This window comes from Lissotriton helveticus, chromosome 11, assembly GCF_964261635.1.
Source record: "Lissotriton helveticus chromosome 11, aLisHel1.1, whole genome shotgun sequence".
NCBI classification, from domain to species: domain Eukaryota; kingdom Metazoa; phylum Chordata; class Amphibia; order Caudata; family Salamandridae; genus Lissotriton; species Lissotriton helveticus.
This window is the reverse complement of record NC_136072.1, coordinates 738005387-738077475: the sequence shown is the minus strand read 5'-3', so window position 1 is coordinate 738077475 and position 72089 is coordinate 738005387.

Sequence of the window (72089 nt, the reverse complement as noted above, 5' to 3'; positions counted from 1 at the left end):
ATTTACAAAGTGGCATTAAGCCACTTTTTGTGGCTTAACATAGCTTTGTACATGTGGTGCAGGTATCTGCGTGAAAGGGTCATGCAATGGGATGTGGTGTGGGCATTCCACTGCAGCACCCAATGCTTTTTTACACTGCCCCAGCTTTACAAGGAGGTGTAAATCTGAGGCAGTGCCAAAAACTAACGCCATGCAAGAGCAGGCGTTGGAATGGCTAAACGGGAAGAAATGCTTTTATTTCTCCTCGTTTTTACTTTTTCTATGTGTGCTGCATTCTGCAGCACAAAGAGAAAGATCAAAATGCCATGCAGGACACCTTCCTACACATAAACAATCATTAAATAATGATGATTTGCTACTTCAGCAGCACACACAGAAATAACTAATAGCCGTAATGGATTGTTTATGTTCAGGAAGGGACACCTTCCTTCACATAAACAATCATTCCCTCCAACGCAGGCACCCTTGCAGCATGTTGCAAGGACACCTGTGTTGGTGCTATGCAGCTAATTTTAGCACCAGTGCTAGGGAAAACACAGGAGTGCTCTGTTTTGTTCTACAGATGGCACATCCCTGCACTTTGGAAATGTTGGAGTACTGCGCTGGCAAATTTGGTGCAGCTCTGCACTCTGACATTTTGCTGTAAATATGCCCCTGTGTGTGGAGAAAAGTTGGTGATTCTGTATGCCAGGTGGGGCTGCCGTAAAGATGGCCGCTGTGTTGATTGGCTCATGGCCCTTGTGCAGAGTAAGGACGATGACTTGGTATACCGGGGGACAACTGGGAAATGTCATGGAGCATGGTCTGGTCGACCCCATGTGGGCCCAAGCACAAACTGTGGACCAGCACCAGAGACATGACAACATCCCCCCACCTGTGGGGAGGATCCCAGGACACCTATCAGCATCTGATGAGCACTGAGTAACCCCCAGCTACTGTCCACGCTGGCTGCATGTGAGGAACTTAAGGAACCTAACCATTGCCCCTCCAGGGCTGTGTGTTTAGAACTCATCAGAGATAGCTGCTGCAGCTTCAGTGCCTGTGAAGGGGTGCACTCAGTGACTCAGATCGTGCAGGCCGTGTTGGTGCTTGTAACAATGATTTACAGGCCAGGCGGCTCTGAGGGGATCATGCCTGCCATATAGCTCTATAGAGCATGAACACTCTTGACTTGAATAACAATCTGAGTGGGACTCCTGAGACTCAGACTACTAGTGGGGGTTAATCTGAAAATAGCCTATAATGAATGAGGAATAACCACTACAGCTAGCTAGAGGGGGGAGGGACATAGGAACCCACCTGTTAAAACACTAGAGCCCCGACCTCACGGACTATGTGTATTGTTTGTGAATGCCAAATGTTACTTTGTGTTCATATATTAATACTCCTTTTTTCATAAAAGCAAAGTTCTTGACTGGACAATCATTTGCTGCTGCTGCTGAATGTATTTAGAGTAGTGAGCCTGTGTTCACTTCACCCCCTCTCTGTCTACCTCACACCAGGAATCCTTGGACTGTTCGACCCACACTACTCAAGAACTTAAGGGGTAGTTAGCCCAGTTGGTCAGGACCCATGCTAACAAGCCCGGGACATCAGACGTAAAAGGACTCAATCCAAGGTTGGGCCCAGCAGATCCTGCTTTACCTGTAGGCCCCTGAACACATTCTTACACCAATATAAATTCATAGCTAATAAGCCTGTCAGCAATTGCTGGAAATGTGCTCAGAATGATGGCACAATAAGGTGTTGAGACGCTATTTTTGTTGCAGCGCCTCGTTGCCGACGTGGCATGAAAATAATGGCTGGACCAAAAGATTACAGGGTTCAGGATTATAATTAGAATTTGCTTCAAAGTGTACCCATGTCCTGTTCAGGGGACAAATTATCACCATCCAAGCAGATGCAAAGACATGCAATTTTGTACCCTCGTTGCAATTTCACAGCTACAAATGTGGATTCGTTTTGTGACACTTTCTGTGCCGCTGTAGTCTTGAAGTTATCAGGGCGTGGATAATCATTTTGTTAAACCTTCCAGAATGCTGAGAAGCTATTTGAGGTTTTATCAGAGTCTGCTGCAGGAAGCGCCAGGTGCCATCTGCCTCCTCAAAGGCCTTAACTTCACAGAAAATTGCTTTTCTGTTTGGAAATTGCTGATGTTGGTCTTTTGTTTGAAGGTTTATAAACATACAACTAGAAATTAGAGTTCTCCTTTCATCCACGGAACAGTTGTAAGATTAGTTGTTGACACTAACAGATTTGTAATGCTTCTAAGGTGCAGTCTTGCCTGTGTGCCATGAATTTCTAATTTGAAAGGGGGAAACAGAAGGCCTGATGTAGGTCCGACGTATTCCATGTGCTTTATAATCAATGGCACTTGTAGTATGTCACATCCGCTACATTTGTGACAGTGTAACAACTTTAAATTAGGGCCAAAGTAGTACATCCACTGATGTGAATTAGTTCTTCAAATACGAATGTGTAAGATGAGCTGGTTACATGATAATTTGGGACCTAGAAATGTCCGTATGTCTGTGGTTAAAGACGCAGGTTTTATGGATATGTGGCTCTTAGCTGTTGGTCATATTCTCCTGAGATTACAGTGGAGTTCCAGAGGGTCATTCATTTTATTTGATAATCAGGCATCCTAATAGATGGGCATCTGATGGAGGAAGATAAATTAGATAATTAATCATGTGCTGTCCTTAGTTGAGCTTCATAAAGATAGACATTTTCCTGTGTCGGGTTTGTGGCTGGGACCAGCACCATCACCTTACCTCTTTTCGTCATTGGAAGGCATGGGCATATTACAAACCCCTATTGCCACAGCAATGCCACTTTTAATGATGTTCCTGTGGTGATAGGAGCTTTGCCTTATTTACAAGGCAGCGTTAAGCCACGTTATAACGCTGCCTTGTTAATAAGGTCCCCTTTCACGATGTACTTAGCGTGAAAGGGGAGGGCAATTGGTGTTGCGGTGGGTGTTCCACCCCACCACCCATTGATTTTGATGCTGCCCTCTATTTACAAGGGCAGCGTAAATAGGAGGAAGCCCCAAAATTAAGACCAGGAGAAACCTGGTCTTAAACAGGCGAAACCAAGGAGAAATGCTTTATTTCGCCTTGTTTTTGCTGTTTCCATGTGTCCTGTGTTGTGTGGGACACATGGAAATAGCAAATGGACATTGACTGTTTATGTGCAGGAAGGTGATCCTTCCTGCACATAAACAATCTTTTTAAAAAAATACATTTTGTAACTTCTATGTGTGCTACATTAAGCACCACACAAGGAAGTGACACAACCTAATTTAAAGATTGTTTATGTTCAGGAAGGGATACCTTCCTGCACATAAACAATCTTCCCCTCAATTCAGAAACCCTTGCACTATGGTGCAAGGGTGCCTGCGTTGGCGCTAGGATGCTAAATTTAGCGCCAGCGCAGGAGGAAATGCAGGGCTGCACCATATTTTTGTAAATATGTTGCAGCCCTGCGTTTCAGAAGTGGCGGAGCGTGGCATTAAGCCAAGGAGGCTAACGCCACGCTCCACCACTTCTTTGTAAATATCCCCCCCCCCCCCCCGCAGTGTGAGGTCCAAAGCATTGGCTCAAAGAGGTGACAAATTCCTCTAGGGAATAACCTTGCTGAAGAGCTCTGAGATGCGTGAAGTGCCCTGTAACAGTTGTTGGTGACAATTTTGATACATTGTACGTCCATTTGTCTGGTTCTGTAGGCCTCATTATTTGTACAATAGCTCTCACACTTGCATGAGTGTGAATGTGACACACTTTCACATAATGTTCTACATGTGTCTAATTATAGTCCCCAGTGTTTGTACAATAGCTCTCACACTTGCATGAGTGTGAATGTGACACACTTTCACATAATGTTCTACATGTGTCTAATTATAGTCCCCAGTGTTTGTACAATAGCTCCCACACTAGCTTTCGTTTGAATATGACACACTTTCATATACTGTTCTCCATTTGCATAATTATGTAGGCCTCAGTGTTTGTACAATAGCTCCCACATATTTTGCATATGATACACTTTCATATATTGTTTCATGTTGGCCCAGTTATGTAGACCTCAGTGTTTGTGCAGTATTCCCACACTTGCTTGATTGTAAATACGGCACTGTCTAGTTATGTAGACGTGTTTGTACAAATAGTTCCCACACCTGCATGAGTGTGTACAATGACTCACTTTCATTGCACACCGCAGTAGAAAGTGCCTGACTTTATCGTCCTTTTAATCATCACTTCAATGGTTTAAACAAATTTAGACAAAGACTAGAAGCCAAAATCCTATGCTTTGTCAGACAACTCTGTAAGGATATGCACGTCACATTTGTCGTCTTGGCACTACGAATGGACCACACCATCACATACTTTGTCTAGGTTCCTGCACCACAGGCTTTAATCCTTGAGCCACTCGTTCTGTTTGCTCTTAAGAGAACAAAAACAGGACTAATGAAGGCAGGCTGCGGCAAAAACAAAATCCACTTCATTGGGAGCTCAAAATGTGTGATTGGTAGTCACAGTAGTGCATGTACTCGATAGAAAACCGCATACAATATCAGGGGGCGACATTGATAAGCGTCTGGTTTACACCTAAAATGGACCTACCCGGGCGAGAATCAAAATCTCACGAAAGCCACATTGCATGAAGGGGCACATCAATTCTCCTGCTGCAGGTAGACCCTCGTGCCAGCTTGACAAACCCGCCTGTCTCGCGCATTCATTATTTTCCGCCTTGAATGAAAACCGCGCATATAGTGACGAGGCCTAGACAGGCTCGCTCGCCTTGATTAATTACGAGATGGCCTTTGATGTAATTCAACTTCAACTCGTTCTGGAAAAGATGTAGGGAAGAGAGAGCTTTGACTGCATTAATCAAGTAAATGCACTCGTCCCAAACGTGTGACGTGACTGGTCGCAGCAGGTAGAAAGATATTGCGGAACGGGTAATTTTTAATGGGACCAGAACGAAGGGGAGGTAGGGTGGAGGCAGGCGCACAATGGCCAGATGATGGATGAGACGATATTAAATGGTATCATGTACTGTATGTTTTCACTGTATCTATGCATTGATTTAAATTGGCTGAGCGTGGATTTTTCTGAAGGGTAATTCATAAATTATAGTGTGCAACAATATACTTCAACATTCAAAAAGGAGCTGGAATCATTTCTATGGAAATGTGGCTTGTCAGTCCTCCCCATGCAGATATATGGCATAGAAACAGCTCTCTGAAACTGTAACCAATTAATTTTCCACTTGCCAGGGGGTAAGCAAAAGTAGTTTGTAGACAGTGGCAAAATGGCGGAAAGCTCCTGCAATATGTAGTGAGGGAAAGTAAGAGGCTGGCATCCCCGCTATGCCGAATTCTCAGACTGGGCTGGGGGAGGAGTAGGGGGTGCGGGGTGAATAGGGATTGTTGCTCTGCGCCAACGTGGCTTCAGGAGGGACACCAATATGCATCTGTCTGGATAAGTTCCTCGAGAGTACCTATATACCTATACGCTTTGAAACGTCCCAGATCCGTGCAAGCCTCTTGTCATAAATTACAAGCTTGCAGAAGTTAAGACATTGTAGTAAGGGGAGTCCTTCCATATTTTCTAAAAGTACAGAAGCAATTCCTGTTTTTATGCGTCTTGTGTAATTATATTTGGGTTTTAATGAGAGTCTCATTGAAGTACTTCCATTACATATGTGCATTGAAGAATTCTATATATTGACAAGGGGTGTAATTCGCACTGATACATGCTGCACACCAGTTTGTAGTAGAATGAGACCTATAATGCACACTTTGGGCATAATAACAAAAGTGTAAGTGGCAAGGTTTTGATACATCTCAAACTTGCCATTGTAACTACTTTAACTATTGTCTGAATATTTGTGAAAAGCCAAAATATTAAGGGGCAGATTTATGAAGGCCTTGCGCCGCCGGTGCGTCACTTTTTCCCATGTTAAAAGTGATGCACCGGCGGCGCAAGGCCTTCATAAATCTGCCCCCAAGGGCCTTAATACGATGTCCGGTGGACTTGCATGCGCCTGACACATCGATGATACAGGTCTAACGACCTCCGGTCGGCGGTCCTGACCGCTGAATTATGATGCGACTGCATATGGTGCAGTCAAAAGCTCCCTTTTCTGTATGGGAGCTTGTGCTGTGGTCGGAAAGTAGCTGCAGTACAAGCTCTCATACAGAATAGGGTGTTTGTGTGCATCCCTGCACCACGTGTCAGGCACTGCAAAGTGCCTGCCACACGGTGCAGGGATCAAACAGGATGCCGCAGGAATAAGGGACCATGCTATGGGCTCCCAAACTCACTTTCCAATGGGCTTTCCATGTCGAAAAGCCCGGCATGGAAAGCCTGTCGCAAACCGAGCATTGTAATCTGGACGGCGTAAAATACTGTTCATAGAGATTACGTGCTGGTTCAGACTGGCAGATGGGCTCCTTGAGCCTGTCAGAAGCCAGCCAGAATGTCCGGCCAGTTTCAAAACCAACAGCCTCCCTTGTAATGAGGTCGTCAGTTTTGAAACTGAAAAGAGGCTCAGAAAGCCTCCAAACTGCGTTCCTCATCGTAATTGGCCCCTAAATGACATCTTGCTAAATTCATGAGATTAACAAAAACATTTATGAATGGTGACGGATTCAAGGATCAACCATAAATTTAGCCTTGTGCGACCTCTAGCCTTTCCACGTCCTTACGTACACTTATGTCATTACTAATCACAAATGGGTAGTTTCTAAAAAACAATGGACCAAGACCCATATTTACTTAAGACTTGCGTTGTCCCTTCATCATGCACATCGACGCAAGGCAATGCAAATTTTTAAGGGATGTTTTACACAGTGCAAGGGTAGTATTGCACCACCTTGTATGACTTTGCAAAGAAATGTAATACAACGAAGCAGCTTGTGCTGCGTTCACTACATATCAGAGGGTTAGACATCCCATGGGTGGAACCTGGTGCATTTCTCTGCACCCGCCTATGGAATATAATGCAATCACAGTTTTACTACAACAGTAAACCTGGGATTGTGCTGAAATGTTGCATTTCCAGAGGATGGCATAATGGCTAGAAATATATTTTAAAATATTTGTATTTCTCCTCTTTTCTTCTTGATTTTATTGTTGTATTTCTCATTATTACTTCCTCATTCTATGCATGATACATTCCATATCATGCATAGAAACAGAAAATTGCCTCTTAGGATTATCTTTGTACTAAAAGGTACCCCTTCTGGCCCATCAACAATCCTGTGTGTAACGTAGGCACCCCAGGCACCCCTGTACCATGGTGCAAGGGTTCCTGATTTTGCAATAGGCATCCCACAATGCACCAGCACAAGTAGGTATCCAAAGTGCCTCAAATCTTAATAGATATGACACATTTCTGGTTTCTAAATTTCATGCAAAACAGCACAGCATGTTCCCTTCCTGTGTTGTGGGAAACTGAAGTAAATCTGGCCCCACATTTACAATGAAATAATGCAACGCAGCGCAGTGGGTAAAGTTGCTGTGCTTCATTGCGTTGATGAGTAAAAGAAGACAATGCCATATCTTCTTAGATGTGGTACTGTACTACTATCTCTGTGCTATCGCATTTATGGCTAACATGAGCCAATGCAGACACCCATGCGCCATTGTGCAAAGGTGTCTACATTGTGGTCAGCATAGCTGCTGTACAGGGAGGGGTGCCTTCCTGTACAAAAATCATGCATTAAGGTGTCTTCTCTTCCTAGGTGTGATGTATAATGCAGCACATATTGAAAGAGGAAAAGCAAGGAGCAATGAAAATATGTTTCCTTGTTATGCCTGCATCAGGGAGTCACATGATTTTGTCTTAAATTCCTCTCTATAATTCTCTGTAGTCAGGGATTTGTATCAAAACACATGGGTGGTAGCATTGGAAAACACATGTACTACCAATGGAACATCCTCTTGATGCAAAGTAATGCACCTCTCAATTTTAAATCCTCCCAGAAGATTTTGGACCTAATTTGGATGTTGGTTGCCTCCAACTGACATCCATGCAGTTTCGAAACCGAACGACTTTGAGTTGGTGGTCCAAAACCACAATTACGAAGCGACGGCACATGGTGCAGGTGCAGACACCCATTTCGCTATGGGAGCTTGTGCGTCGGACTGAAACAAGCTCTCATAGAGAAATGGGAGTCACTGTGAATCCCAGGACCTTGTGACAGGCACCTCACAGATTGACCGGCTGGCTTAAAATCCAACTGCTGTCATTGTAATACGGCGATCAGATTTGAAACCTGGGATGCCGTTCAGAAAGCCTCCGACTTGTGACAGCCAATTGTTGACAACGCCGGATTTTGAGCCCAATTGGATTCCTTGCTGCTTGCCTGCCCACTCCTCGCGGCCCCCGCTTCGCGGGTGCCGCTCGAGGTAATTACTTTCCTGACTCTCTGATTTCGGAGAGGAGCCGTCGAGGGACGCCTGTAACATCTCGGGACTGCGAGGACCAGCGGGCGCTGCATTGAGAGATTCGCCGCAGCTGGTCCTCTTCCCGCCCCCTCCCGCCTGGAGCATAAGAACAGAGGGCAGGCTCTGCTTTGTGTTGCTGACAACGCCGGATTTTGAGCCCAATTGGATTCCTTGCTGCTTGACTACCCACTCCTTGCGGCCCCCGCTTCGCGGGTGCCGCTCGAGGTAATTACCTTCCTGACTTTCTGATTTTGGAGAGGAGCCGTCGAGGGACGCCTGTAACATCTCGGGACTGCGAGGACCAGCGGGCGCTGCGTTGAGAGATTCGCCGCAGCTGGTCCGCTTCCCGCCCCCTCCCGCCTGGAGCATAAGAACAGAGGGCAGGCTCTGCTTTGTGTTGCTGACAATGGCGGATTTTGAGCCCAATTGGATTCCTTGCTGCTTGCCTACCCACTCCTCGCGGCCCCCGCTTCGCGGGCGCCGCTCGAGGTAATTACCTTCCTGACTCTCTGATTTCGGAGAGGAGCCGTCGAGGGATGCCTGTAACATCTCGGGACTGCGAGGACCAGCGGGCGCTGCGTTGAGAGATTCGCCGCAGCTGGTCCTCTTCCCGCCCCCTCCTGTTATTTAAAGACAGCCCTAGATGCGCCAGCGGGACCCGCGTGGGGCAAAGCGCGGAGCGAAGACCGGGCAAAGGGCGGGCCCTCTGAGGCCCTCAGAGGCCTGCAAAGACTGGACTAGGCCCCTGATGCGGGACCTGGGACTCTTGCCAGCTAGGTACTTACATTGACACTATTTGTAATATTCACTTAGGACCAAAGCGCGGATTCTGACTGTTGTAGTCGTGTTGTTTTGGTTAGTTTTTAAGTTTATTATTTATTTTTAACTTTTTGTAATTGCATTTCAGAATCTTTTTCATTTTAAGCTTGTAAAATGAATAAGGAAAAATTAGATAAAGGGCCTATGGATAACTTTTTAATCCAAAAAATTACCCAGATTAATTCTAATAGACGTGCCTCTCTTGGACAGGGGAACTTTTTAGTGACGCAGGAGGAGGTTCTCTTAATAGATATATCCTCGCCCAAAAAACCCTCTATTCCCTGTGGTAAGGTGGTTACTGCGACCGCACAGGTCCATGTTATAAAACCTTCTGATTATCCCGATATCGGCGAAAAACAAAATCATACTCCACCTGTAAGAATATTTAAAAAGGCAAAAACACGAAAGAGAAGGGGGAAGCAGATGCATAAAGTACAAGTACAAGTACCTAGAAAAAGCTCACAAGCGGTTAACATGACAAGTAAAAGTACTTGTGTGGGCAATATAGGGTCAGCCCCATTGGGATTGCATGAAAATAGCAGTATGGAAGAAATCAGGTCTCCCAACTTAGGAAAAAGGGAGGATAAAATTGGTGTATCCGATTATTCCATAACTGAGCTCTCCATATTAACAACCCCGGTTAGTATGAAACCTCACCACATGAGTCCATGTAGTACTTTTGATGATGAAGGGCTCTCTGACTCCCCAAGATTTTCACCCGCTCCATCTACTAACTTAACCCAGATGTCACCATTGAAAATTACTACTAATAATACTAAAAAAAGAGGGGGTTGTTCTATGCCTACTAGGGAAGCTAAAGTACAGAAGAGGAGTTCGACCCCAGTTGTGACTGATGTGGCGACCTTACCATCCCTCCCAATTTTGCCCCAATTGATAACAGATTTCTGTCCCCCTGGTGAGACTGCTTTATTTGTGAAATTAGAAAGTCTGTTAAAAAGTTTAATCCAGCCATTGTTGGAAGGAATGATTTTGAGTAATATCAGATTTGACCAGCTAGACGAAAAAGTAGGGAGAAATATGCAATTACTAACTGATCTGATACAGGGGGTAAATGAAATGAAATCTAGTGGTTTACCTGTGCCAATGGATACTGCTCCTAAATTAGCAAAACCTTGCCCAGTTCCCCCTATAAAACCTACTCGCGATGGGATAAAATTGGCTGGCCCTATATGCAAAAGTGTTCACCTGTAACCTTGTTAAAAAAGAAGCCTGAAATTAAACCTGTGAGTAGAGTAGGCGGCCAAGGTGAAGGTGAGGGAAAACTGTCGATAGAAGAAAGGCCACAGATACTTCAATCTAAGGCCACCATGGAGAATGGTACCGCCAATCTACATAATAGAAAACGGCACCAAAGGAGAACTGTTGATCTACCACCTGAAGCTGCCCCCTATACTATAGTCATGGCAGGCGTCCCCGAGTTACCTGTGGATGCTAGGGAAGATCACCATGCATTAAGAAATAAAGTAACACATTGGCTGTATAATAATAGACCTTTGCCAGCACATATTAATGGAGAAATCCTGACAGTGAGGCGATCTGTTTGGGTGGGCTCCAGGCCCAAAGATAAGAAAGGGGATGTTATTATTGTAAATTTTAAGGATCATAGAGCAGTTCACCATATAGGAGATTGGTATGAGTCAAAAGGCAGTGACTCTATCTCTACTCACTACCTTAGTTATTTCTATCCATATTGTCCAGGACAAAATCTTGGAGATAGGGATAGAGTAAGACAACCTGTAGATTGGTTTCCATCAAACCAACGTGGATATGGTTCATACGCAATATCCCAACCGGGGACACAGTTTGGTATTGCTCAGAGGCAATTTTTCCCAATTAGGTCTGGTTTGGATTATAGGAATAACAACCTTTTTAGAGAGAATAGAGATTTTTTGTCCCCAGCCTATAATCTTCCAACCTACAACATATTCGATGTATTTTCGGGCCTTGATTATGTCGATTGACATGAAAAGGTTCCCGATCGGACAAACATTCGAAGTCTGGAAGAGGCTGTCGTACCTAAAAGTAACCCTATAATGCCCTCTTTAGGGGAGGGATGTTTTACAACCTTTTTCTCAGAACCAACCAATAACATAAATTCTGGTGCTAGTGAGGAGCCCCCCTCTAGTACTGTCATAGCCCGGAAGGTGGAGATCGGGGATAACAATGGAAAAGTAAGTCCCCGTGGTAAGGAGATAGCTTGTGATATCTCCAAGGTGGAAGAGGTAGGAAGAAATAAAAAACGGAATTCTTGTACATTCCTATTTTGGAATGTAGCAGGTTTAAAAAATAAAATAGACAATCCATCATTGGAGTTTATCTTAGATGAGCGGGATGTTGTGGTCCTCCAAGAAACGTGGACCACAGAACCCGTTCATTTAAGTGGGTACAGAACTTTCTTTACTTCAGCTGAGGGCAGATCATATGGCCGTGCGAAGGGAGATTTAATAACATTCCTCTCGAATAAGCTTAAATATGAGAAAGTAACTTTTAAACCTAATTCAAACTATTATCAACTTATAACCATATGTACAAAGGGACTTACTGTAATCTTGATTAATTTTTACAATAATATCCCGAAAGTTGAAATACCGAATACCTTAGGAACACTCAGGGAAAACATACAACATGAAACAGAAAAATCAAACAAGGAAATAGTAATTTTTTGGGGGGGAGATTTTAATTGTCCACTCTGCACAAGAGGAAAAAAGGGGATTTGTGGACTAATGTTAGAACAAGATACACATCTAACACATTTTGAACATTCCTTGATTGGGGATCTACTTAATGAACTAGTATTTATGTTTGATTTGGGTTTTGTGAATGAAATAGCTCAGAACCCTACTTCCTTTCTACCGACATTTGTTGGCAGAGGAGCCATGTCCACTATTGATTTTATTCTTGGTTCAAATAGTTATGGTAATAGAATCAATAGTTTAATGATTTTAGAGTTGCCCCTCAGTGATCATCTGCCCTTATCATTAGAGGTCGAGAACCTTTTTTATGATCAATCCGAACATATTCTCACCCCAGACATTGTCCCTGATTTGATTCTGGGGAGGCAAAATGGGTATACTCTAAAATGGGGCAAGGTTATGCCAGAAAAGTTTCTGGCAAAATTGTTAAATACTTGTTCAGATAGGTTTTCTATTTGCCTAGGGGGGTCAGCCTGCTCCACTCAGATGTTAGAGCATTTTGATAAAATAGCCCTTGAAATTAAGAAAAGTTTGTGGGTGGAGCTAAGAAATAAGACTAGGCGTACTAAAAGCTGGTTTGATACCGCTTGTACCAGGGCACTAAGTGATTTGAAATATACCATCCATAGATCACCCCGGGATCACTTGGTAATAAGAGGGTTAAGGAACTCTTATAATAAGGCCCTGAAAAATAGGAAAAATGTTATAAAAAAGGAGGCCCTTGAAGAACTATGCGAGGCTGCACAGTCTAAAGATACATCCGCTTTTTGGAGGGCAGTTAACGCCCCTTTCCTCTTTGATAGTCATAAGGCTCGTATTGCGACGGCGATTACCGAAGAGGAATGGGTGGAACACTTCTCAACTTTATATAGCTCGCAGGATGCACCATGTTCGACTAAAGTTTTTAAACCTGTGAATAGTGCAATGGGTGAGGAAAAGTTGGTGATATCCCTGGAGGAAGTCTTAATTGGACTAAAAGCAACTAAGGGTGGAAAGGCTGCTGGCCCAGATGGGATCCCTGCAGATTTATACATAGCAAACATGGAGATTTGGGGCCCCATGTTGGTACAGCTTTTTAATGCCGCATTAGCCAATGGATTGCATTCATCCTGGTTTACTTCAATTATTGTGCCGATTTACAAGAAGGGCGAAAGACAAAATTGTGCATGTTATAGGCCGATTTCCCTTCTTGACTCATCTGTAAAAATTCTCGGGAGAATAATTTTGGTAAGACTTCAGAACTGGGCCGAGGAAAATGAAATCTTGAGTGACCTACAGTACGGCTTCCAGAAAGGTTTGGGAACAGTGGAACAATGCCTAAATTTAATGATTATCCAACAAAAATATACTAGGGTTAAAGGGGAACGGTTATATTTTACGTTTGTTGATTTGTCTTCGGCATTTGATTGAGTATCGCATACTAAATTGTGGGATATTTTGAAAGGGCTAGGCGTCGACTATGCAATAATTTGCTTCTTGAGAGATTTATACTCAGGTGCGACTGCATCAGTCCGTTATGGCCGTGGGGGAGAATGTACTAGAAGATTTGGAGTGGGTCGCGGTGTACGCCAGGGCTGCGTTCTGGCCCCGTTCCTATTTCTTCTTTATATTAATGAACTTGAACATCGTCTCCTGCAAGAGTGCAGGGACATGCCTAGAGTGGGGAAGAGGTCGATCCCTGCGCTCATGTATGCGGACGATGCCGTTCTAATGGCTCGAACCCCCCTGGCCTTACAGAAACTGCTAGTATCCTTTGAAAAATTCATGTTGAGTTTAGACTTAAAAATTAACTGTGGTAAAACATACTCCATGAATTGCGGCACAAAATTTGGTAAAAAGTCGAAAACTATGTTTTTAAATAACGTTCCCCTGGAAAACATTTAGCTTTTTCCCTATTTGGGTATTCTGTTCCATTAACGGGGGGGATGGTTAAGTGCCATGAAGGCCAGAACTCTTTTGTTCCAAAAAACCATAATGGCAGTCAGGACTTTTACGAAAAAGCTGGGGAAAAAACCAATAAAAGAAATCTTGACCATATACAATGCCACATGTACATCCGTAGCCCTTTATGGTGCGGGACTTTGGGGTTTTTCTAATATTGACCCCCTACAAATTGTTGAAAACAAATTTATACGGGATGTTTTATCTGTACCGCAGAGTGTATCAACGTACATTTGCCATGTGGAGCTGGGTCAACCGTATTTATCAGATTTAATTAGAATTCAGCCCATTCTCTTGTGGCACAGGGTATGGACTACTAATGAATGTGTAGTTAACCGGGCTGTGATACAGGATATTTTGAACATGGAAAATATGGCCAATGTCGAATGGTTGTCATATATTAAGCAATTTCTGTTTGATATTGGACACTGCGAATATTATGAGGATCCACCTTCTATGGGAACAATATCCAGAAGTTCCTTGAAAAAACTGATTCTGGAATACCTCAAGGATAAAAGAAAAAGAGCAGAAGCCAGTAAAAAGACAGTGGCCTGGCATAACCTGATATTGACTGGAGTAAAAATACAGCCCTATTTGACCCTGTTGATGTCAAATCAAGATCGTTTTCTTTTAACCCGCTTTAGATTGAATCTCGTTTTTAGACTTCTGTCCTTCCCAAAGATGAATTTATGGTCGCAGACTTTACCAACCTGTCCCTGTGATGATTCCTCGCCTCAATCCGACATTCACATTTTATTCTTTTGTAAATTTTATAGCATTCCTCGCAGAACATTTTTAATCCCCTTTCTCAAAGACATGAATTTAAAAAGATGTCGTTTAGCTTTCCTAGAATGTCAGAGAATGGATACTGTTTTTACCGTTGTGGTTCTTTTAAACTATTTTAAACATGTTTTGAAACTAAGGAAAACTATTAGTGTAAATGAAATATAATGAGTATGTGTACTTTTTAGCTTCTTTATGTAGTATGTAGTTCATGTTGTTACTTTTATGGTTAATGATTTTAGCCGAATAAAGTACTTTCTGATTCTGATTCTGACAGCCAAATTAGGTTGGGTTTGCGTTAAAAAATAACACTAAGGGGCGAGCATGTGGCGTTCCAGTCAGAGCTGCTGACTGTGGTATCGGGGAACCAGGTTTGGGTTTCAGCACTGGCTCAACATCCTATGATCCTGGCAAATCGCTTCTACCCTTGCCCAAATAGCAATCTGTACTGTCTACAAACAATGTGTATCTAATGCATCCTTGTAGCTTTGGCCACACAGCTCTAAACTATCAACCAAATGTAAACACAACATCTCTGTGAATTTTGTACCTCAGGAAATAAGATAACTGACATTAGTCACAAAGATACATGACAATTATGGACAGGATCCACTTGCGGGTGTGGAGGATGAAGATTCAAAGGATAGTGCAGCCGGACTAACGGATGTATCAATACAGTGCAAGGAATGGCTCTAGCACCAAGCATACCCATTAAAGCAACATTAGCAAATGACTCTACCTCCCTAGCTGACACACGTGTCACTGTAATGACAAATAATCACATGTCTTGCTTCACTAACTCTGTGCATGATTCATCCATCAACACTGCACTGAACTAACAATGCTACAGTCCTATAAGCAAAAACAATGACACATAGGTCACCCATGGGACAACTGGCAAGGCATCAGCAATCAACAACGTATATGTAGGACTATAGACATGGCAATGCAATGGCAAGAGAGTGTTAAAGTAACATGAACAACAACAGTGTGCCATGTCAATGAAGGTGGAGAATTGGCTACTTCCTCATCAAATAACACTTACTCTGTATTGACACCCCCAAGAGAGAGGACGGACATACAGATGAGTGAAGTGCAACAGAAAAAACAGTAAGTACAGCCAAAACATGCAAGTAACATACAACCAATTACATTAGGAATGGACATTTTATTGGATTCGGCAGACCTGAAAAAACATGGTAGCACCATGAAGTTGCAACACCTCTCTCTGGATGGGCACTACAAGTTTACTAGTGCCAATTGCATGATGTGTGTATTTTCAGGATTAATGACAACTACACCTAACAAAATAGCCACACATCTGCAGGCACAGTTGAACACAGATACAAACATGCCTCTAAAAAGAAATGTCAATGTCACATATTGTTGCATCTCTCAAGGAATGTACAAAATACTCTTGAAAACACATTGTTGTGCTACATGGCGATGCACCATGTATGGCATGTGTTGCAGTCCAGAGTGGCCAACCAGACACTCTATTCCAGTCAGATATATGCTAGACAGAAATCTCTGTCCGGATAGTGAAGAACCGGGTTTTCTTAGAACCCAGCGGTGCCAGAGACACACCCTAAGTCTTCGGGTTTCTCCTGTCTTAGACTACAGAGACACGGAATACTTCTGGTTGGCGTCAGAGATCAATTTATTAGCTGCAGCTAGTAACAGTAAACCAAGCAATACAACACGGTGTACGACTCAGGAAACTGCTCAACTTTAGTAGAGCAAGACATCACCTTATATGCAACTTTCGATCACTTACAAATGCACACCCACTGCGGCTAATTCTGACGAATCAAATACATTTTACATACATTATTACATTCCACAAAGCTCACTTTACATTGTACCAACCCACTAGTTAATTATTAGACCTGTCCCAAATTCGATTACCACTAGCCGGACAAACCCATAATTGAAAGCACTACCCATGTAATGAAAAGTCATAAAGGAAAAGAGCAATTCAGATGTTGTGTAGGATAAGATATGTACAAGAAACTAAGAGTTAACGATATCCCCAACATTGATTGGGAATTCAGACAACAATCAGCTAGAGAAAACTGGCTTCGAAAAGGGTCAGTTTCAGGTGACGGGGTCAGCATCTTTGCAGTTCACTCGCAAATCAAAAAGTGCCTGTTAAATGCGTACATGAACAACAAGGCCCATGCAACTTCATTTGTTCGTTTACCACCTAAGCCTACTTGAGGGCAACATAAAATGGCGTCTTCAGACGACGCAAACAAAATGGAGTCCGGTCCCAAAAATCACGGAACCTCAGACCCTCCTTTTGCCATTACGTAGGCAATGACCTAAACCCATGTCAATCTGAATCCAGGTCTATATCTATTCTCATCAGGTCATTAAGGTGTTGCTGTAACATCATCTTATTATCCTTCACTTCTCTCGGGACGGGTCTTCTCACACAGATCGTAGCACAAAGGCCACAAATGGCGGGACCACACCGAATGCATAAGCAACACGAGAAAAGGATTGCTAAAGCCATCTTCCATCCCCATTTGGAGAGCAGACTTATGTAACCTCAAGATGGCTTGGTACACTGTCGGGGCATTATCTGGTATGAAAACGCAGCAACTAGACCCGATCAATTTACATACTCCACCTCTATCTGCGAGTATAATATCTAGAGCAAAGCGGTTCTGTAATGTCATAAGGCGATCCGCCTGCAGCTCAGCTGTAATATTTCTTAGAGCACCTGCAGTCTCATTGATAGTGGCCTCGACCACTCTTGTAAGCTGACAAATAGTCCTACTATTAGCCATAGGACCCCAAAAGGGCAGGAAACCCTTAAAGAAGTCTCCAACTTCTCATGCAGCAGTGTCTTTCACATCGATAACACCTCTACCATATCTTGTCCTATGGTAGTTGAAAGCAGCTGTATATGTAGGGGGGAGCAAAAACGCCACATAACATGTGCCTGAACAATCAGAAGGCAACCATGTATATGCTCTGTCATAACAAACAAAATACGTGCCTTTAGCTGGCACGAACGGTGGAGATTTCTGGGACGTATAGACATAAGTGTGAACACATACACTCTTACCAAGCTGAGCTCTCGGATTCTGACCATTACCTTGCAGACAAAGATGACCTCGGTGGGGTACGATCCAAATAGTCAGACTAATGCTATATCTCGTCTTGTTCCAACCAACATTTGCTCGTACCTCATCTTTAGGGATAGTATTATATGCATCAATATCTCTGACCATATCTATTATTCCCTGTATCAAAGCATTATTATTCGCATTATCTTTGACGGGACGTACAGGAGATGCTTCATTCGCATAGATAAACATTGACTGGAGTGCCCATACTGACCCATTAGGCGAAAAAGGCAAAACCAAATGTGGCATTCCCTTATCAGTCGTATGTGGCATAAGACCACACACCCAACAATTCGTGGTATTCACAACTAGCTGATGCTGATGCAACATCTGTATAAACAAATTGTTCACAAATTCTAATCTTCGTGTATGTTCATGTTCAGGCAACGTATGAAACTCATGTGGGGAAACAGTAGAAAAAGAAAGAGTAGGTTGGGAGGTAGATGCAAGCGTCTGTTGTGATGCATAGAAAAATCCAACCCACACAAACCAATGTAATATTCAAAAGCATAAGAAAACACATTATTAAAAAACATTTGTTACGGATCAATGTACACATTTGCACTTTAAAATCAACTTTCTCAACACTCTTATCAGACCCAACAGACTCCATCCTCTAACGTGCTGCTCACGGCAATCTTCCTTCTTCACTCAAGTGTGCGTCAAGATCGTACTAACGACCCTGAACCACAGACCTTGTGTCAATACGCGGCTCACCCCTTAAGAACTTATACCGTGACCCTGCAGCTGAGTCCGGATGGTGACTCGAAAAAGAAAAATGCAAAAAAGTCTCTTGATCTGACAAGGTGTAATTCACTACATGAAAAATAAATTCCAATCTTTATTTGTCCATAGCAATAGGCTTTCTTGGCCTCAAATTGTAGCGTTCTTTACCAGGTACAGTCTGATCCTTAAATAAAAGTTCCGGATTGGTGGTGTCGACCTTCAGATGAGGAGGCACAGCAGCTTGCAGAACATCATCATCCTCGCGCTCTGATCGTGTCCATGTCAAATGTGCATCACTAAAAGGTACGAATCTAGGAACTCTCTCGCATTCTGAGTCAGCTATTCCATCCCTCACCCACTTGTCATACGGTATGGGCAAAGGTACTTTCTTAGTATGGGTGGCATGCACCCAATTCTTTTTACCAGCTACTCTAACAGCAGGCCGAGTTACCAACAGAACTAAATAGGGACCAGTCCATCTCGGCTCCAAATTTTTGGTGCGCTGAAAATTCTTGATGAGCACTGAATCGCCAGGTTGGATCCTATGACCTGGTTCTGTAGTAGCTGTCGGCAAACTGTCATAGACCTTTTGGTGGAGAACACGTAATTTAGCAGTCAAGTCATGTAAGTAATCCACCAACATAGGGTACTCAATACTGCTGTATTCTTTTGGACGAGGCACACCCCAAACATTCGCTGGACGACCAAAAACTATTTCGTATGGGCTAAGTCCCACACGAGAATGCACAGTCGTCCTTGTTGACAAAAGAGCCAACGGCAAGGCATGTAAGACCAGCGCTCGCTTGTACCTTAGCCATTTTCAGTTTCAATGTGCCGTTATAGCATTCAACAAGTCCAGCAGACTAGGGGTGATTTGCTGCGTGGAACTTCTGCCTGATACCCAAACCAACGCATACTTTCTTCATGATTTGACCCACAAATTCACTCCCATTGTTCGACCATACAATTCTCGGCATACCAAATCTGGGGAAATACTCTTTGAGCAAAACCTTGGCTGTAAACAAGGCAGTATTATCCTTTAGGGTGTAAGCCTCTATCCATCTGGAAAAGGCGCAAACAACCACAAGGACATACTTCAAATTATTACATCTCTCCATGTGAATGTAATCCAACTGTATCACTTCAAACGGATACGTCGGAGGAGCAAAATGACCAGCTGGAGTTGGAGTTCCCTTACCAGGATTATACTTCAAACAAATCATGCAATGCTTCACCACGTTCTCAGCACATTTCAGAATTCCAGCATTCTTCCATACTGGGGCCAACAACTTACATATCCCTCTTGAACTCTATAAACAATGCACCCCTACCTACTGGAAATTTTGCATGTTGCATGTGTAAGAATTGCAACAGTATAATGAAAGGTGCTGAGATTGCATATAATGGAATTACACATAAAATAAAAAAAATCATTCATTGTAAAACAAAAGATCTGATTTACTTGATAATCTGCCCATGTAACAAAGGGTACATAGGGGAGACATCAAGAGAAATCAAGACTAGAATTACTGAACACAAGTCAGCAATAAGAACCAGAGGTGGCAACAGCCTGATTAAGAGGAAAAAGAGAGAACAATTTTATATGTCCCATTTCAATAAATATAGGACTGGACTTAACAACAAAGAGGAATGGGAAAGACTAATTATTTAGGGAAGTTATTTAAGAACCTGGGAAAGAAGATATTGATCCATATTCAGTTACTATGAGCAATAGAAAGTTGCAGGAGGACTATATAGCCTCAGAAGATATACTTGAGTGAAGATGTATGTATACAAGGATAATAATAGAGACTGGATTAGCCCACTACCACTATAAACTCTTACTTTGAGTGTCAATAATACTATGATGCTTCATAGTACCCCTATCAGGGAGTCAATTTAATATACTGAGGGGAAACTGAATGCAGTAAAATTGTTATTTGATTATGCACCAAACATTAAAGGGTCTTCTGAGACTGTGCATAAAAATTTATAAAAATGAATTAGATGAAAGTAGTTTTCACACATTTGTTATTACAAGACTGTTCAATTTGGCCGCCGAAAAATTGAGTGATATTTAAGAACTCGAGTGCAATCAGGGAGTCAATTCAATATACTGAGGGGAAACTGAATGTAATAAAAATGTAATTGGATTATGCACCAAACGCTAAAGGGTCTTCCGAGACTGGGCATAAAAATGAATGAAATGAAAGTATGTTTGACACCTTTGGGATTACAAGATTGTTTAATATGGCCGCCGAAATACTGAGTGAGATCTAAGTACTCGATTGTAATGATGAAAGTAACATTGTTTATTGTCAGCACCGATATCAGTATCATGTTTCAGAGCATACCCAAATCAAAGGGTGAAATACTCTGTGTTAAATACTAGAGTATGGAATAATGGTTCATGTTGTATAATATGAATTAAATGTTAATTGATCCGCCGAGATCGTAATTACAGATCTGACAGCCGAATTTGCCCCGATTCAAAAGAAAGTGAGCAGTAGCTGTTAGGGGTTTGGTGTATAACATAAACTAAAGAAATCATATCGTGATTACCATGATTTGAACGCAATATGAGACATTCAAAGATGGCCACCATCAAGCAGAGCCGTAATTAAGAGTTTTTTATCTCCAATACCTATGAAAAAGTACAATTCATTGCTCAGACTAAAATCGTTGAGCTAACGCTTCAATATATCGAGCCCATAAAGATATAAAATAACATAAAGTAAGAATTATTACAAAAATATAGCCCACGTGGAACATTATCTGCTGACTTCCGGGTCAATTGGGGTAGTGACAGGATAAAAGAATCGAGGTAAACGGAAGTAATTTTATCTGAAAAATCTTCCGGTGATGCACGTTGGAGCAGGGAGGCCGCCTCAATCATATCAGGTACGACTGGGCGTTTGTTTAAAAAACGGGCGAAAGTCGGGTAGTAGGCCGCTCGTGCATAATATCGGTCACAATGTCGTGGAAGAAGATGAACCCTCCCAACCCGTATAATTCGTAGTAATATATGCCCATACCTTATGCGTTTAATTTTGCGTTTTTGGTCAAAACTGGAGTAGTAGGAAACAGAGTTTGTAAAATTTTTATGAGATATGCGTTTGTGTAACATCTGCAAAAGACGTTATACTAGTAATGAGGAGAAACAAATGGGAAACGGGGGTATATGCTTCTATGAAATAGGTCCCGTAGTACTTAAGCCCCTATTGTACTAACAACAGTAGTTAGCTTAGCATATATATCCTCAATAAATTTGAGTAAGCACAAAAACTATGAGGAGACAATGGTTATAGATGAGAATTCAATGATTGCATGGTTACGATAGCACATAGTTTGGGGCCTTATTTATGAAGGCCTTGCGCCGCCGGTGCTTCACTTTTTCCCATGTTAAAAGTGACGCCCCGACTGCGCAAGGCCTTCTTAAATAAGCCCCTTGGTATTTATACACTTGTGCGAGTACAGACAAAGAAGATTGGGACTAAATTACACAAACACCGTAGAACTAATGAGATTCAATGGGCCAAGAGGTGGACCAGTAATATGTGTATATTTCCTTGCAGAAATCGCAAATAAACACAAATTGAAGGGGCAAACAACGATTAAAGATAAGAAGGCATACATGCCATTGAATAAGGGGTAAGTCTCCAACGAGTTATTTTTATGCCCTGCTCAAGCACTTAGAGAGATTGTGCTAATAACTAAAGGTACATCCGTTGCTGTTTTTATAGCTTTCCCAACCGACACACGCGAGGGCTATACATGGAAGCATAAGACATATTGAACGGTGGCTCCAACGTGCAGTGTCTGATCAAAACATCAAAGAGTTATAAATAGGAATAATAGCAAATAGGTAACTATACCACAACATAGAGGCATGATATACCTCAAACTTCCTTCAAATGAACAAATGACAGAACATAATTGATGTTATCTATTTCTAAAGCTTTTCATAACAGAACCAGAGAAGAAATGGTTTAATCCTGGAATCATGAAATTGATGAATCATATTTCGAAAAGAACCACATAAGGTATTTTGAAATAAAATAAGTTTTAGAGAATAGGACCCTTTGCAATTAAAGAAGTAGTCTGTTGTAACATTATTATTGGGTTACCGTTTGAAGGGAATAGGCGAATTGAGAATACATTTTGCTGCTTAGGGGTTATATAATGATGGGTCAAGAAAATTTGTTTTCAGTAGATATTAAGAAAAGTGGTTCATTAGACTGATATTTAGATAAACAGAGATGATTATATCCCTGGAGATAATGTTCATGAACTTGGTAAATATAGAGGTATTAGACAATGTATGAACTGAATGGGTCACAGTAAAAGTATAGGCATCTAAAATGTTGTTTTTTATCTTTAGAACACGTATTATTGTCTGCCCTGATGAAGGTGGAAAAGACTAATGTACATCGAAACGCCGTGTCAACTGTTTTTTTAATTAATTAACTTTTAATAGACATTAGATTGTATTGTTTATGCATATCTGTTTTTAATTGATCACAGGAATAATTACTGTTTTTTAGAGTGTAACCCGTAGGGAGGCATTGATTCGAATAAAATATACCCTTCTTTTATAATTTTGGATGTGATTTGTAGAATACTGTGACGCTTGTCAATACCGATGAAATGTATATGCATTAATGGTTTAATAGAGGAGATGTTTATTAGCTTTGGGTAAAAAATATATATCCCTGTGCCAAAAGGCCTTTTTTCACTACCGGGTTGTAGTTTTTATGCTGATCACCCCTTCCCTGTCTATCATATAGGGGTACCTTCCTCTTGTTGAGATTGCATTCCTGTGTTCTCCCCTGCGCTAGCACACATACAGCTGCCATCTTTGACTTGGCCTGATTGATTTTATATCGCACTGTCTCTGAAAATGACTTAATCCTTCGAAAAGCATTATCTATATTACGACCATTTCCAGCAAAGTAAAGAATGATGTTGTCAGCAAATAGCTTCAGCTTGGGAGCATCTGGCAGTGGTGGCTGAATCTCTGGAACTTGCCTAAGGGCCACTGCTAAAAGTTCGACAAAATGAGCAAACGGTACAGGTGACATTAGGCACACTTGCCTTGTGACCCTACAGATGGAAATTACTTCTGCTGGCTGTGAAATTATCATTATCATTGCCTTGGCCTTCGAGTAGAGACTCTGTAGTAGTTTGACCACTTTAGAGGGGGTGCCAAAAAGCCTGAGGATCATAAATAAAACGTCCCACTACACATGGTCAACTTCTTGGGGCCTAACTTAGTTATAGCTGCTTCAACCTTGTTATTATAATATTAATCTACTGCTTGTAATAAATAGTTTGTATCGGTTGACAAAGTTCTAGACGGCAAAAAAACGTTTTGGTCTTGATGTATAATTGATGATGCAGCAGGGTCTAGTCTTAGCATGATTATCTTGGCAAATATGTTATAATCAGAATTCAGAAGACTTTTCAGAGGATAAGACCCAGGTTGTTCTGATGTCTTATCTTTCTTAAGAAAATGAACAATCACAGCCTCTGGAAAATCCACCAGTATCTCGCCAATTTAAAAAATCATTAAATAACAGTATCAAAAAATCCAAGACCTGTTGAACAAAGATTTTATAAAGCTCAGATGGAAGGCCTTCTTTGCCATCAGCTTTAATGTTCAGAAGCAGTTTTATTTCTTCTAAACTGTTTTCGCGTATAATGAGGGGTTCAATGATTAACTTCATATCCTTATTGATCGAGAGAGGGGAGTACAATAGATTGAAGAAACATTTCAATTGCCTGGGTCAAAGGGTTACAATCTGAGGTATAAAGCTTGCCATAAAGCTCCACAAAAACCTTTTCTATCTGGGCAGAATCGGAGACTACACACGTCTCATTCCAGATCTCTTTAATGGCTCTTTGATTCCGATAATTTTTTAATGACCAAGCCAAAAGCCCACCAATGTGCTCGTTATGTTCATAGTGTTTTTGGTAGCAGGTGCGCTGGTTCACTATATCCTGTGGAAAAAAGTGTTCCTGAAGTCGCTGACCAGCCTCAGCCAATTTATCCTTCAATTACTTCACATATGTCCCGCATCGGCATCGAAACACATTGCTTGGTCTAACCCAGATTGCAGAACCAGGATTTTTTCACGCTAGTTCTACTTCTCTGAGCAGTGGAAGATACAAGCGTCCCCCCTAATAAAGGCTTTGCAAGACCCCAAATAGAGTAAATAGCTGCTGTGTTAGCATTCTGCTGCCAGAACTCCACCAATCCGGTGCCCATGGTCGCAATCCAACCCTCTTGTGTCAGCAATGATTGGTCGAATGACCAGTGTGGCCTCACCATAGAGGAATCACATATTTTAAGATTGATGTAATGGACTGAGTGATCCGTAAAGGGGTTTGACAAAATACCAGACCATCCCTTATGCCAATTATGTGATATTAAAAAATAATTAATACAGGAAGTGGAGTTAAAATATTTGGTAAAGCAGGCGGTCCGCTCTCCAGGGAATAATTTGTGTGGAATCTCATAAAAGTTTGGCAAACACAAGGTGATTTTGGCTTATTTTGATGTTTATTCAGTCAAGAGAAGTTCCAATCCACTCGTTGAATGAGATTAAAAGCTCCACCAATGAGAATACGTCCCGTGAGGGGTATCACCATGTTAAACACGTCTTCTAATAATGTAGCATCATCTTCAATTGGCCTATAAAAGCTGATCAAGTGAATAGCCTAATCATGCAATTTCAAACTAACCCTGATCCATCTCGCTTTAGGCTCAAACACCACATGTAATAAAACTGCAACCCCATGAATTGTGACACCAGCAGATGCAAAAACAAAGCTTTTAAGTGGGTTTCCTGAAGTAGGATTACCTGGGCCCTCGATTCTTTCAGCCATGCTATAATGGATCTGAATTTTCTCTGATTGATGATACCAGTTGTTGTAGTTCTATCTAGGACCCTAATTCAATATTCCTGATTCATGCCCTTATGTGGTTATAACAAATAATGTCCTTATAAAGGCATAATAATCATATCCATATTTAGTCATAGCCCATGCTGTCCAAATTAAGCAAGGCTACTTCCCCAGGCTCCTAGAAAGTACAACGAGTTCTGGAAACAAACCAAACCTCCAGTAACCTGGGAATTCCCCCCTGCTTTTGTTTTGATTTCGTCCTAGAACTCCTGTGAGCACGCTAAGAACGGCCAGTTCTTAGTGACATCTTTATTGACTTCTTATGTCCAACCTTACGTCAAACCCGGCACCTTTCAAGTATAAATATACCAACGTTGCCTTAAGCAAACACACAGTGGTTTGGAGCAGAGCGGCTATCTACTTGCCCGCGAGCCCAGCTGATGCGAGAGCCCACGGGCGCCGCCTCTCCCCTTTGACGCACTGAGAGAGAGACGCTGTCTTTTCTCCTGCCGAGAAATCCAGCTCCGGTGTTTCCAGATACCCTCGCGGGTTACTGGGATATCGAGTCCTGAGAGAGAGATACCAGACCTCCTGCTTTCTAATACCCAGGTACGGAGCTGACTACCCTTTGAGAGAATTCTTGATTCAGATTCCTTGGCAAAACCAACTTAACTTAAACTGCTACTTACTTACTCCTTCCCACGTATTAGGCTTAGGTCAGGTACACCGGGGTAGGCGTATTTAGAAGCACCAGGTGAGTACGTTAGTCAATGTATATTTGTATGTATATATTTTATCTATTTTAAGTATCATATGGCTAAGAAACCATAACAATGCTTTTACAGTATTATGTCATAATACTCCTTTTACTGTACGCACTTTACTTTATGCTAAGTATTGCAATCGTGGCGATGCATTTCTCTTGTATGAGAAAGAAGACTGCTCAATAAATAACACCTTTTACTGAAAACGTCAGTCTCTCTTTTCTCTACACTCTGGTGAAACTAAGTATGCACACTTGACTGAGTGAAATAGCTGTCTATTGTTTTCACACGACTCTAGAGATACACTCTTATTCTGAGGGAGCAAAGTTGTCATGTTTTATGGTTGTCAGAAGCTAATCCCTTCTTGTCTTTCCAGGGAGGTTAAACTCCTCCTCGTTTATTCGAAAAAGTTTCTAGTGACCTCTGAGCTAGCTGGCAAACCTTAAGTCTAATATAGTCAGTAGAGACCTAGTCGACCTCAGCCCTACGTCTACACTACTGAATATATTATTCCAATGCGCAGAGCCTATTGGGAATATAGGAACTACACTACACATTAGTGTTACATGAAACTATTGTAATTTGTTTTCATTATAAAATGCTAGAATATACACTCTGGTCTCCATGGCGCTTACTAACTTCTGGGACTAGGTAGAACATTCCCTCCTTCCCAAGATCTTTAACAACCTGCTGATTCGGACCAGTTCTGATTATTTGTTTCTGGTTTTGTTTGCCCCCAACTCTCACCCACCCCCTTCCCTCAACCACACACCTGTGACCTCCAACGTGATCCCTCCTCCTTCACCTTCCTCCAACAAAGGAGCCCTCCCTTCCTGGGGTTCCTAGAAATGTGGGAAACATCCTTTACAGCGTGGTGATTACACCGCGATGGATTTAGAACGCTGCCATTACAACGCAAGCGTTACATCAACTTGCACTGGAGGGCGCTATAACCTAAGGAATAGTAAGATTTACTATTCCTACACCTTCTCTACAGTACCTAGATTGGTGTTGGAATAGTAAATCTTACTACTCCTAAGTCCAGCGCCCTCCAGCGCAAGTCGTTGTAAAGACTTGCGTTGGAAAAACTGCGATGTTACATACCGCAATCATTTTTATTGCGTTGTAACATCACACATTCTAGAAATGTGCCCATCCCTACTCAGAGGTGCCCTTTCCCTCCCACTCGACCCCGACACCAACCCATAGATCGGTCACTGTGACCAGGCTCCCAAAGCAGTTAAGGAGTGGCTGATGGCCACAAGTCTACTTAACTATACTTATTTATAATAGCAAAATGTCCTCACTCAGTTAACATTACTCATGGTTAAAAAAAGAAAGAAAAAGAAAAAGAAAAGAAAAGGAAAAGGAAGGAACAAAGGGAGCATGGAGTCTTATTTAGTAGTTGTATCTCTTGTTCCACCCCTCCCAGGTGCTGTAGAGACTTTTGAAACACCCAGGTCAATTCAATCACCTGGAAAATATGTGCCCTCCCTGTATAATAATACCCGCAGGAGCACTGAGCTGCTGAAAGCAATTAATCATGCCTTTAAACTCCTTGCATCACACAGCAAATGTAGACTCTAAAATCACCATAGTTTACTATGATAGTTCGAGGGTACTTAGCATTGGGGTGATGACTCTTGGGACATGATGAGCCTGTGTTATAGTAAGATCGATCTTCTGGACTGCTACTTCAGGACTTACATTATTGAGGATGAGCTCTGGTACTACAGTGGCGAACAATTGTTCATTTTCATGTCCTTCCTGCATCCTTTAATATGAAGATTAGGCCTTCGTGACCGATTTTCCACATCGTTGACCTTAATTTGGACATCGCCAGCCCGGTTTGCAGTTTAGTCACCTGAACTGTTTGTTTTGTCAAGCCGTCTTCGATATCCGAAATAAGCTGTTCTGCGTCAACGATACATGAAGTGAGCTGCTGAATATGAGACTGAATCGAGCACAGCAGTGACTCAGTTTTCTTGTGTGCAACTTCTTGGGATATTTTCATATTTTTTTATCTCCATCAGGATTTGTAGTAGCAGTGTATTTTTGGAATCCGGTTGGATGACACCCTTCCTACATTTTGGACTTGAGGTATAATCTGTGATAGTAAAGACACCGACCTCATACGTCACCCATTGTTGCGGCCTCGATCGTGGTATCTAGAGCAGTAGTAAATAAAGAGGGATCCACTGGTTCACTTATGGCCATCTCAACGTGAGCAAATTCTACCTGCCTCTGGGCGCTTGCGGTTTCCTTGGGTACTCTAACGCTAGGTTAGTCGCGTTGTTCCTTAAAGTTTAACCTGTGAATAAAAGATATGGTGACAACTGCTTGCCTCCAGAGAAATCCCCCGGTGATGGTCCTACGCTTATTGCCACTCTGTTCATATCCATATTTTGTGGAGAATCCGGGATTGCAGCGTCCAAAGGGTGTTCTATGGCATTGCTGATCTCCATAGCTGACAACGAAGCAGAGCCAGATAGTGTTTTTTTGTTTGCGTGCTAATCATTCATCTTTCCCTTAAGCGAAAAAAGTTCCAGGTAGCCTGATTGCCCAGACGCCTCAACTGGGGAACCACTCCTAGTCTGTCCATTAAATAGATTGAACTCCGCTTCCTTTTATGGAAGGGATTGGATTGCGATGCTTTACACTTTGGGTAGAGTTTGTTGCTGGTTTGCTTTTAGCAGAGAAATCCCTAGAAATCCTCTTCATGATGTCTGTAAATTAAGATATATGAGTACCATGTGTGGGGGTGCATACAGTACTACACCGGCCACTTCCGCAACCACCCCCATCCTCGGCTGAAAGAGGGGGCCTAATGCCAACTCCTCAGCACTAGCTCAAGTGCACTTAAGTGCAGATAGCAGCCGTTACCAGCGGCTCCAAGGTGCTGTGGATATGATGAGCAACCTCTAAAATATGGCCAGTGCTACATCAAGTGCTCCAAAAAGAGAAAAAGTATAAATTGCCAGCAATACGTTTAATATCTAACTCCTAGAAACCAATGTCCAGCCAAGTACAGGGAGTGTAGCAGAAAACTGCTTGTCTGACCTTTTTGAAGCGTGCTCTTGAATCAGTACTATATCGCTGCTCCTGTCAACTGCTGCTCGCGATTCAGGGCTCTCCGCTGCTCCCACAATATTGGGCAACTTGCTGGAGCTGTTCCAGGGGCATGAACCAGCCCCATGCGTGCTGCGACGTTACACTGCCATGCGCCATGCCCCTTGACCTCCTGAGGAAAGATACGGTACGTCTGGCCTGACAGTGCTGGAGAGTCATCAAGACGGACCACAAAAACATTGAAAGGGGAATTGACTACTCCAAACATCATGCACCCTGTGAGGGTCAATGCTATCATGACCACATGGAATAGTGCGGTCTACTCACATTACCATGTCGGCGCTGCCAGCCATCCTGCTGAAAGTGCCTTCAGTCACACAGCATGTCACAGAGCAGGATGGGAGCTCATGAGACCTCTACTTTGTGACTGGATATTCATGCACAAGTGTCATGATGCATGAACACTTGTGCATCATTACTCTAAAGTGGCCCCAGCATGATGATGCATCTTTATGTAGGGGATGCCATGTGTACACGATGGGGGGTCACCATATATCAATGCAGGTGTTTTGATTCATCTGCCATTAAACAAAATATATAAAGCGCGCCAAGGTACTTTTTTAGGAAAGGATTGGCCTAGTAGCAAACATATTGCTGAAGGCAGCAGAGGAAATGTAAATGCAGGCTAGATGGGGAGAAAATGAGACAGGTATAGGCAAAGTCAATAGATCTAGGGGCAGATTTATGAAGGCCTTGCGCCGCCGGTGCGTCACTTTTAACATGGGAAAAAGTGACGCACCGGCGGCGCAAGGCCTTCATAAATCTGCCCCCTAGTATTTAAAAGGAGAATGGCAACCTCTTGGCTTTGCCAATGCCATTGGATTCAGCCAAAACACGAAAAGAAGGCAACATGAATGCCTGTGTGTGATGACATGTGCTTGAATGCACATGGATGGGAGCGATCTTGAAATGTGATTTTTTATTTTATGAAAAAAAATCATTGTAGCTGCCTTCTTGGACTATTATATGTACACTGACAGCATGGCCACTGGCGCATTCATATATACGTGCATATATGGCCAGCCACATTAGGATGGGTTTTCTTGCCAAGACAAGGCATTCCAAGACTGCTGCCATGTCTGCACATGCATAGTCAAACACCAGTTACCATTTTTCTAATTTAAATTTACTATTACAAGATGGCAAACCACCATTTTACAAAAGTAAATTAGAAATGGAAAAGTACTGGAGCCAGATCTGTGTCTGGGGTGAGTGTCTGAAAAGGTTCAGTGCTTCGACCATCATCTCCTTGTGTTTGCCACAAAAACAGAAACAAGCAGTCTAAAAGCACTTTCAAGCCAAACACAAAAGAGAGTACTGGAGGAGGGATATTGGGATTAACAAGAAGATGTGAATGAGCCCAAGGATACACATACACTCCCATGGATTGTTGAAACATAAAATAAACCATTCCCTGATGTCAGCAGTGGAAGGATACAACTCATCTAACCAGATACAAGAGGAAAGAAGAAAACCATAAACAAGAGCATAGACCTAAGATAGACGAGATAGCCACATGGTCAGCGACTAGCTGCCGCCTCCCCCCCCATCCGGCACCCAACACCCAGGAACGTGGACACGAGACGTCTTTACTTTTTGGAAGGCGGGCGCTAGTCGCCCGGCCGTATTTATTAAAGTATGAAATTAAAAAGGTTTTAATTGCATAATCAACAATTTATACAAAAATCAGCAGGACATTTAGATACACAATTCTTATCAACAAGTTTGAGAGCCTGACCTTAACAAAACTCTAATACATGTTGTTTCCTAACCGAGACTAAACATCCTCATCTTGATTTTTGTACATTTCTGGCCATATGGCAGGGTCACTACCGGTGTCAGGTCCTACAAGCTGCGCCTCCCCTAGAGACGTGCGCATGCGCAGTGTTACCCCGGGAATTGCCCGGTCTACGCCCTGAACTCCATTTACCCACTAAAGGAGGGCCCTTACTCTGCGCCGGTGGCGTCATGAGTCCACGCGCGCGGGGTGGCTACCGCTGCCGATCTGATTTTTTCCACAAACCTCGCCGCCTCTGCTGCATGGTCTACCGAATTCGGGAAAGCTCCCCCTTTTTGGAGCCATGGCATCAAGGCCGTTATCTGGGATAACAATTCAGGGGGCATTGACTCTAAATTACCCCCCGGGACAACAGGTACCACTGGGGTTATGCCCTGTGGTACTGGCGCAGCTGGGTGGGCGGGTGCCGGGTGTGGCAAGCCTGTACCCGGGATTGTGGGCACCGGTGGGGGAGCAGGCCCAGCGTCTACTGGTTGACCTACAGGCACCGGCACCACGGGGGCAAGGGGTGTAGGCATAGGTATATGCGGGGGTGGGACGACCGCCGGCGGCACGGCAGGTACCGGCTCTACTGGCCCTGGGGTAGGGGCAGCATCCCTGGGTCTCTTGTACTTAGACTTCCCAGGTGGGGTGACAAAATCCCCCCTTGGCACTGGTGCCACCCTCTTGCGGGTAGGCCTCCCCGATGGGCCCGGGGCCTCCCCATGCCTCTCATTGAACCGTGCTTCAAGCTCATCTACTTTCCCTAGTTGCTGCTTAATTTCACTCATGTCACGCATCATGGCCCGGATCATAGCCTCCATGCTGGACCCCCTTTTTCCACCCCGCGGACCTGGCATGATACCCCCAAAAAACCGCAGCCTACTCTCCTAATATCACAACAGGCCGACTCCGTGTACCTTTTTGATGGAGGGTCACCAGGGGGCTTTCAGCACCATGCAACGGCGACCGCAACACTAGCGGCTTGTCCGCTTATGTAAGGGGGTGAGTAAACCTAATGTAGACCCACCCGGCGGCCACCTGGAGCAATGAATGCTAGCCCCCCGTACCCCTCTTACCGACCAGTCCCGTGCACTCGCCGGCGGTGATGATCTGCGATCACAGCCTTCGCCACGTCGTGTGCCCTGTCTGCGAGTGAAACGTGCCAATATTGTAGTTAAGGTTGCCTGGAATTGAAAACAGGTATTAATCCCGTGTAATAAAGCAAGAAAAACGTTTTAGAACACCAAACTTCAACAGTGAAAACTTTTAATAAAATGCCACCTTGTTTGTCTCTTGAAAGCAATTCATTTAGTAGTTAATACCTTTCAGTAGTGAAACATCCCGATGTGGGCCTCCCCTCAACAATGTGCACCAAACCTAACACATCAAATTACAAAATTCAATGCACCCCTTGTAACCCACAGCTACCATCCAACAAGCATCAAATCATATGATCAATAGAAAGCTTTTGCTTTTTCATAAACCACTGCGCAGTTCCTCCACTGGTCTCCCATCCACGTGTTGGCCCTGCCTCGTTATCTGCTGTTCGAGTAAAAGACCGGCACAACCACAACTTGCAGAGTCTAGGGTGGAGACAAGAATAAAGAATCAAGCGTGCACCCGCGTAAAGATCAAATGCGGCGGGGTAGAGCGTCTAAATCGCTAAATTCCTAAATGCACCCGAATTATACACCCCAACACAGGCTGATGTAGCCGACCTTTGTTTCAGAAAGCCTTGCAACTGTTCTCAAACCCCTTAGACCGCGTTACCCAAACCGCCCGCACCCGGTACCTGACGGAGCCTCACGCTTGTTCTCGCTCCGCTCTCCTAACACTCACTTGTTCCCCGCTCTCTGAAATAATGGCGACGCGGGCGCCAAAGCGAAAAACCGACGATCAGCAAGCGGCTTCAGCCTCCGTCCCCCGGCGCCGACGATCAGCAAGCGGCTTCAGCCTCCGTCCCCCGGCGCGAGATCCACGTCCTGGAAACCCTGTAACCCTGCAAGAAAACAACAGGGGAAAGTCTCCAACACGGCTGCCTCGCGTCCCAAGCCGATCCCAGACCGATGTCGATCTCCACGAAAGCTGGCTCGACCTGAAATATAAAAAGCGGGAAAATTTAGAAAACAAAGAAGCCCCGAGCGCGGGGCACACCGTTCAGCGAGGGAGCGTCCAGGGACAAGGGGGTCTCCTGGGCGCTCCCCACCTCTTTATTCCCGAGGGGCCAGGCGGCCCCTCCTATCGCCCGCCCCCCCTGACCCGGACCCACTACCTTGGATCCGGGTCAGGAAGGCCGCCGGCCAATCGGCGGTGGGCCGCGCCCCCAGGGCACGCCCCCACCGCCGAATGACAACAAAGGGGGTAGGGGGGGCGACGGTCGCCGCGCCGCCATGCGTGCGGGGGGGCCGAGGGCCCCCCCTTTTCATTTGATGATGAGAAGGGGGCTGACCCAAAGCTCAATTTCTAGGGCTTTAGTAAGCTCCACAGATTGTTTGGGAGCCCGTGTGACACTGTAATTTTGGGCTGTGTCTGCAGGCCTTTATAATACTATGTAAATCGACGCAATGCTTTGCATCCCTTAGTATCACAAGAGCGCTCTGCAAATCTTTAGTAAACGTATTATATTTTACAAAATAGGTCTCTATTTCATCGAATTTCATCTGTCTAAGGGAAGTCTTTAAATAAGAAGACACACGTTTCCTATGAAATTCACAACTTTACTAGTGCGTCTTACGTAAAGAAAATGGTGTCCTTGCAGACACTGTTACTTGTATTATTAGTAAATGATTGAAGAGCAATCTAAGAGGCCGAATCGAAAATAACAAAAAAACATGTTTCTGTCACACACACATTTGTAATAATAGCTAAGTATAAATAAATAAAATATGAAAGTGTTTTCTCAAATACTGCTGGATGAATTGTTAGTGAGATACATATATAGATGGTCAGATAGCTGAGAGCTAGCTATTAGGTATGTTACTTATGTTGTATTTACTGGGAAATAAGGCAATGCTTCTTTCTTGTGCTGTAGTACAAGAATAGGATTTTAAGTTAGCAGATCGATAAAAGTTGGTACTACAACTATAATATAAATAATGTCAAATAGGTAGATAGATAGATAGATAGATAGATAGATAGATAGATAGATAGATAGATAGATAGATAGATAGATAGATAGGTAGATAGATAGATAGATAGATAGATAGATTGATTACCCAGTGGCTGTCCCCACTGGGTAGTCATTTATAGATCAGCTGTTCCATAGTGGAATGTGTTGCTAATAACCTTTGCACTGTTTGACGATTCTTCATGATACTTCCAAAAAAGGTGCTACTTTTTGACTAGTTTGTGTATCGAAGGTTTCGGGGTGAGTTGTCAAGCTAGGGCTGAAAAAAGTGGGGTCCTAAAACACAAAATCACCATGCATTTTCCATAAACATCTTTAGACTAGGATATAGCAAAAACTGCAGAACGGAATTACACCAAATGAAGGTTAAAAAATATAGATGTCTGTAATTAGAACGTTCTGATTGGCCCAGACTGCTTTTTTCCCCCTTGGGAGAATCTGCTCCAGCAGAATCGTAAAAAAATAATATGGCATCTAGAGTCGCATTGTTTTATTAATGAGAGATGAGTGTACAGCCCACTTCCCCAAGCATTTACATGCCCCAGGGAGCCCACCATCAGGACCGTAAGTACTGAATGTGGGGTGGGCAGCCGCACCACCCCCCACCCTGAGCCATCACAGGCCCCGGAGAGCCCACCCATGGAGTATAAATTAGTAAAAAAGGGGGAGGCATGGACCCGTCACCAAGTCTCTAATGAGCAGGGAGATAAATAGGCAAGCAGGCAGATGGGCAGGTGGACTGACAGATGAATGGACAAGTGGATGGATGGATGGATGGATGGATGGATGGATGGATGCCTGCATGCATGCATGGATGCATGGATGGATTGATGGATGATGGATTGCCTGCATGCATGCATGGATGAATGGATGGAGTATCTACTTCCACTTGTACTTCTGGATTTATTGTAAGTGGTTCTTAGAAGAGCAATCAGAGTGCAGCTGGAATCAATAAGTAGACATACACGAACTGAGCAATACAAAACAAATAAGCAGACTATTAGACAATAAATTGTATAGCCAGATGTTGGTTAGTAGCAAGAATGGGTTGCTTCATTACATCAGGAGTATCTTTCTTAGATGCAATGTAAGAAATTCTGTCGGTGCAATCTTGAAAGCTGGCTAAAATTACATTCCGAAGGTTCAGTCAGAAAAACACATGCCAATAAAATAAACATTATTATTATTTATAGTGTAGAATCTGAGTTTCCAGTGAAATTAGATAAATGGTAGTTTATATTTTAAAACTTGCAATTTAAAACCTTTAGACACAAAGGGGTCGATTCCGATTCGGGACAGGAATCCGTACGACGATTCGTATTCATAGCCGTTTCCGTACGAATTGTATGAATCCATCCAAATCGCATAGTACGATCCGTTGTGAGAAAATACGTCCGAATCATTGTGAACCGTACGAAAATGAAGGGTAAATCCGTATGACATCAACCCGCACAGTGAACCGTACAATTCATAAAAATGCTGTACAACCCGCCAAGTACGATCCGGACCAGGGAATGAGAACGCGATTTGTACGGTAAACGTCACGTATGAGCAATTCGTACGGAGGGCAACACTATCACATACGCACCGTACCCCTAACATCAAGGGGTGTACGCACGGGGTGTACGCACCGTACACCTATGACCTTGGGGTGTATGAACCGTACCCATACGGTCTGTACACCTACGATCATGGGGTGTATGCAAGGGGACATACGCACCATACCCCTGAAATCCAGTGGTGTACACACCGTACCCCGATGCACTGTACCCCTGCAATCATGGGGTGTTCATACCATACCCGGGGGGGCCTGTTTCGTACGCATTTCGAGGCCAAATCTGCTTTTACGGACGTTTTAAGCTCCCGTCAAAAAAGAGTTGTACGGAGTGTTGTCGATACGATTCGTACTTGCTGGGTCAGAAAATGCAGCTTCGATCCGTACGGACATCGTGTACTGCATGTTCCGAATGTGATTCGTACGGATTAGTGAGTTGTATGGTCTTCGGTACGGTTCGTATGGAGAACTGCTTTGGGTACACATTGTACTACATCGTAGGTACGGGTACTGTTCTGCATACGATTCTTATGGGAAAAAAGCTCCATACGGCTATTCGGAGGGCATTTTACCAAATTGGAATCGGCCCCTAATAAGGCCACCAGTGAAACCGTCATTGTTGTAAGCAGCGGCCGCACCCACCTTTTATCTTAAGTGATACATAGGAAGGGTTTGCTTGGGGTTTGGTCAAAAGCAAGGTACCCCAGCCAGTGTCCAATGTACGGTTCAACCTCAAAGGCTGGTGTTTCAGGTATTTATTATGAGATATGGGTAAAATAATGCAAAGAATGTACCTTCGCACCCTCTGCTGACTGTATTGTCAGTAATTCTACGAAGGTGAACATCGGAGGTCAAGGGAAAGAAATAAGCAGTTTAACAGTGGTTACCTCTGAATAAAGACATTTATCTGCTAGCCTTTACTAGATTTTTTTTAGTAATTGTTGTAAAAAATTCTCAGAGACTGAAGAAAGGAAAGGACGCAATGAGTATATTTAGATGTTCTTAGGAAAAGTCTACAATGCAATCTTTTTTTAGTTTTTAGCAACAAGACATGGGGTTTCACATAGTAAAAATAATGGCTTATAAAATAGCATGGCTTCCTGCTGTTGCTTTACAAATTGTGCCACTTAACCATCGAAGTGGTGATGATTTTTACACTGACATGCTGATGTGTGTGGCTTGTGTCATTATATTTTAAAGCTCACCTTATGGTATGGGACAGTCAAAACATTGTAATGCTCCCTCCGCCATGGGAGATGCTTCCCATGGTGAGGGAAGCATTATTTTTATTTCTTTACAAAAGTAAAATCCTGTTTTGGGATTGCCTTTTAGAAAAGAAAAACACATGTTTATTAGAAGGCATCAACCCTGTAACAAATAGTAAAATGCATTACCAGGAACCACTTTGATGGCTGTTCCTGCCAATGTATTTTTAAATGACCGCCTGCTAGATGGTCATTGATAAACTCTGAGGATGTAGTAGTTCCAACCTGGCAGATGTTAAGTCCTCCACCAGGCAAATGGTGACTACTTTATCTGCTAATAATTAAATCAGGCCCAGAGTCTTTGAAATAACAGTCAAACATACTTAGCAAGGCAGGGCACCAAGTAATAAATGAGAAGGCATCCACCAGGCTGGATCGCTGTCAAATGAGGTCTTTGTGAAGCTGTAGAAGTTTGGCAGGAAAGCTCAGAGTAGGAGAAATTCAAACTTTTCACCCAGGGAAGGCCCATCTCCGACCGCATATTGTTTTGCTCATTTACCCGGTGAAGATTTTTGTGTTCCTACTTAATCTCTGTAATGAAAGTTAAAAGTCCTTAGTGAGGCAAGGCACCAAGCAGTGAAAAAAGGAAACCACCAAAAGGGGGAACAAATTGCCACCTGCCAATGACTTATGTAAAAATGAAAATATCTTGTTACAATTTAACAGATTCAACCAAGACTGGCATGGATCCAGAATTCAAAAAATACATTTGATCATCCTATTAAACCTTTTACAATTGATTGGATCATTGAAATATCATATCAAAAATATAATATATAATAAATAGTACATATATGTGCCCAAAAAAATGAGAGAATTCTTCTTTTTTTCTCTCTTTACCCCTTAATATTCTTTCTTTCACCCCACAGCATTCATGCTCAGTCACTCAAACCTCAATCAACAAACTCACTCATCCCACATCTACATTCAAACCACTTAAGGTGAAAGTTAATATGTGCATCAATATGGACAAAAGGAATAAGAACCGAAATGACACATATGGCTGTAACAAATTCACATAAAGGAAAATATTTCCATCAGTCGATTAAGTCAGAGCAGAGGCCTCAAATATACTTTGCCTTGAGGCAGTTAACCATGGTAAGAAAAGCACTGTTTTATGTATTCGTTTATGTATTAATGAAGCATCTCTTCATACTTGATTCCTTAAGAAAGTTACAAATGTTCCTGTTGCACCAGGAACCAGTGCTGACGCGTGTTTCGGTAAGGGCCGATGGTGGGGCCAAAACTTTCTTCAGGGCACAGTGGTGTCTTTCGATTATTTATGAACAGGGGTAAGGGTACTACCAATAAAGGCACACTAAATAGTTTCCCTTGGGTAGTCCTAAAAGCACAAAAATACAGACAATATAAATTACTCGATCTGTTGCCAAACAAAAGTTTCTCTTATACAATAACTTCATTAAGGAACATGCTCAAAAGACCCTCAAGAAAGTCTATAAAGGTGGTAAGAATAAAATAAGAGAATACAAGTGTGTCAACCCCAAAAGGAGAATATACACACTCAAACCACCAGTGATAGATTTTCCAGAGTACAAATACAAATACATCAAACAAGAAAGATGGAACTAATCTTCTAGACTCCCAAATTCGAAAGAGATCAGGGAAGATTGAAAAAACCATTGAGTTTACTCATGGGACTCATCAAGTTATAGGATTTTAGGAGCCAAAGGCGTGATATTGGAAATCCTGAAAAAACCTTAAGGCCTATCAGGATCCTATAGCTAATGTGATCAAAAACTGCATAAATAGAATGTACTAAGGGTGAAGGTCCCAATGTTTCTGAATACTGGTGAAAGTAAGTTACCTCCACAATTGTTTAGCTTCAGAACAATACAATAAGCCAAGAAGAACTTGAGCTAATAGGTCCAATTCCAGTGCTTCTTAATATTCTTCGGGGTAAGATAGGATAGGGAGTTCTGAAAACAAAGGAGAAATACAAACAGTTGCAAAATAGAGCTTTAAAAGTCAGTCCGATACACAAAGTCTGGGGCAGATGACTGAAAAGAGCTCCACAAGTCTGGATAGCTGTCGAACAAGGTCCGAGTGAAGCTGTTGACTTTTGGCAGGAAAGCTCAGAGTGGAAGAAATTCAAACGTCCCTCGCCAGCCGGATTCGTTTTAAACATTGGTCCAGTGAAGATTTCTACCTTTGGACTTAGGAGCTTATTTACAAGCACTTTATACCCCTGGTGTGTAACCCCTTTGTGACACACTTGTGGCGCATTTTGTTGCCACATATACACAAGGACAAGATAAGACAAACTGTGTGGCTTTTCCTGCCGTTGTAAATATGGCCCCTTTGCACCAGCACTTTGCATGAAAGGAGCATTCCATGGGTGTTGCTGTGGGTGTTCCCACACAACACCCATTGAACCTGACACCTTTCCAGATTTATGAGAAATCATAAACCTGGGAATGTGTTTTAATACTTCGCCACCCAAGAGGAGGTATAGTGAGGTGCAACGATGAAAAATGAAAAAAATAATTCTCTTTCTATGCATGCTGCATTGTGCAGCACCCATAGAGAGAGGTAAACACCTCTCATTATTGTTTTTGTGCAGTAGGTTTGCCTGCCTGCACAAAAACAATCTACCTGCAGCACAGGATAACTTGCACCATGGTGGAAGGGGGCCTACGTCAGTGCATGGCAGTCCATTGAGCACCAGCGCAGGGGAGAGCAAAGGGATGCATCATATAGTTGTAGATATGACTCATCCGTTTGCTTTTAAAGTAATGCAGCGTGGTGCAGGGAAACGGCATACACAAGGATGAAGTATTATTAATTAAAAGGGCATTTTCGACCTGTCAAAAGTTGTTGTTTTTTACAAGTCATATTGCAGTATTAAAACAGCCACAGCAAGCTTTAATGGAAGGCAAACAATCATGATTGCATGTATTTCAATCATGCTCACTACAGAAGGAGTTACATCAGGGCATGTTGAATAGCATAGTACATACATGACATATTGCAGAAGACAACATTGCAAAGCAGAACATCAATCAGAACTTCCAGGGTGCCTTTACGGCCCATAAACAAGATCAAAACCCCTTACCTGCCCTCGCCCCCACCTTCAAAATCAGGGACCCTCCCTCACCTAAACGAACCCTGTCAGTACACCCTGTGGGCCTGTCACACTGCCCATATTTTCTCCCACTTCCTTGGGCAACCCTCGATAGACCACTTTTTATGCTCTCAGGCACCAGTCTAGGTCTGTTTTCCAGTCATTTAGCCTGGGAGGATCTGCCAAACGCCTTCCTCTTGCTAAGTTCCATTTAGCTACCCCGCTGCCAGACCCAACCAGATTTTTTGATATTTGGGCCATGTTTCCTCTCCCGAGATCATTAAGAAGAGATACTTCACGTCCATGGGGATCTCCAAGGCCAGGATCTGAGCTATTACCTGCATGACCCATCTCCAGTATTCTTGGATTTCTGGGTACTCCCAGAGAGTGTGGAAAAAGGTGCCTTTTCCACCATATCCACGCATACACAACACAGTGGGTGACGTCACAATTTGTTTCTAGCGTGGTCCTGGATTAATAGGAGCGCAGAAGATTGTGTAGCTGAACCAGGTGTAATCTAGCTCGTATGGCCACCTCACTGGGGCTTTGCACGGCCTCCTGCCAGTCATCATATTCTAAGTTACTGAGATCCTCCACTCAGGCCTCCCACAATGGCACCAATCGATCGGGCAAGTTATTTACCAATTTTTAATACATGATGGTTACAGCCATGTTGGGGATACATTTATCGAATAGGGCAGTCCTCCATGGGAGGAGCGTCTGACAGATGCTCTCCGTCTCAATGATGTTGTGTAAGGGCATGCCCCATTTGGGGATATTTGTACCTCTCTGTTTCTTGCAACTCAAATTCTTGGCTTAAAATTGTGAATGTAATGCAGGCCTGAACATGCCAGATATCTCCCAGGTGTTCTATCCCCAAAAATTCCGCTGCTCACCCACCTTATGGAGCAAGTCGCTGCACCATAAAGGTGTCATATTTTTGTGTCTCAGTTTGTTCTAGAGTTAAAAACCTGAAATTAGTGCCCACTTTCCACAAAGTGTGATTTATTGGCAGACTAGATGAAATCCTGCGTTACACAAAATATTGCAGTGATGAATTGGACATGAAGTAGATGAAACTAAAGGAGAAACTTATGGCGGCACAAGGAAAGTAGGCTTAGAACGGTTTTCATAATATGTCTTTTGCCGGAAATCAAGGAATAATTCAGGGAGTTGTTGCTCCGCAGGCTGAATTTTCACTAAATCAAGGTGAAATGAATATGCCCCATGGTAGAGGTGTTCCCACTGGTATGGGATCAGGTACAGATATTGCTGACATTAAAAAGGTTACTGCTTGTCTTGTTTGTCTTAGGGTGGGGCATTGGAAATGAGAATGTCAATTTAATCCTGAAAATGCTGGAGGATTAATGCAAAATTCACAGGGTATACCAGTACAGAGAATATCTATGTAGCAAATGCAAACTCGCATGCAAAATCAAGTTCAGATGATGCCCCCTGTTCCTCCGCAAATAGGAAACCCTACATTGAATATAAATCAAATGGCAAAGTTTAATGCAAATCAGTTTCAAAATGCTATGCCACAGTTTCAAAACCAGAATCAAAATGTGGTAGGTCAATATCCCTTATTTTAGATTGAGGAGTTTGCTTCTGATAATTCTCAATGAAGGTGCTGTAGTGTAGTTCCTATAGTCCCAATAGGCTCTGCGCATTGAAATAATATATTCAGTAGTTTAGACGTAGGACTGAGGTTAACTAGGTCTCTACTGACTATATTAGACTTAAGTGTTTGCCAGCTAGCTCAGAGTTCACTAGAAACTTTCTCGAATAAGCGAGGAGGAGTTTAACCTCCCTGGATAGACAAGAAGGGATTTAGTTTCTGACAACCATAAAACATGACAACTTTGCTCTCCCTGATTAAGAGTATATCTCTAGAGTCGTGTGAAAACAAAAGACAGCTATTTCACTCAGTCAAAGGTGCGTACTTAGTTTCACCAGATTGCAGAGAAAAAGAGAGACGGGCGTTTTCAATAAAAGGTGTTATTTATTGAGCAGTCTCTTTCCTCATACAAGAGAAATGAATTGCTACAATTGCAATACTTATAGTTAAGTAAAGTGCACACAGTAAAATCAGGATTATAAAATAATACTGTAAAAGCATAGATATGGTTTCTTAGCCATATGATACTTTAAAATGGATAAAATAGATATATACATATATACATTGACTAATTGTACTCAACTGGTGCTTCTAACTACGCCTACCCCGGTGTACTTGACCTAAGCCTAATACGTGGGAGGGAGTAAGTAATTAGCAGTTTAAGTTAAGTTTGTTTTGCCAAGAATCTGACTCAAGAATTCTCTGTAAGGGTTCAGTCAGTTCAGTACCTGGGTATTCGAAGGCAGGAGGGCTGGTATCTCTCTCTCAGGACTCGGTATCCCAATCACCCGCAAGGGTAGGCTGGAAACGCCAGAGGCTGGATTTCTCGGCAAGAGAAAAGACAGCGTCTTTCTCAGCGCGGCAAAAGGGAGGGGCAGCGTCCGTGGGCTCTCGCATCAGCTGGGCTCTTCGGAAGTAGTAGCTGCTCGGCTCCAGGATTACCACCGTGTGTTTGCTTAAGGCAACGTTGGTATATTTATACCTGAAAGGTGCCGGGGTTGACGTAAGGATGGACATAAGACGTCAATAAAGATGTCACTAAGAACTGGTCGTTCTTACAGTGCTTTACAGGAGTTCTCGGACGAAATCAAAACAATAGCAGCGGGGATTCCCAGGTTGCTGGAGGCTTGGATTTGTTTAAGAACTCGGTGTGCTTTCTAGGGGGCTGGAGGAATAGGCTTGCTTAATGTGACAGCATGCGCTATGACCGAATTATGAAAAAGGGTTTCTATGCCGTTGCAGGGATATTATTGATTTATAACCGGACAAGGGCAAAGAATAGAATATTGTTTCAGGTACCTAGATAAAACACACTACACCCACTCCACAAATTCATGTCCATAATTACTAAACTAAGCAATAGTAAACATATCTAACGGTGCATGTGTATACCGATCCACCCCAAAATACATTATTTTGCATCTGAAATGGTATATGCGAAATACACGAAAAATGAGTATAGGTACTGTACGCTTTCAAGCAGTGTAATCATTCATTAAAAAGGATGCACATATATATCAGCATGAATGATTTGCGAAAATTTACACATGAAATGGCTCTTAATACAGAAAAGAAAAGTGCGAGACCATTCCATCACATATAAATACAATCTTTTGTAAATATGCTAGAGGCTGAGGTAATATATTGTCTCTAGAGTTCCTAAAAATAGAAGCTCTGTTCTCTAAGAATAGTTCTACTTTAAGCAGATGATGAGTGCCAAAAAAAGTAAATATTTTGGATTCGGGGAAAAATAGTTTCGTTTTCAAGGGAAGAAGTCAAAACAGTTCCAAATATTTTCAGAAGCTTTTGTTTTTCAAAGCTGAAGGCCAAATTCAGAGTTCAGGGAAAGCTGAGTGCTCATTTGCTTAAAAGTTTATTCTTTCTGTTTGTGGGAGAACATCATTTCAGACAGATTTTCAAAAAATCAGTTTACTGCTTCAGGTGAAAGTTCGACCAAGTTGGAAAATGCCGCAACTGTGCAGTCGTGAGCATGATTGCTATCATCGATGACAGGATCAGCAGTGCTCACACAGGGTCGTACCTGGTTGATGCTGCTCTCATCTTGCACTTCACTACCCTTCAATCGCAGTGGTGAAGTCTCAACGAATGCCGTCATCAGGATGGTTAACCGCTGGGGACAACACGATGCATGAGCCATTACTGGGTTCAGCAAAGTATCTGTATCCAATGGTACTTCTGATTGTGGTGTAAGACAGACGTCTAACACGCATTCTTCTCCGCACAGCATACATCTTAACACAGGTAAGATACAGTTCTGCCAGATGGGTCTGAATGAAAGAAACCAGGTCATATTCAGATCTCTTAGCCGGGCTAATCCAAGGACTTTAGTAACGCGGTCCCGATAGCGTATTGCTAGGATCGTTTCTTCCATTGTTGCTGGAGTCTTGTCTGTGACATGGCTTGCCATAACGAAGCAGGAGAGTCAAAAATAAAATGCCTGCTACAAGTCCCAACAGGAGTGGAAGGCCGCCAAAGAGTGAATGGACAAAATTAGGAAAGATGCCCAGGACTGCTTTGAAAGGTGTCAACAGTCCCGAAAAAGTTTACTTAAATACACTCGCGATGCCATTCGTATCACAAATGTTTAAGATTTCATTTAGCATTTCTGCGAAGTGTAGGGGGCAATTTGTTGATAAAAGGTTATGAATCTCTGCCGTTGTCCTTGCAACTTGGAGATCATATGTTTCTTTTGATGACGTCAAGTGCACTGGCGTCTGTAGAAGAACAGACTTCATTCTGCTTAAAGTATCAATTCGAATAGAAGAGATTTTCAGACTGGGCCAAATTTTTCCCTCCCTGTCTGGAGTGTCGTTGGGATACAATACTTGCTCACAGCAAGTGACCCTGGACGTTACGCTCATGAGATAGCTTTTCCTGGCACCAGGCCACAACATCTGTGGTCCACTATTAGAATGTTGCTCCCGTTTGAAAGCCGTCTAAAGAATGGCTCTATTCGAGTTGCGGGTGTGCCAAGCTGGTGACATGAAAGGTTATTTGAAGTCCCCTCACAGGCCCCATGCAAGTTTATGCCCTGACACAGAAGTATACCACTTAGTGATTTTTCACAATTATCACCACTAAGAAATACATTCTGTCCTTTTTCACTATAACATGTGTGAGTGTAAGGTAATTTCCATGATGACTTGATGTATCCTTTACCCAACCTTTCATACTGGCCTGCCTGTATATACTGTTGGCAGTATCGAAATTGGAAAGTCGTTATCGGAATAGTTATTATCCCGTGTATTATCCATTCAATGACAGGTCGTTCTGACATTGTCAATGGGGTATGTAACCTTTACAACGAAACTTTTACAACGACCTACCATTACAACGCAACTTTTACAACGCAAACTATTACAACGCATTGCTCTGGGGGGCGCTCTGGGATAGGGAATAGGTTAATTTACTATCCAATAACCTTCCCTACTATCCACGGGGACTGGAGTCGGAATAGTAAATTAAACTATTCACTATCCAGCACCCCAAAGCGCTATGCGTTGTAATGGTATGCGTGGTAAAAACCGCGTTGTAAAGGTAGGCGTTGTAAAAGTATGCGTAGTAACGTCATACATCCTATCAATGGTAATCTCTCAAGTTTTTCAATGCTCAGAATTGTATATTCCGCTCCCTTTTGTGCCAAGCTGATTTGTATATCAGTAAGGTTAAAGATAGAGAATAATGACGTTGTGTTGATTAAACGCCAAGGCACGTAGCCTGAACGCAGATTTTGTAACGTCCAGCCAAGCTGTACAATAGAACGCAATTGGGACTGACCATGTTGTAACATTAGCATGTCCTGTTCTATTATATCGATTGCAGATGATACAATACTGTCCAGTGAATATATTCTGGAAGACAGAGTCATTAACCTATTGTCCACAACAGAAAGTGATTTTTCCAAATTAATACCGTCAATTTCCCGTATTGTCTCTGCTGTTTTAATTTGAGTTACTTTCCAAGCTTCGTTATAAGCTGCATATATAGAGGCCGCTATGAAACGTTTTTGACGCTGTTTGCTTGGTCCCATAATGAAATCACGCAAGTCAGCACCTTCTTTAAGTAAAGTTAAGTGTTGCTTAATTTCTGCCAGTGTGGATGTATGTAGCCATTCAAGGCATAGTTTACCTACACTGTATGTTGTTATAATCCCTGGATGTTGTCGCTGGGAGTATCTAGGGTCTGACCTGGTCAATTTGAACCCCTGTATTTTGTTCAGGAATCTATCTTGACAGTTATTTGTGTCTGTGAGCCAGATCAACCATTTCTTTCAATCAGGATGTGCTCCGTTTTGGTTAAAAATATGGGCTACGTCTATTTCAACATCTGTAGAGTTATTGCTGGCAGGTGCTGGCTTTGGAAAACACGGTTTGTTTAAGTCTTTAATTTTGGCTAGGCCAAGACAGGTTGTTTGTTGAATTGTGTCATTCAAAAATATAATTTGTTCTGGGATCATTCAGGCTCTGAATAACGATTCTATACCTCGGACTTGCCAGTCTTTAGTACCCCAGATTGTTTTTGTTTCAATGTTATTATTCCAGAAATCAAAACCAAATGTATTCATTTTTTCATAAAACGATTCTGAATAGATTAATTTTGTATTTGTTAGCATGGTTTTCATTCCTGTCTTATTTAACAGTTTGATATAAAATGTTTCTGCTTCACTTGTGTTAAACCCTGAGAAGTATGGGAATTTCTCATAGAATGTTTTGGAACTTCCTTTTGGTGGAGTTACACAATGTTCCCATTGATTATAATTTAAAATATTTCGAGGCTGAGCAGATTTATGCAAATAATGGTTACCATAGTGGTTGTAGCAGTACATCTGATCATATTTCGATGAACCCTGTAAATAATCATGTTCTGTAAATTTTGCTGACATAACTAAGTCTGACATCATATCATTAATACTTTCAAAGTCCAAATCATCAGAGAATGTACTCGGTTTTACAAAGTCACTTAATGAAACCTTAAATTGATGAGGATACTTCAAGAGTTCGACCGGACCATATATATCGTAATCTGTTTTGTCCCATGCTACCCCACCGGGTAATGGATTGGCTGTGAAGTTAACTGAAGAAAGTTCTCTTTTCTCGATGTGTGAAGACTTGTGTGGTTTTAGGACCAGGTTGATGTTCTGGCTTGCTGTGTCCATTGTAACATATTTTCCCTCAATGAAGTGTCCCAAGCATAGTACCATGATGAGCCAAAGCAGGAGGAAAAGTTCACCTAGCACCACCCAAAATTCAATCCATGGGGAAATCAGATAGGTCTCCTTTAGTTGATGAAAGAGTTTTTTAGTCTTGTCTTTAAAAGTTGTTGTTGATGTTGGCTGTTCCTCAGGTTTGCTCGGATCCTCAGAAAAGTCATCGAAGTTGATGAAGTAGCCTGACGCACTTCTGTCAATTATTGGAATTGCTACTGGATTTTTCCTTGTTTTATTTGTATAGTCTGTGGCTACATCGTTGTAGACAGGTGTTTCCTGACGAATTGTTGTAATTTGGGTTTCAAGAGGCATAAGTTCCATGGCTTTGTTGCATAGTCCTTGTTGATTCACTGTAGGTTTATCAAATGTGATTAGTCAATTTGAACCTCTTGATTTGTAGCAAACTTTGGTGTTCTGCTACTTCTTGGGAGTCCACTTGGCCTACTACTTATTATTGGCCACATGATTGTGGTTTAACCAGGTCAATCGATACAACTCGGTTCTCCTTTTTACCAGCAAGGGGCGGTAGTACAACTGATCTTGTTCCGTTGACAGCTAAGACAGGTACTGCTTTTCTGTAAGAAGGCCCAAATTCCTTCTTCACCGCGATTTTCTCTCTGACCAGATCCCCAATCTTTGGAATCCAGACAGGCCTTGCTGGGACAGGATGGTTTCTCCTCAGTGGCTGTTGGCTGTTGTTTCAACTTTATGTTGCTCAGGTCTTTTCTTGTTTCATTTAAGTCCTGTAAAATAGCCAAACGATCTTTGATATCAAAGCATTTTCTTTCTACCACTGAAGTTTGACTATCGAGGTCCTGGATATGCATTCTAGTCCCGAACAATAGTTCGTACGGACTGAAACCTTTTAGAGAATTTCTTGGCAAATTATTAAGACTACGTTGGACACTTATAAAATGTTTGACCCACCCAACACCCGAACCTAATACCTTTGCCGTTATAGATTGCTTTATGTCTTGGTTTTGTCTTTCCACCATCCCATTTCCCTCAGGAAGGAAGTGATAAGATTCCCGCAAACCAATGCCCATGCTGGTCACGTCCTCCTCATAAGCTCGAGAGCTAAAAGCAGGACCCTGGTCAGAGTGTAGCGTGCCAATTGCGTCTATGCCCCTATAGACTCGCAAATCTTTTTATAACAGTTCAGACGTCAGCCGAGTGCTGGGGTCTACATTTTAAGTGAAACTAGTCTGAAATGATATTATTAATGGAACACATTTTTTATGGGAATTTATGTGATCTCTAAAAGAAGGGCATTGGTAGTGCTCCGGGCATTTCGCCACTGCGGTCTCTGTTGCAGTTTTTACAGTAAAATGCAAATTTGTAGTTTTGCAGGCTCATTCCCGGCCACCAGTATATTGATTGTAATTCTTTCAGAGATTCCTTAATCTTAAGGTGTCTTAGACCCTCACCCATATGTGCGTCTGCCACTTATAAGTTTCTCCTGTTCGTGTTTGGAATTACTCTATCCCCCACTCCAGGGATTTGAGCAAAAGGAACGGAGTTTGCATCGATTACGTATGTATAATTGAGTGGATAGTTGACAGGTAGCGCTGAACAGTCTCCTTTTGATGACATTTTTACCACCAGCATCGTTTCCCCGTCTACATATTTTCCTGAACGCTTTTTTGTAGCTACGGAAGCCGACTTAGTTGCTTCCGCTGTGGCTGTCTCAGTCAATGAATTCCCTGGAACGTGAACGCCATCACGTTCGTGACTCAATGAATGTATCACGTGAGTCTTTGGTAGTTCTTTCTGTAAAAGAACTACTTGTTCCCAAAGCGATTTTTGCTTTATTGCGGCACCTGGTTCATCTTTGTAACCGTTTTGAACCCATTTCTGCAAGTCGTTATTGTATGATTTGACGCAGTAATATGAATCGCACACTATTAGTGTCGGGAATTCGCGATCCGCATTATCTAGCGTAATTTTTAACGCTATTATTTCAGTTTGCTTATCTGAATTATTTTCTACAGAGTGTGATTTTGTTACCAGAGGTCTCAATTTACCTCCGCGCCACACGTATTTAACAATCTCGCATGTGGCGCTATAGGCTTGTTTTCCCCAAACCGAGGGTTGTGCATGTCCGTCTGTGTATATCACACAGCCGTAGTGTTCAAGGGGCAGGATTTCGGTCGCAGAGGACATTCAAATTCATATTGGAGAAATACTTGTGTTTTTAAATTAGGATCAAATTCGTAGACCACGTCTGTTGCAGCAAGAGAATTAACCCATTGTATCCATCTCGCATGTAGTGCTTTAGCATTAGGGATGCTTGCCTTTGTTACCGCTTCTAGAGCTGGTACTGGTGTAATGATGATTATTCGTTTACCTTGTGCTAGGGCTCTTTCTTTTGCTAGCGCAGTCTGAACCGCAGTTAGAATTTTCTCCGTTGAGCTAAATTTCATTTCCGCTTTTGTGTACAAATGTGATTTGTATGCTATTGGTACCGTTTCTCCCTCATTAGAGGTTAGGTATGTGAATCCGCATCTTCCTGGGATGACTCGGATTACAAGGTTGCGTGTGTTATCGCGTGTTTGCAATTTTGTTTTAGCTAACATGTCTGTTTGCAATGATCTCAAAATTTCTGTGTGTTTTTGAGTCCAATTGATTGTTTTAAAATCTGGTTGTATTAGTTCATAGAGAGGTTTAACCCTCTCTGCATAATTTAGAATGTAAGTTCTTCCGAAATTCAGGAAACCTAGAATTGATTGTAAGTTTTTCAGCGTTCTTGGTGCTTGGATTACAGCACATTTCTCTAAGAAATTGTCTGCCAGGCTTTTGCCTTCACTTGATAATTCATATCCTAAAAACAGGACAGTTAGATGGGCAATTTGTGACTTTTTAAAGTTGAATTTGTAACCCTTTGCTGCGAACCCAAGTATGATGGTGTTCACTCTTTTCAAGTGAGTATCCAAGTCATCATCTGTTAGATAGATGTCATCGACATAAGATAATGCCTCATCATCATACATTTGTAGTAACTCTGTTACTCTCGCTGAAAATAATCCTGGGCTGTTCTTGAACCCCTGGGGGAGTCGACAGAATTGTTCCTGCGAGCCCATTATTGAGAAAGCGGTCAAATACCTGCTTTCAGGTGCTATGTTTTGACAAAAGAATCCATTAGAGATGTCTAATGTTGTTTTGTATTTTTTGCGCACGATGCTATTCATTAGTGCTGCACTATGTGAGTTTTGTACAGCAAACGTTTTGCAACATGAGTTAAGGTGTCTGTAGTCCAAAACTAGACAATATGAATCGTCTGGCTTGGAGACAGGAAACAAAGGGTTATTCATTTGAGAGGTGCATGTTTCATTCACCCCCTGGTATTCACGTTGATCTAAGATCTCCCTGACCTGTTTTTTAGCTTCTTGCTTAATTGGGTACTGCCTTTGTGCAGTTGGTTGATTTTTTAACTGGATTTTGTGAGGAGGAGAGTCCTCATCCCATCCAACATGGTTTTTATATAATGCAGGAGCTTGGGCTACTGCCCACTTTCTTGCAAGTGTATATTTTTTATGAATTGGAATGTGATTTGAGAAGGCAGGCATAATCATTTCTTCGCCATGAGGGCACTCCCTGACAAACTCCGGTGGCCAGTCTTTTTCAGCTAAAAGGATGTCATAGCCTTTTGAGAGGTTATCCCAAAATAGACCCCTTATTTTCCTAGTCTTATCTCCCTCTATACGTAATGTTATTTCGTATATTTTATGAGGTTTGCTAACTCTGGTGTCTGCAGTTTCCACCTAAATGTATTCATTCGTGTCCACTGTCTCCAGATGATTCATTAGGATCTTGCGAGCTATGCTCACTTCTGCTGCGCTGTCTAGCATTGTCTGAGCCCACTCTCCGTTTTTCAGCTGAGTCCTCAGGATCCTCGGCATGTTTGATTATTTTAATGCTGGCTACCTTCTTTTTTGGAAATTGTAGTTATTTACTTTGATGAGCAGGTTCCTTGTCTTTGGACTTGACGTGCTCTTCCCTGTGTTCTGACCATCCTCTTCTTTCCGATTTCTGCGAGGAAGTCTGAAAAGATCGAGAGGGACGTGTATCAATATCTTGATATCTATCAGGTTTCTTCAAATTGTCCCTATTTCTAAGGTTGTATCTTTTCTCAGAGGGCTCCCTCTGGGTAGACCTGTGTCCTTGGTCCGGAGATCTTTCTCTCCGCCGAGGAGACTTTCCTCTGGACTGGAATCTTTTTTCTTTGGGAGTGGATTGCTTATTTCCATCCCAGCTCTTTTTTGGAGTGTTTAAATTATTTTTAATAAATAATTTTTCAGGATTTGCAGTTAGTTGGGTTTTTACTGGTTTCCCACCCAAACTATCTCTTCCTAGTTCTTTATAGGATTTTTCTATGATTCTGGCAAGTTCAAATGGTTGTTCTGCTATATCTGTTTCTTTCAATTTCTGGAGGAAAGTTATATCCTCTGTTGCCAATTGAACCAACTCTCTATATGCCTGTGTTAATTCTTTTATTTTAACTAAGAGTTCTGGTATTGACATTTTTTCAATGTCTGGATGTGGTGTGTAGCTGGCTAGAACCGGTCACGTTGCTCCTGGTCTACTTAGTGGACCGAGCCTGGTGATGTGATTATTATGTTTTAGGGCGCCTTTAAACCAGAGCAGGTGCTCTTGGTATTTTAATGGGATTTCCACCTCCTCGAAAGGAGTGTAGATATCCGGTGGTTCCTCTATTTTGTAATAGTGGAACTCATGTGTGACAGCGTTTGCTGCTGGAAAGTTTATCCATGAATAGAATACCTCTGTCTGCCGATATTCATGTGCCTCAATTACGAATATGACTGTACCACCTCTCGATGTTAGTCCATTTTCAATTAGTTTAAGAGTTATAGTTTTTCTTATGCTGACCGGGATGAGTATTGCCTCCGGGTCTTGCTGTAGGAGACTTCTGTCTTCCGCTAGGAGTTGAGCTGCTAGTCTAGCTGTCTCCCTATCTTCTTCATTGTCTGCCATTTTACTGACAAGAAGGTTTTTTGTTGTTGCAGATCAGGTTTTCAAGGAAACAACGATTAGGTGCACAATATTTTTGAACACTGTATCCTTCAACGTTGAATAAACCAAAAACTATACATAGAAATCTCTTCCTACTAAGTTCCGGCGGATTTTAACCTTTGACCCACTCCAGACGTCTTTGGAGTATTTATGGGAGAAAGGGTCTGTGTGAAAAAGCACGACTGAGTTACTCTAACGTCTTGCGTTAGATTTATCGCCTTACCAAACGTTGGGCGCCATGTAGTGTAGTTCCTATAGTCCCAATAGGCTATGCACATTGGAATAATATATTCAGTAGTTTAGACGTAGGACTGAGGTTAACTAGGTCTCTACTGACTATATTAGACTTAAGTGTTTGCCAGCTAGCTCAGAGTTCACTAGAAACTTTCTCGAATAAGCGAGGAGGAGTTTAACCTCCCTGGATAGACAAGAAGGGATTTAGTTTCTGACAACTATAAAACATGACAACTTTGCTCTCCCTGATTAAGAGTATATCTCTAGAGTCGTGTGAAAACAAAAGACAGCTATTTCACTCAGTCAAAGGTGCGTACTTAGTTTCACCAGATTGCAGAGAAAAAGAGAGACGGGCGTTTTCAATAAAAGGTGTTATTTATTGAGCAGTCTCTTTATTCATACAAGAGAAATGAATTGCTACAATTGCAATACTTATAGTTAAGTAAAGTGCATACAGTAAAAGCAGGATTATAAAATAATACTGTAAAAGCATTGATATGGTTTCTTAGCCATATGATACTTCAAAATGGATAAAATAGATACATACATATATACATTGACTAATCGTACTCAACTGGTGCTTCCAACTACGCCTACCCCGGTGTACCTGACCTAAGCCTAATACGTGGGAGGGAGTAAGTAAGTAGCAGTTTAAGTTAAGTTTGTTTTGCCAAGAATCTGACTCAAGAATTCTCTGTAAGGGTTTAGTCAGTTCAGTACCTGGGTATTAGAAGGCAGGAGGGCTGGTATCTCTCTCTCAGGACTCGGTATCCCAGTCACCCGCAAGGGTAGGCTGGAAACGCCGGAGGCTGAATTTCTCGGCAAGAGAAAAGACAGCGTCTTTCTCAGCGCGTCAAAAGGGAGGGGCAGCGTCCGTGGGCTCTCGCATCAGCTGGGTTCTTCGGAAGTAGTAGCTGCTCTGCTCCAGGATTACCACCGTGTGTTTGCTTAAGGCAACGTTGATATATTTATACCTGAAAGGTGCCGGGGTTGACGTAAGGATGGACATAAGACGTCAATAAAGATGTCACTAAGAACTGGTCGTTCTTACAGTGCTTTACAGGAGTTCTCGGACGAAATCAAAACAATAGCAGCGGGGATTTCCCAGATTGCTGGAGGCTTGGATTTGTTTAAGAACTCGGTGTGCTTTCTAGGGGGCTGGAGGAATAGGCTTGCTTAATATGACAGCATGCGCTATGACCGAATTATGAAAAAGGGTTTTTATGCCGTTGCAGGGATATTATTGATTTATAACCGGACAAGGGCAAAGAATAGAATATTGATTCAGGTACCTAGATAAAACACACTACAGTGCCTGAAGCTTGCATGCTTGACACAGTCTTAGATGTAGAATAAAGTGACCCATATGTAGATGCAAATGTTAATGGTCACAATGTATTTTTCCTGATTGACACAGGAGATACCCTAACTACTTGGATCGTTTCCCCGAGAAAGGTAAATCTCAAGGAAAACTATCCAAGTAGTTGGTGTTACAAATAAACAAATGCAGAATCTGATTTTAAAAGAAGTTCTGGTAAAGAGAGGAACTGGGAAGAGATCTATTGTGTAAGTTAAATTGCACAATATACAGCAGACCCTTAGCCTTTGAAACACATGATGAGGATGTCACTTTTAAAATGACTAGATAGAATGCACAGGTAGGAATGTTCCCTTTAATGACAATTTCAGAAGTACCTGAAGATATCAGAGAAACTGTAAATACAAAAGTTTAGGATCTCACATAAAATACATCGGGCAGATTTACAAGCCCCTTGCGCGTCTTTTACGCCGCTGTTGCGTCACTTTTGTGATGCAGCGGCGGCACAAAAGATGCGCCATGGTGCGGGGTATTTACAACGTGACGCATCTGGGAGATGCATCACGTTGTAAAGCGCTGCGCCAGAAGGAGGCGTTCCTGCGCAGGGAGGGGCGTTCTGGCGCAGGAATGCCTTCTAAAAGTGGTTGAGTGAAATTTACAAGATTTCACTCAGTCACTTTGGGGCCCATGCTGCGTCAAAACCCTGCACCTACTTGAAGCAGGCGTAAGGATTGACGCAGCATTAACAAGATAGGGCCCCCCAGAGCATTGCTGGAGCTGCGTCGCGCTTGTGACGAAACTCCAGCAATGCGTCACTTTTACGGCACAGATGCGTGACGCATCTGTGCCGTTTTCGCCCCATGGTGCACCGCATTGTAAATGCGGCGCATCCATGGTGGTGGAGGCATGGCGCACAATAAGTGGCGCATCCCTGCTGATATGCAGGGATGCACCACTTATTGTAAATATTCCCCATCGGACTTATAAACGGTGTAGAATCAGTCCAAAAAGATTCAAACCAAATGTTGTTTACCCCAGAACGCCATCCTATCATTTGTCTCCAGAAAAAATTGCAGGAATGCAACCAGCGTTTGAAGATATGCTACAGAAAGGCATATTGAGAGAGTTGTTTGAAAGTCCACTGTCTCCAGGTAAATTTCAGTACTGTCAAAAAGAAGTTCAATATCAGGTAAACTTCAGTACTGTCAAAAAGAAGTTCAATATCTGGGACACATCATGATGAAAGGAGTCAGAAAGGTGTCACCAGAGAGAGTGGAAGCCATCTTTTAGATGAATCCACCTTCAACACAGAAATAAACCAAGATGTTTTTGGTAATGGTTGGCTACTGTAGACAGTGAATATAGAACTTTTCCTTAATGGCAAAGCCCTTACACAGGCTGACACATCGAGATGTGTCTGATTCGCTTCCTTGGGACAATGAATGTACCAAGGCGTTCCTAGATCTGAAAGAGAAATGTTGTCATGCCCCAGCTCTAGGTATACCGGATTATTCAAATGTGTTTAATCTGTTTTGTAGTTAAAGGGACTGGTGTGCATTATCAGTTTAGACTCAGACACTTGAGCCCAAAGGCCTGTGACTTACTTTTCCACCACACTTAATCCTGTAGCAGCAGGACTCCCCAGCTGCTTGAAGATGGTTGTCTGGAAAAGAGTGATAATATAGGGATGGGACACACTTTCATTGTCGTGGTCTCAACCTCTGTGGAATTACTGTTGACTAAAACTCAGTACTTAACCCATAATAGGTTAACCAGATGCAAGCAGAATTTGCTTGCGTCTGACAATGTTACAGTTACATGATGTAATGTTTTGAATGTTTCTACTGTTTTACCTGTGACTGAACAAAGTGAAAAATTTGAAGAATTTGATCATGATTGCCTACTCACTAAACTATACACTTAAGCCAAGGTCTGATATTAAAGATGAACCACTAAATGAGCTCGACCATGTCCTATTTGTAGATGGTTCATGCCTAAGAGGAAAGTAAGACACACTAAGAGCAGCATATACTGTGTGTCCCATAAATGATGTGATCAATGTTTCCTGGGTGCAATCTGTTTTCTTCTACACAAGTTACTGATTTAGTTGCCCTTACTTGAGCTTGTAGTTTAAGTGCACAAATGATTGTCACCATCTTTAAGCACAGTCAGTATAGTTTTGGTGTAGTTCATGATTTTGGGCAATTATGGTCGCAAAGGGGTTTTCTTACCTCCACTAGAATGGCAATTCGAAATGGACAACATATCAAGGACTTGCTCAAGGCCCGGCAATTACCTAGTGAAATTTCTGTTGTAAAATGTCCAGGACATCAAACATGCAGGTGGTACATTGAGGTGGGCAACCGATACGCTGACTCCATAGCCAGGTATTGTGCATTGCTAACATGAACATTTAATGGAGGTTTCACATGAAAATCTGAGGAAGAAAGTGCTTTCACAATGATGATGGAAATGACTGACTCTTGGGAAGAATTGACAAGGGTGCAGAAAAGTGTTTCAGAAGCAGAGAAAAATGAGTGGATCAGATGATGATGCCATGCCAATGACATTTGGATGTCAGCAGATGGAAGTCTAGTGCTTCCTGATAGTTTGCTGTTTCCAATGACCTGATATTACCAAGGGTTCATACATTTAGGGAGAGACTCCCTGGTGAGACTTTTCAGACAAAGTCGGTTTAATCCCAGATTTTGAATCATTGCTGATGAGCATTGCAAAATATGTCTCACATGTCAGCAGCTAAATGTAGGAAGGAAAACACATTTTAGAAGCACACACTTAGAAGTATCAATCAGCCCTTTTATTAGACTACAGATGGACTTTATTGAGATTACAGTGCGCATGGGTTGAGATATGTTCTAGCGATAATCTGTGTTTTCTCAAGATGGGTGGAAGCCTACCCAACAAGAAGAAATAACAGTCTTACTGTAGCTTAATTGTTACTATGTGAAATCATTCTAAGATTCGAAATGCCAGTCCTTCTTGAGCCAGATAGAGGAACACACTTCAATAACAAAGAGATGAACTTGCTATGTGCTGCACTACAGATGGAACAGAGGCTACAGTGCAGTTATCAACCATTAGCATCAAACATAGTTGAGCATTTGAATGGAACAATGAAATCCAGATTGGCAAACGTTTGTGCTTCAACTTCTCTGAAATGGACAGTTGCACTACCATTAGTATTGATGAGCATTCAATGTATTCCAGAGAGGAAGATAGGATTATCCACACATGAAATACTGATGGGGAGGGCAATGAGATTACCAGCTGTGCCTGTGAATGCCATTGTGAACATCACAGATTATATGATTTTGGTCTACTGCAAGACACTCGCTGATGTGGTTCATTCTGTCTCTCATCAGGTGTCTGCTGCCACCCGAGATCCTCACCAACAACAGTGCCACAACCTCGGCCCTGGTGACTGGGTTGTGATCAAGAAGAATGTTTGGAAGACTGGTCTTGAGCCCAGAAGGAAAGGCCCCCAAGTCATACTGACTTCAATTTTTGTTGTTAAATGTGCTGGAGTTCTGAACTGGATACATGCCTCACACACCAGGAGAGTGAGCAATCCTGAAGAAGCACTTTTGGTCTATGATCCTGGAAAAAGAGCATTGGTGGTTGCAACACCAGTCGTGAGACCACCTAGACCTGTAGCACCAGCACTAGGCCTGGGAAAAAAATCAGCGAAGTTCCGTGAGTGGCGAAGTGCACTGCGAACTGTAGTTTCTGCTGGTATTCCTGCCAGGGTAGAAATTCGGCAGAAGCTTGTGATCGCAAACTGTCCATTCGCGATCGCCAACTTACAGTTGGCGATCACGAGCGGGGAAAAAACTCTGCTGTACACCGTGAAGCGGAGTTTTCTGCACTCCGTGGGCTCCGTGGAGTGCGGAGTGCATAAAACTCCGCAGACTCCATTAACAGAGCAATGTTCAACCCCAAAGGCCCCCAAGTCATACTGACTACAAGCTCTGTTGTTAAATGTGCTGGAGTTCTGAACTGGATACATGCCTCACACACCAGGAGAGTGAGCAATCCTGAAGAAGCACTTTTGGTCTATGATCCTGGAAAAAGAGCATTGGTGGTTGCAACACCAGTCGTGAGACCACCTAGACCTGTAGCACCAGCACTAGGCCTGGACAAAAAATCAGCGAAGTTCCGTGAGTGGCGAAGTGCACTGCGAACTGTAGTTTGTGCCGGTATTCCTGCCGGGGTAGAAATTCGGCAGAAGCTTGTGATCGCAAACTAACCATTCGCGATCGCCAACTTACAGTTGGCGATCGCGAGCGGGGAAAAAACTCTGCTGTTCACCGTGAAGCGGAATTTTCTGCACTCCGTGAGCTCCGTGGAGTGCGGAGTGCATAAAACTCCGCAAACCCCATGAACAGAGCAACGTTCAACCCCACAGGCCTAACCAGCACCTGTTGAAATACAGAGAGAAGTGTAAGAAGAAGAAACGGCTGAAATCCAGGAGAAAAGTAGAAGCACCTGAGTTGACACAGAGTGGTATTGACGTCTCAGACAAAGGCGGAGCAGAGACTGCACAGTATGGTGAAAGCATCTGGGAATCCCAACAAGGAGAAGAACAAGATCCTGGAGAAGGAACAAGCTTGGGGAAAAAAGAATCTGTTGCCAAGCAGAGTGGCCGGGACATTTCAGAAAAGAGACTGACTAGAAGCTCATAAATAGCACAGATTCCAGAAACAGTGGATGAAGCGAGTGAGACCGGAGATGAAGGCAATCTTGATCAAAATGACCAACTTTATAAGGAGGTATACTACAACATGAGCACCTTCTTGAAGATATTCTGCGCCTGAATGGTCTTACTATGTGAATGAAGCACTGAATGTCACATTGGAAGATTTTGTGCAATGTGAATCATCCTGAACTGCTAGAACCCCCATGAAGAGCAAAGATATTCTGTCTGAAAAACTCAATTGAAAAACAAAAACAAACTGAAGGCAGAAAGAAGAACAATTATAAATTGTGCCTATTAAATGTTTATTGTTTTAGTTATTTGTTTTACAGATGACTACTCTATGTTTGAGAAGAAAGTTACAGAAGATAACACTATGGAAGCGCACGGAGTAATGATAAGGACTGACTATTAGGAAACTTTACTACTATGAAAAAGTTAGAAGAAAAAAACAGCTTTAAAGAAGATAATCTACTCATATTTAATGCAAGCTATTCTATTTCTGACTCAGAATGATGAGAAAGAAATGTAAATGTATCATGGGAGTGGTTTTTGTATTAACAATTATAATAATCACAATAGTACTTGTAGGATTTTACCTAACTCGTGAAACAGAGCCCCCTAGCACCATTGTCACAAATACACATACACAAACGTTTAGGGATAGCATTCAGCTAAAGTTTTGTCTAGATTAGTACAAGAATGCACTAATTCAATGGATGTTAAGGACTTCTATGCTTGTGCACACTTAATGACCTCTGTCTCTGAAGATGTCACATACTGTCACATACAGTTGTCTTATGCAATTCCCTGTAGTATTCTACTCTTAATAGTCTATGGATGGGGGAGTTTTGAATATTTCTACTCAAACTATGATGTAGTGCTATCTAGAGTGCCTTTAATAGAAAGCATGAATTTATACAGAAATGATGAATACTTCTTGGTATTACTTCTTTCCACACTTACCTGTAGATAGTGTAAAGGCTTGCAAAAATAATCAAACATGCTTAAAATGACCCGAAGAGAAGGCTTACATCATGGCTTTAGAGGAAAGCTACATGAACATAACAAAGACTACAAACAGGAAGGAAGATGTTTTAGAAAACGCATGGAAAAAGAAGGAAAACACATTTAAAATGAAATGGTCTATCCTAAACTCAGACTAGACAGCAGACACAAGAGAAAAATTTGTTTTTACAAAAGGCATGCACTAAAAAGGACTAGACATGTAGGGATCAGTATGCCGTGAACACACACGTAATTCCAAGGGATTATTACATTCATGGACAGAATGCTTAGGTCTTATTACCTGCTGATTAGGAAGGAACCTGTTACTTAGGCATACTAATTCCAAAGCTATATCATGTTACCAGTTTAGAAGCACTAACTCTAGCACACAGACAGAAATATCACACCAGTAAAGGGGCGGTTTAGTAGGAGAAATATTTGGAGCAGTGATACTACCAGTAAGAATAATCCTGAATGATGAGAAGATTAGAAAGTTAGCTATTATAGTTGATACGTTGGCAAAAAGCACTTATGAAGCTTTACTCTTAATTAACACTGAACTAATGGCTATAAGGTCCAGAGTTTTGCAGGACTGTCTTGCGTTAGACATTTTACTCACTGAGTAAGGAGGAGTCTGTCACATGTTGAAATGAACTCATTGCTGTGCAATAATATCAGACGAGAGTAAGCAGGAATGTTTTCGAGGAACATTTCAGGTGTAGAACCTGAATTACATGAATTGGAAACACCAAGTTTGAATGAAATGTTTGGGAAACGATTGAGCACCATCAAAAATTGTTTCTCGTCAGCTGGGGATGGTATACTGAGAGCAATAGTAATACCAATAGTGATAATAGGACTTTGCTTATTCTTTTAAGTCCTATTTCTGAGCTCTAAATACTTTGTGCGCAAGAGACACAAAACGTTTTGAAGGAAAATATTACGGAGGGACACTGGAATATGCGGGGTAATGAATGATGACTATCTGAAGGCACTATAATATAGTAGTGAAGATGAACGTGTTCTCTAGACATGAATTTGCCTGTGAAACAAAATTGTGAGAAGGTACAAAATAATCAAAAGGGATTGAATTTTGAGAAATAACTTAAAAATCTAATTTTGACTTGCAAACTATATTAGAATTGCACCTTAGAATACATTTAAATCATAGAAATGTTTTCAATTAGAAAATGACATGTAGAAAAAAATTCTTGCTTCATAACGTGAAAGAATCCTTTAGAATTCATTGTTAATAATTGCAAAATAAATCATATATAACACATAGGGGATTGTTCTTCCTGGAAGCCATTTGAAATAATGTAAGGAACCTTTTCTTATCAATAGTCTATCATCCTTAAGTGTGCCCCTATATGTAGGCCCAAAAGCCTTTCTTTTCAAACTCTTGCCCTTAGTTTAATTTACTTAGAGCATTTTTCTCAGCACCAGCATCTTGCTTAAGAAAGTACTGGCTTTAGGGTTATGTTTCTTTAGCCTTATCATGTCATGTTAGTTCATCTATATTAAGCAATAGACTATGCTCTGACTGTTGGAATTAGTAACGATTTCAGTATATTATATATAGGGCTAACCAGAACATTATTGCTAGTTTTGTCTCAGCATATTCAACTTGCTTTGTATTAACTATGGACATATAATGCATCTTTAAGATTAGGTTAGAAGGTCCTTGCAAGAACTTTCCTCTATATTGGACGAACCATTGGGGCTTATTTGCAAGCCACTTGTGTCGCTGGTATGTCACTTTTACCCATATTAAAAGTGACGCACCGGTGGCACAAAGGGCTTTAAATTAGTCCCATTGTTTTACTGTACACCAGCATGAATGTTTACCATGGGAATCGAGAGGAGAAGCATTAGAAGTTGACAACACCATTGGATGAGAGGTTCTTGTTGGAGAAGGATTACTAATCTAGTTCGATACATTTTTGTGTGATATTATTTTAATGTGCTCCTAGCTAGTTGGCATGGTATGGCAGATGGCAGATTGCGGATTTGCAGATCGGCAGATCGGAGTACTTTCTCATGCAGAAACACAGACTCTCACATTTCTTCTGACTCTGACTTAGGACTCATTTTGAGACTCAAGACTTGATTTATTCTTCCCCTTTGTTACCGATTGCTGCTGTAAAAGATGACTTTACTCTCCTCTTACCTAAACCCTATTTCAGACCAATGCTACTGCAACTCTCGTTCATCCTTTTCTGAGATTTTAATGATTGCTACTGCATCTGTAGGGTACTCGGCTGAGGTTCCAAAATAACTTTTAATGGGGAGTTCTACTTTTCTAAAAAGAAGTTCTTCAAGGGTTCCTTTATGAGGTAGTTAAGGCTCTTAGCTTGTTTAGTGACAATTTCCTTTATGGATCATTCTCTATTGATTCTACCTACCTGCGCCTCGCACGAGAAGCTCGGGACCCCCACATTGGCTCAGGAAATCTTTATTAAATGTAGCTCTTTCCCTGAAATTCAAACCCTCACTACCCCTAAGCATAGCACTCAGAGGCAGGCTACATTTGGGATGTGCCCATTTCTGTATATATTACCTTAAGACCCTCTCCCTTGTAAAACATCAACTGGATATTTTTATTCTCTTGCTCTCAGATAAATCTAATATCCTGTTACTGACCGAAACCTGGCTCACTGATGATTCGGCTCCAGATATGTTGGCGGCACTACCCCCCAACTACTATATTATTCATGCCAAACGTCTACCTGGCAAAGAAGGTGGGGTTGCAGCCATCATTCATACTGACTAGAGGTTCTGCTCCCTAACTTGCCTTCCTCTTATGGAGACTGCGAACATAGTCATAAAACTTGATTCAGCTAACGACCCTTTTGTCTGTGTTCTAATATACAGACCACCGTATCAGATGCCGCATTTTCCTTTATCACTCAGTGAACAGATGGCTAAACTCGTGGTTGAGCATGCCAAGGTCCTCCTTGTGGGTAATTTTAATTATTGGTACAATGATCCCCATGAAGGGCCACAATCAGCTGAGATATCTCATCTCCTTAGTAACTTAAACTTTTCCCAAAAGGTCCTATCGCCCACACATCTGAAAGGGCGGGTCCTCAATCAAGTTTGGTCTAATGGCCTGTCTATCTCTACTCTCACAATTACTCCCTGCATTTGGTCTGACCACCACTTACTAAAATTCACTTTGGAACTCCAGCCCACTAAGAAAATTAATACGGTCGAAGGAGGCCTTGCTAGGAAATGGAACTCTATTAACAAAGAAGACTTCTTTGACACAGTATCTGATATAGCCCCAAGCCCTGGCTGCAATGTCAATATCACGGAAAGGAAGGTTTCGGAATGGCTATATAATGCCAGTGAAAAGCAAGCGAGAGAATGAACATTTGTAACTACGTAGCATTTTTATTTTGTATAGTTTGTCCTGACGAATGCCCCTTAGACCCGGCTGGGCGAGACGGGGCAGAAACATGTTGACTCTCTTTAAAGTGATATAATGACATCTAGTAACAAGATCTGCAATTATACCCTTTGGTTTTAATAACAACTTCACCCTATGGCAATTAAAGTTTCAACCAGGTGAAGGTTTGCTCTTATGAATACAATCTTTTCTTGGGGGTGTCTACATATCTCTGGACACTTATTTATTATCTAGAATATTGAATTGGGGAACTGAATGGACAAGAATTCCTCCTCCCTACTTGGTGATTATTACTAAAGTGAAAAGCAAGCACCTTTAAAAAAGTTAAACTAGCCAGTGGTGCGGATACACAGAGATGGATCTCCAATGAATTCAAGACTCAGAAGCTAGCCTTGCACCATCTGGAGAGGCAGTGGCATCTGAAGTACTCGCCCGAAAAATAATTACTGTATATCACTGCCCGGAAAGGCTACAAGAAGAGCATCCTCACTGCCAAAGCTGCTCACTTTTCCACACGCATTATTAACTGCAATAAAAACTCTAAAGACATTTTTACTATAATCACTGAACTAGCTAATTCTGAGCGAATCCTCCTGAAAGCCACGCCCTTCCCAAGAACTGTGTAATTCATTAAATGATTATTTTATTGATAAAATCACTACCATTAAGGCCAGTATTCCGGGATTATTTTGCACATGCCCGAGTGGAAGCTCAAATAATCAGCCCAAACAACTAGTGAGCACGGTGTAGGGTAGGCAGGTGTGCTTTCTCCCTAAATCTACCACCTACAATTAGATGTAATCCTTGATGGAGATCTTTGAAACCACGAGTTTCTCGAGCACAATCCCCGTGTACTTCCTGTGACCAGGAGGTTGCTTTCTTCTCATCTGCTGCTCTGATCGGTCTCTGACCCTTTATAAACAAGAGGCATGTGAACTCGCATAGAAGCCCTGCCCGTTTGGCCCCAACACACACACACACACTAGGGTATGCAAGTCCGTCTTCCCGCCCTTTTCTCACTATGACGGACAGCTACTCGAGGGGCCTTTCAGCGCGGTGGCAAAGTTACAGACACACATTGTCACTGGAGACAACTCTTCTGGCCCTATACGCAGCTGTAGTGTAGCAAAAGCACTATACATTTACCCAACGAGGTAGCACTTACTGATTAGCCAGTAGAAAGTACTCCAGTTGAGTAGAGGTATGGCACAACCCTGTGGCATCTTTGTGGATAAATATGCAGGCAGGATTCATTCTGGCACGATGCTCCTGTCACAAAAATTAAACCTCAACAGGAAGCACTTACAGATATAAGCAGGTGCCCGAGTTGAAGCTCAAATTCAGTCGCGCATTATAATCAGCCCAAACAACTAGTGAGCATGGTCCAGTTGTGCTTCCTCCCCATATCCACCGCCTACAATTAGATGTAATCCTTGATGGAGGTCTTTGCATCCACGAGTTTCTCGAGTGCAATCCCCGTGTACTTCCTGTGACCAGGAGGCTGCTTTCTCCTCATCTGCTGCTCCGATCGGTCTCTGACCCTTTATAAACAAGAAGCATGTGAACTCGCATAGATGCCCCTCCCATTTGGCCCCGCCACACACACACACTAGGGTATGCAACGTCTTCCCGCCCCTTTCCCCACTATGATGGACAGCTCACTCGAGGGGACCTTGGCGCCTATCGGTGCGGTGGCAAAGTTACAGACACACGTGGTCACTGGAGATAACTCTTCTGGCCCTTTACGCAGCTGTAGTGTAGGAAAAGCACGATACATTTACCCAATGAGGTAGCACTTACTGATTTGCCATTAGACAGTGGCAAACAGTCTATTTGTGCAAATCCGTGAGTTTGCGAACTTGCAGATTTTTTTGCGATTTTGCGCGAATTTGCGGACCACAAATCCGCAAAATTTGCCCATACTTAATACTCAAGTAACTGCCTCGTAACCTACTCTGGCCCTGCTTTTTCCCTCTGGAATGAGTCACTTTCTTCTGGTATAGTCCCTTTAGCTTTTAAGAAGGCCGTAGTGGTACCCCTCCTGAAAAAACTCCGGAGCCAATCCCATACTCTTATCTAATTATCGTCCAATCTCCATGCTCCCCTTTTTGGCAGAGGTCCAAGAGGGACACGTAGCTAAATGCCTCTCCAACTTTTTAGAGGATTCGAAATATGTGGATTTTCATCAGGCCGGTTTTAGGCCAGCCCATTTCACCGAGAATGTGATCCTCGCTGTCCTGGATACTCTCTGGGATAACGCTGATAGAAGCTCCCCTCAGCCACTGGTGCTATTGGATCTCTCTGCCGCTTTTGACACGGTTGACTATATTATTTTGACCGACCGTGTCAAACAGGCAGGTGTACAGGGGTTGGCAGCCTGTTGGCTTACCTCCTTTTTGGAGGACCGCTCACAGGCTGTCCGCCAAGGACATTTCTTGGCCCCACTAGCAATAATACCTGCGGGGTTCCTCAGGGCTCAGCTCTCTCTCCCCACCTATTCAATCAATACATGCCCCCCCCGATCCAGTCTCTTAAAGACAGGACGTTGTTGGTTTTCAACTATGCAGATGATTTACAATTTGTCCTTAAAGTTGACAACCTGCACAGCTCTGTCATCGATTTCCAGGCCACCATGCTGCACATCCAACGTTGGAGGGATCATTACCTTCTTAAATTAAACCCTGGTAAGACAGAGAATGTTCTTACTGGGGACAGCCATAAATTCTGGGGCCCACACTATTGGTCATCGGAACTAGGATCTCCTTCCCTCCACTTCGGCCAAAACATTGGGAGTCTCTGTCGACAGTGACCTTTCATTGAAAACCCAGGTCGGCGTGGTTGTGTCCAAGTGTTTTTATCAAATGCGCAAGATCAGGAAAATACATTGTTTTCTCAATCAGGACGCACTGATCCACGTCATAATAGCCACTGTTTTATCACACCGGGATTATGCTAACTCTGTGTACTTAGAAACCCAATAGGAGTTAGGTCCTTAAGCGGGATAAGGGGCGGGCTGGACCTTTTATCAATTAGTAACACAAAACAATTGCCTGCACCCTACTTATTTAGTGAAATGTAATTATTCAAATAATAGATCATACCATTACTTATTCTCGGTTGATCTGGTACCTTGATTTGTACCATCCACTTTTTATTTCAAAAGAATTTCATGCGTGTTTTTTTAATGCAGAAACCAGATACACTGACACATCTAACTTAGTATATACACATACATAGACATTACATACACAACAAAGTGTTCACAATTTACACTACATGACATCCTAGCACCATAATAACAAAATTACAATGCAACTGTTATTTGTTTCTCAAATTAATTTCATAATTTGTCATCAGACCACGTCAAATGCCCAGGGACGTTGGAAAGTTGTTCTCAAAGTCCTAGTGTATATTTAATATACTGTCTATTCCCATTGGTATGCCGACGCATTTCGAGTTGGGGCCATCAAGGTTCCCAAACTCTCCTCAGGGCCTTATGATTAATCTGTGTAGGAAGTGAAGAAATAAAGGAAAATCACTATTCGTTCGAAAAAATTCATATGCCTCATATGGCTTTTATGCCATACCCAGAGGATTGCCTAGTTTTACCTGTAAGTTGATTCACAGCGGAAGCGGTGTGTTGAAGGGTTTTTCTTTAAAATTCAAAGGGAGCTGTTTCTCAATGCTCTGCCTGTATCACCATGTCATCGCGCTGTCAATTCTAAATGAAAGAACGGGGGCGCGTGCAACTGTCAGTATATTAGATTACCACATTTATATGTATGTACACGAGGTGGAAAAACAATGGTGTCCTACCTCGTCTCGAGAGGTTATCGAGATCAGGTGCTTACGCGAATGGCTGCTTTTATTTCTTCGTTACCTATTTAATAAAACATGTATGTCATTATTTAGGCATGATTCAAACGAGGGTACTTAATGAATGCTAACACTTTATTCACGCCAGGGTTCACACCTGCGTTGTACGCATCTATCGTGCAGCTTGAAATCCTGTGGCCTTCGTTGCTCGAGGACTGGCCTTCAATTAAGGTCGCACTGGTTCTGAAACAGACATACGGGGCCGATAAAGACTCGCGTAGACCGCCAAGTTTCAAGTATAATTTAAAGCGCGAGCGGGATCAAACTTACATGATTTAAAGATCATAACAGGCACTAAGGCGTTCGCTTCCGCATCCAGTCAGGAACCATCTGACTGATTCACCATGCGGAACACGCCCTCTTAAGCATGCATTGTGGGTGAATACTAAACCCTCTGAATTGTGGGAGATGTAGTTATAATTTATCGCGTGGCACCTTTTTACCAAAATTATTAAATGATTTTACGAGAACAGGCTGTACAACATTATTCGTGACCGTGCAGGCTACCTCAACTCTTCGACACTGCAGACGCCTTTACACTCTCGCCAATTCCGACATGCTGTTTAATCCAATTAAAGTGGTATTAAATTTCAGAATTAGATATGCTTCTTTTTGAAGCAACATCCTGTCGACATCACCAGAGCACTTTGTACTATTTATAGTAAATAGTACAGACCATTTAAAGTCGTTTTCATTGTGCATTTTCTCAATGAAGTGCTCAACCATAGGAGCATTGGGCACCTTCCTTTTAAGCCGCGATCTATTCTGGCCTATTCGTGCATTCACTTGTTGGTTCGTTTTGCCGATGTATAACTTCTGGCACGGACAAATGACCACATAAATTACATTCTTTGTTTTGCAATTCGAAAAAGCAGAATGTTTCCATTTTACATTCATATGTTCGAATACATTCCCCTCAATAGTGCTGGCACATGCCACACAGTTCCCACACCTGTGGTGGCCTTCCAATGGTTTCATTTTCCAGAGAGATAAAAGATCATGTTTCTGTTTTGGCTTCGAAATGTCTGCACGAACAATTTGTTGTCCCACACTTTTATTCTTTTTGTAGGCGAATATTGGGCGCGGGAAGGGGCATTCCAGTCCCTCCAACAGATGCCAATTTTTCAGAACTGCCTGCCGCATTTTGTGCGTGTCAGGGCCAAAGGTAGTCACACAGACCGGTCGGTCTAATTCTTTCTTTTGTCTGGTCTGTAACAGGCACTCACGTGGTGTGTACCGTGCTCTTTTGTAGGAATGTTTTAGAAGCTTTTTAGGGTATCCTCTGTGCTTCATCTCATCACAGAAGTTCTGTGCATGATTATCAAAATCTCCTATTTCACTACAGTTTCTACGTATCCGTAGCAATTGTCCGTAGGGGAGATTAGCTTTGAGGTTTCTCGGGTGGTGGCTTCTATGGTGCAGAATTGTGTTTTTGTCCGTGGCTTTTTTATACAATGATGTTTTTAAGCACCCTTCGGTGCCAGTCACTTCGACATCTAAGAATGTCATTCGGGTCGTGCTCGCCTCCATTGAAAATTTGATGTCTTGATGTCTCTCGTTAATCCAGCCATGGAACGCCAATAGGTCGGTCTGGCTCCGCTGTCACAGGAGCCAGACGTCATCTATATAGCGCAGCCATTGGGCAATATTTTCAGAGAAGGGGTTATTCCTTTCCACAAATCTCATTTCGTATTGTGCCATATACAGCACCGCCATCTCTGGGGCATAAGGACAACCCATCGCGGTCCCTTTTATCTGCATGTAGAACTCGTTGTTGAAAACAAAATAGTTCTTTTTCAGCGCTATTTCAGCTAATCTCAAGATGAACAATGTTGGCACTCTATGTGGCCGCGGTCTACTGTCCAAGTAATGCTCCATCACTTCTAGGGCCTCGTCCTGCGGGATCTGTGTATATAAGGACGTAACGTCCATTGTGACCATTATTTGGGTAGATGGGTCAAATGGGGTCCCCTCGACTTTTAATAAAAAGTCGGTAGTATCCTTTAGGTAAGATCTTACGTCTTTAATGAGTGGCTTCAAAAAGAAGTCCACATATTTAGATATAGACTCTAGGCAAGAGTCACAACCCGATACTATCGGCCGGCCTGGAGGTTCATTTAGGCTTTTGTGAATTTTGGGTAGTAAGTAGAGGACCGGGGTCCTAGGAAATTTCTTATCCAGGAACTCAAATTCTTTACTGCCCAGAAAACCTTGTTCCTTTCCTAACTCAAGGACGACACTAATCAGTCCTTGGATCTCCTTTGTTGGATCTTCTGGTAGCATTCTGTACCATGTCATATTTTCAACCTGTTTAAGTCCCTCTGTTAAGTACATGGCACGAGGCCAGACGACCACCGCACCCCCCTTGTCCGCCTGCTTTATAACCACTGAAGTGTCTTCCTTCAGACTTTGTATTGCCTTACGCTGACCTTTGGTCAAATTATGGTTAATGTACTTCTTTTCTTTCTCCATTTTATTGATGGATGACAGTAGGACTTGTTCGAATGCTTTTATTTGTAGGGGGATATTTTGGTGGGGTACAAATTTAGACTTATTCCTGAAGCCAGTAGGTTTGTTGTTGGTAATTACTGGCTGATTTTGAAAGAATGCCTTCAGTCTCAATTTCCTACAAAATTCCAAAGCTTCCACCTTCAATTTTGTATAATCCGTTTGTCTACACGGGACAAATTTCAAGCCCAAATTTAATAAAGATTCCTCGTCTTCTGTTAAACTTTTCTGGGACAAGTTAATAACCGTATTAGGCTTCATGATTTGTAGAACCGGTTGCGCGTCCTCATTTCCCATGGCGCTTTGAATCTTGTTTTTGTTTGAGGGCCCCTTTCTAAAAAAGCAACCTGTTTCCTGGTGTTGCCTTTCGAATCTGAATCAGAAGATTCAGACGAGGAAGTCTCTGAAAAAGTAGTTAAACGATTTCTTGAGCTCCCTTGATAGTTAGACAGTGCCCTGTGTGAGTCTGACGAGGTGTAATAATCTTCCTTCAAGAAGGGATACACTTGTTCAATCTTGAAGGACTTAGTATCTCTGTCGTATTTGGGAGTTTTATCGTTTATTGAATTGTCTTTAAACGCCTGTATTTCTTTATCAATTTTTTCAAGAAGTGCTTTTGCGTCTGCAATTGTCGGATCGTTTTGAATAGCCTTTGTTAAAGTTTCAATTTCCTCCTCTTCTTTGCGGCACAATCTTTGTGCAGTTTCTATGGTGTGAACCATCAGGTCTCGGCTACATTTGGTGTTTATATAGCTGAATCCCGTTTTATACTCTTCGTCCTCTGTAAAGATGACGGGTACATTTTTAATCTGCAAACCCCAAGGGATAGTTCCGCCCTTCAGATGTCTCAATAAGAAATGTCCGTGAAGTTCTGTCCTCACACGCTTTTTACAAAGTCTGACTAGTTTCTCAGAGTCATTCTGTTGTTTAGCACTAGTGCTTAAGGCAATCGACGAAAAGGGGGATGAGGCAATAAGTGACTGAATGTGACTTTCACTAAATAAAAGTGTATCTTTATCTGCCATAATTTGCGAAGGACAATTTGTCCTTCACCACACGAATGGAAAAACTTATTCCCTAAAGACTCTCGCGGACTATTGTCCGCTCTAAACTTTGAAACCCGATAGGAGTTAGGTCCTTAAGCGGGATAAGGGGCGGGCTGGACCTTTTATCAATTAGTAACACAAAACAATTGCCTGCACCCTACTTATTTAGTGAAATGTAATTATTCAAATAATAGATCATACCATTACTTATTCTCGGTTGATCTGGTACCTTGATTTGTACCATCCACTTTTTATTTCAAAAGAATTTCATGCGTGTTTTTTTAATGCAGAAACCAGATACACTGACACATCTAACTTAGTATATACACATACATAGACATTACATACACAACAAAGTGTTCACAATTTACACTACATGACATCCTAGCACCATAATAACAAAATTACAATGCAACTGTTATTTGTTTCTCAAATTAATTTCATAATTTGTCATCAGACCACGTCAAATGCCCAGGGACGTTGGAAAGTTGTTCTCAAAGTCCTAGTGTATATTTAATATACTGTCTATTCCCATTGGTATGCCGATGCGTTTCGAGTTGGGGCCATCAAGGTTCCCAAACTCTCCTCAGGGCCTTATGATTAATCTGTGTAGGAAGTGAAGAAATAAAGAAAAATCACTATTCGTTCGAAAAAATTCATATGCCTCATATGGCTTTTATGCCATACCCAGAGGATTGCCTAGTTTTACCTGTAAGTTGATTCACAGCGGAAACGGTGTGTTGAAGGGTTTTTCTTTAAAATTCAAAGGGAGCTGTTTCTCAATGCTCTGCCTGTATCACCATGTCATCGCGCTGTCAATTCTAAATGAAAGAACGGGGGCGCGTGCAACTGTCAGTAGATTAGATTACCACATTTATATGTATGTACACGAGGTGGAAAAACAATGGTGTCCTACCTCGTCTCGAGAGGTTATCGAGATCAGGTGTTTACGCGAATGGCTGCTTTTATTTCTTTGTTACCTATTTAATAAAACATGTATGTCATTATTTAGGCATGATTCAAACGAGGGTACTTAAAGAATGCTAACACTTTATTCACGCCAGGGTTCATACCTGCGTTGTACGCATCTATCGTGCAGCTTGAAATCCTGTGGCCTTCGTTGCTCGAAGACTGGCCTTCAATTAAGGTCGCACTGGTTCTGAAACAGACAAATGGGGCCGATAAAGACTCGCGTAGACCGCCAAGTTTCAAGTATAATTTAAAGCGCGAGCGGGATCAAACTTACATGATTTAAAGATCTTAACAGGCACTAAGGCGTTTGCTTCCGCATCCAGTCAGGAACCATCTGACTGATTCACCATGCGGAACACGCCCTCTTAAGCATGCATTGTGGGTGAATACTAAACCCTCTGAATTGTGGGAGATGTAGTTATAATTTATCGCGTGGCACCTTTTTACCAAAATTATTAAATGATTTTACGAGAACAGGCGTGACTGACTGGATGCAACCAGTGCGACCTTAATTGAAGGCCAGTCCTCGAGCAACGAAGGCCACAGGATTTTAAGCTGCACGATAGATGCGTACAACGCAGGTATGAACCCTGGCGTGAATAAAGTGTTAGCATTCTTTAAGTACCCTCGTTTGAATCATGCCTAAATAATGACATACATGTTTTATTAAATAGGTAACGAAGAAATAAAAGCAGCCATTCGCATAAGCACCTGATCTCGATAACCTCTCGAGACGAGGTAGGACACCATTGTTTTTCCACCTCGTGTACATACATATAAATGTGGTAATCTAATATACTGACAGTTGCACGCGCCCCCGTTCTTTCATTTAGAATTGACAGCGCGATGACATGGTGATACAGGCAGAGCATTGAGAAACAGCTCCCTTTGAATTTTAAAGAAAAACCCTTCAACACACCGCTTCCGCTGTGAATCAGCTT